Raw genomic sequence first — 72,089 nt, 5'->3', positions numbered from 1 at the left:
GATTCTTTAATACTAGGTTTGCTGCTTCTAACAAAGAATCAACGAAAATATTTTGTTTTAATACAAACTGCAATATAAAATGTCTTTATAGGACAAAACATGATGTTTGGCATGTTTAATAAAAATTTACTCGTTTGGAAGCATAGAATCATTCCAAATAAGCTATTCTCGTCGAAACTATAATGTAATTAGTATTTTGTGCTAGAATACAGCGTTTTTGTTAGATTTATAAACAATTTTGTCTATTTTAAGCAATGAAACGAATAGGATTAGCTGCCTTTATCCAAAGTGATACATAAATTGCTCTTTTATGCCAGATTAATACGTTTTTAGTCTGTTCGATGTAAGTTTTCTTATTCAAAGCAAAAGATCGTCTAAAACAAGTCGTTTTTGTTTGAACTGATGAACAATTCAGACTGAGAGTCAACAAAAATAATTTGTTTTAATCCAAACTGATACTTTTTGACCCTATAAGAGTCCTATAAGAGTCCGAGATACGCCGTTCTCGTCAAGTCTATAACGTAATTCGTTTTTTTGTGTCAGAATACGACGTATTCTGTCTGTTTAATATAATTTTTTAATAATAATAATAATAATAATTATAATAACAATAATAATAATAATAATAATAATAATAATAATAATAATAATAATAATAATAATAAAATTAATAATAGTAATAAAAGTAAGCTTAGTTTTCTAAGCAAAAATAAAGCTTATTTTGTGTGTTATATGAGCGTTTTCTCATTTCTATGCAAGAAATCATCTGTGATCTGTGTTTTTAGGCAAGAAATTGTCTAAAATTATTAACTCATTTTAAAACTGGTATAAAAACATTTACTACACAAAAGTTAATAATAATAATAATAATAATAATAATAATAATAATAATAATAATAATAATAATAATAATAGTAATAATAATAATAATAATACTTTTAATAAGGAAAAATGAAGCTTATTTTGTGTGTTACATGAGCGTTTTCTCATTTCTATGCAAAAGATCATGTGTGATCTGTGTTTTTGGGCAATCTAAGCAATTTTATAGTTTTTAGGCAAGAAATTGTCTAAAATAAATCACTCATTTTAAAACTGGTATAAAAACATTTACTATACAAAAGTTAATAATAATAATAATAATAATGATAATAATACTTATAATAATGAATTTCTTTCTAAATTAAAGCTTAGTTTTTCTAAGCAAAAATGAAGCTTATTTTGTGTTATCTGAGCGTTTTCTCATTTCTATGCAGGAGATCATCTGTGATCTGTGTTTTTAGGCAAGAAATTGTCTAAAATTAATAACTCATTTTAAAACTGGTATAAAAATATTTACTATACAAAAGTTAAAATCGGTTTTTAATAATAATAATATTAATAATAAAAATAATAATAATAATAATAATAATAATAATAATAATAATAATAATAATAATAATAATAATAATAATAATAATAATAATAATAATAATAATAATAATAATAATAATAATATTAGTTATAATAATAATAAAAATAATAGTAATAATAATAATAATGATAATAATAAAAGTAAGCTTAGTTTTCTAAGCAAAAATGAAGCTTATTTTGTGTGTTATATGAATGTTTTCTCATTTCTATGCAAGAAATCATCTGTGATCTGTGTTTTTAGGCAAGAAATTGTCTAAAATTAATAACTCATTTTAAAACTGGTATAAAAACATTTACTATACAAAAGTTATAATCGGTTTTTAATAATACCAATTATAATAATAATAATAATAATAAAAATAATAATAGTAGTAATAAAAGTAAGCTTAGTTTTCTAAACAAAAATGAAGCTTATATTGTGTTATATGAGCGTTTTCTCATTTCTATGCAAAAGATAATGTGTGATCTGTGTTTGTAGGCAATCTAAGCCATTTTATAGTTTTTAGGCAAGAAATTGGCTAAAATTAATCACTCATTTTAAAACTGGTATGAAAACAATACTATACAAAAGTTATAATCGGTTTTTAATAATACTAATAATAATAATAATAATAATATTAATAATAATAATAATAATAATAATAATAATAATAATAATAATAATAATAACAATAATAATAATAAAAATAATAATAATAGTAATAAAAGTAAGCTTAGTTTTCTAAGCAAAAATGAAGCTTATTTTGTGTGTTATATGAGTGTTTTCTCATTTCTATGCAAGAAATCATCTGTGATCTGTGTTTTTAGGCAAGAAATAGTCTAAAATTAATAACTCATTTTAAAACTGGTATAAAAACATTTACTATACAAAAGTTATAATCGGTTCTTAATAATAATAATAATAATAAAATTACCAATAATAATAACAATAATAATAACAATAATAATATTAATAATAATAATAATAATAATAATAATAATAATAATATTAATAATAAAAATAATAATAATTGTAATAAAAGTAAGCTTAGTTTTCTAAGCAAAAATGAAGCTTATTTTGTGTTATATGAGCGTTTTCTCATTTCTATGCAAGAGATCATCTGTGATCTGTGTTTTTACTATACAAAAGTTAATAATAATAATAATATAAATAATAATAATAATAATATTAACAATAATAATAATAATAATAATAGTAATAGAAACAAAAGTAATAATAATAATAATACTTTTAATAAGGAAAAATAGAGCTTATTTTGTGTGTTACATGAGCGTTTTCTCATTTCTATGCGAAAGATCATGTGTGATCTGTGTTTTTAGGCAATCTAAGCCATTTTATAGTTTTTAATATTTAACAAAAAATTGCTTTAAAATAAAATGTTTGAAAAACTGAAATTAAACAAAATTAATCGTGTCTAACACTTTAGTAGAGGAAAAAGGAGGAGACATAAAAGTCACTAAAGTCTTAAATGTAATACAGTTTTCAATGTTTGAGACGAAGACGAAAATGCAGCATTTACTGTCACTTTAATTTTAGTAAAAATTTTAGTAAAAAGATAAAAATTGATAGGAGTAACTGTTTTCGAGATATAAGCAAGAAACCAAAAAACTGTTACCTTAATTAAGCGCTTGCATATAAGCAAATTTAGTACTAAAAACAACTCCAAAGACTTTGGTGACTTTTATGTCTTCTCCTTTTTCCTCTACTAAAGTGTTAGACACAATTAATTTAGTTTAATATCGGTTTTTCAAACATTTTATTTTAAAGCAAATTTTTGTTAAAGATTATTTATATCCAACTCTATAACTCGCTTATGGTTGGTCCTACAAGAAAAATGCAAATAACTAATTTGTAGGAAATTTTATCAGCTTTAATTTTGGTAGAAAGATAAAAATTGATAGGAGTAATTGTTTTCGAGATATAAGCAAAAAACCAAAGTGAAAACTGTTACAGTTACTGAACAAAAATGTAATTCAGTTTTCAATGTTTGAGACGATGACAAAAATGCAGCATTTAAATCGACTCTGAAGACTTCAGCGACTTATGTGTCACCACCTTTTTCTTCTAATAAAGTATTAAACCTAATAAATTAAGTGTATTTTAAATCACAAGACTTTTTCTGTTAAAGCACTTTTTTTTTAAATATTAATAATTTTTAAAGTTATATCTCGCTTATGGTTAGTCCTACATGAAAAATGCAAATAACTATTTTGTAGGAAATTTTATCAGCTTTAATTTTAGTAATAAGATAAAAATTGATAGAAGTAACTGTTTTCGAGATATAAGCAAGAAACTGTTACCTTAATTAAGCGCTTGCATATAAGCAAATTTAGTACTATTAGTATTATTATTATTAATGTTATTGTTATTAATATGACGACTAAAAACGACTCTCAAGACTTTGGTGACTTTTATGTCTTCTCCTTTTTCCTCCACTAAAGTGTTAGTCTTAATTAATTTAGTTTAATTTCGGTTTTTCAAACATTTTATTTTAAAGCAAATTTTTGTTAAAGATTATTTATATCCAACTCCATAACTCGCTTATGGTTGGTCCTACGAGAAAAATGCAAATAACTATTTTGTAGGAAATTTTATCAACTTTAATTTTGAAAAAAAAAGAAAAAAATTGATAAGAGTAACTGTTTTCGAGATATAAGCAAGAAACCAAAAAACTGTTACCTTAATTAGGCGCTTGCATATATATATGACGACTAAAAACCACTCTCAAGACTTTGGTGACTTTTATGTCACCTCCTTTTTCTTCTAATAAACTATTGGACCCATTAAATTAAGTGTATTTTAATCACAAGACATTTTCTGTTAAAGCACTTTTTTTTAAATATTAATTACTTTCAAACTTATATCTCGCTTATGGTTAGTCCTACATGAAAAATGCAAATAACTGTTTTGTAGGAAATTTTATCAGCTTTAATTTTAGCAAAAAGATAAAAATTGTTAGGAGTAACTGTTTTCGAGATATAAGCAAGAAACCAAAAAACTGTTACCTTAATTAAGCGTGTGCATATAAGCAAATTTAGTACTATTAGTATTATTATTATTAATGTTATTGTTTTTAATATGACGACTAAAGACGACTCTGAAACCTTTAGTGACTTCTATGTCTTTTTCTTTTTCCTCTACTAAAGTGTTCGACACAATTAAATTAGTTTAATTTCAGTTTTTCAAACATTTTATTTTAAAGCAAATTTTTGTTAAATATTATTTATATCCAACTTTATAACTCGCTTATGGTTGGTCCTACAAGAAAAATGCAAGTAGCTATTTTGTAGGAAATTTTATCAGATTTAATCCTAAAAAAAAGATAAAAATTAATAAAAGTAACTGTTTTCGAGATATAAGCAAAAAACCAATAAGAAAACTGTAACTGCTACTGAACAAAAATGTAATTCAGTTTTCAATTTTTGAGACGAAGACGAAAATGCAGCATTTAAAATCGACTCTGAAGACTTCAGTGACTTTTATGTCACCTCCTTTTTCTTCTAATAAAGTATTGGACCCATTAAATTAAGTGTATTTTAAATCACAAGACATTTTCTGTTAAAGCACTTTTTTTTTAAATATTAATTATTATCAAACTTATTTTTTGCTTATGGTTAGTCCTACATAAAAAATGCAAATTACTATTTTGTAGGAAATTTTATCAGCTTTAATTTTAGTAAAAAGATAAAAATTGATAGGAGTAACTGTTTTCGAGATATAAGCAAGAAACCAAAAAACTGTTACCTTAATTAAGCGCTTGCATATAAGCAAATTTAGTATTAAAAACAACTCTAAAGACTTTGGTGACTTTTATATTTTCTCCTTTTTCCTATACTAAAGTGTTAGACCCAATTAATTTAGTTTAATATCGGTTTTTCAAACATTTTATTTTAAGCAAATTTTTGTTAAAGATTATTTATATCCAACTCTATAACTCGCTTATGGTTGGTCCTACAAAAAAATGTAAATAACTAGTTTGTAGGAAATTTTATCAGCTTTAATTTTGAAAAAAAGATAAAAATTGACAGGAGTAACTGTTTTCGAGATATAAGCAAGAAACCAAAAAACTGTTACCTTAATTAAACGTTTGCATATAAGCAAATTTGGTACTACTAGTATTATTATTATTAATGTTATTGTTATTAATATGACGACTAAAGACAACTCTGAAACATTTAGTGACTTTTATGTCTTCTCCTTTTTCCTCTACTAAAGTGTTAGACACAATTAATTTAGTTTAATTCCGGTTTTTCCAGCATTTTATTTTAAAGCAAATTTTTGTTAAATATTATTTATATCCAACTCTATAACTCGTTTATGCTTGGTCCTACAAGAAAAATGTAAATAACTATTTTGTTGGAAATTTTATCAGCTTTAATTTTGGAAGAAAGGTAAAATTTGATAGGAGTAACTGTTTTCGAGATATAAGCAAATAACCAATAAGAAAACTGTGACTGTTACTGAACAAAAATGTAATCCAGTTTTCAATGTTTGAGACGAAGACGAAAATGCAGCATTTAAAAACGACTCTGAAGACTTCAGTGACTTTTATGTCACCTCCATTTTCTTCTAATAAAGTATTGGACCCAATAAATTAAGTGTTTTTTAAATCACAAGACATTTTCTGTTAAAGCACTTTTTTTTTAAATATTAATTATTTTCAAACTTATATCTCGCTTATGGTTAGTCCTACATGAAAAATGCAAATAACTATTTTGTAGGAAATTTTATCAGCTTTAATTTTAGTAAAAAGATAAAAATTGATAGGAGTAACTGTTTTCGAAATATAAGCAAGAAACTGTTACCTCAATTAAGCGCTTGCATACAAGCAAATTTAGTACTATTAGTTTTATTATTATTAATGTTATTGTTATTAGTATGACGATTAAAGACGACTCTGAAACCTTTAGTGACTTTTATGTCTCCTCCTTTTTCCTCTACTAAAGTGTTAGACACAATTAATTTAGTTTAATTTCAGTATTTCAAACATTTTATTTTAAAGCAAATTTTTGTTAAATATTATTTATATCCATCTTTATAACTCGCTTATACTTGGTCCTACAAGAAAAATGCAAATAACTATTTTGTTGGAAATTTTATCAGCTTGAATTTTGAAAAAAAGATAAAAATTGATAGGAGTAACTGTTTTCGAGATATAAGCAAAAAACCAATAAGAAAACTGTAACTGTTACTGAACAAAAATGTTATTCAGTTTTCAATGTTTGAGACGTAGACGAAAATGCAGCATTTAAAAACGACTCTGAAGATTTCAGTGACTTTTAAGTCACCTCCTTTTTCTTCTAATAAAGTATTGGACCCAATAAATTAAGTGTATTTTAAATCACAAGACATTTTTTGTTAAAGCACTTTTTTTTAAATATTGATTATTTTCAAACTTATATCTCGCTTATGGGTAGTCCTACATGAAAAATGCAAAAAACTATTTTGTAGAAAATTTTATCAGCTTTAATTTTAGTAAAATGATAAAAATTGATAGGAGTAACTGTTTTCGAGATATAAGCAAGAAACCAAAAAACTGTCACCTTAATTAAGCGTTTGCATACAAGCCAATTTAGTACTATTAGTATTATTATTATTAATGTTATTGTTATTAGTATGACGATTAAAGACGACTCTGAAACCTTTAGTGACTTTTATGTCTCCTCCTTTTTCCTCTACTAAAGTGTTAGACACAATTAATTTAGTTTAATTTCAGTATATCAAACATTTTATTTTAAAGCAAATTTTTGTTAAATATTATTTATATCCATCTTTATAACTCGCTTATACTTGGTCCTGCAAGAAAAATGCAAATAACTATTTTGTAGGAAATTTTATCAGCTTTAATTTTAGTAAAAAGATAAAAATTGATAGGAGTAACTGTTTTCGAGATATAAGCAAGAAACCAAAAAACTGTTACCTTAATAAAACGCTTGCATATAAGCAAATTTAGTACTATTAGTATTATTATTATTAATGTTATTGTTATTAATATGACGACCAAAAACGACTCTGAAGACTTTGGTGACTTTTATGTTTTCTCCTTTTTCCTATACTAAAGTGTTAGACTCAATTAATTTAGTTTAATTTATGTTTTTTAAACATTTTATTTTAAAGCAAATTTTTGTTAAAGATTATTTATATCCAACTCTATAACTCGCTTATGGTTGGTCTTACAAAAGAAATGCACATAACTATTTTGTAGGAAATTTTATCAGCTTTAATTTTGAAAGAAAGATAAAAATTGATAGGAGTAATTGTTTTCGAGATATAAGCAAAAAACCAAAGTGAAAACTGTTACAGTTACTAAACAAAAATGTAATTCAGTTTTCAATGTTTGAGACGACGACAAAAATGCATCATTTAAAAACGACTCTGAAGACTTCAGTGACTTTTATGTCACCTCCTTTTTCTTCTAATAAAGTATTGGACCCAATAAATTAAGTGTATTTTAAATCACAAGACATTTTCTGTTAAAGCACTTTTTTTTTAAATATTAATTATTTTCAAACTTATATCTCGCTTATGGTTAGTCCTACATAAAAAATGCAAATAACTATTTTGTAGGAAATTTTATCAGCTTTAATTTTAGTAAAAAGATAAAAATTGCTAGGAGTAACTGTTTTCGAAATATAAGCAAGAAACCAAAAAACTGTTACCTTAATTAAGCGCTTGCATATAAGCAAATTTAGTAATATTAGTATTATTATTATTAATGTTATTGTTATTAATATGACGACTAAAAACGACTCTCAAGACTTTGGTGACTTTTATGTCTTCTCCTTTTTCCTCTACTAAAGTGTTAGTCTTAATTAATTTAGTTTAATTTCGGTTTTTCAAACATTTTATTTTAAAGCAAATTTTTGTTAAAGATTATTTATATCCAACTCTATAACTCGCTTATGGTTGGTCCTACAAAAAAATGCAAATAATTATTTTGTAGGAAATTTTATCAGCTTTAATTTTGAAAAAGAGGTAAACATTGATAGAAGTAACTGTTTTCGAGATATAAGCAAGAAACCAAAAAACTGTTACCTTAATTAAGCGTTTGCAATTAAGCAAATTTAGTACTATTAGTATTATTATTATTAATGTTATTGTTATTAATATGACGACTAAAGACGACTCTGAAACATTTAGTGACTTTTATGTCTTCTCCTTTTTCCTCTACTAAAGTGTTAGACACAATTAATTTAGTTTAATTCCGGTTTTTCAAGCATTTTATTTTAAAGCAAATTTTTGTTAAATATTATTTATATCCAACTCTATAACTCGTTTATGCTTGGTCCTACAAGAAAAATGCAAATAACTATTTTGTAGGAAATTTTATCAGCTTTAATTTTAGTAAAAAGATAAAAATTGATAGGAGTAACTGTTTTCGAAATATAAGCAAGAAACTGTTACCTTAATTAAGCGTTTGCATATAAGCAAATTTAGTAATATTAGTATTATTATTATTAATGTTATTGTTATTAATATGACGACTAAAAGCGACTCTCAAGACTTTGGTGACTTTTATGTCTTTTTCTTTTTCCTCTACTAAAGTGTTAGTCTTAATTAATTTAGTTTAATTTCGGTTTTTCAAACAATTTATTTTAAAGCAAATTTTTGTTAAAGATTATTTATATCCAACTCTATAACGCGCTTATGGTTGGTCCTACAAGAAAAATGCAAATAACTATTTTGTAGGAAATTTTATCAGCTTGAATTTTGAAAAAAAGATAAAAATTGATAGGAGTAACTGTTTTCGAGATATAAGCAAAAAACCAATAAGAAAACTGTAACTGTTACTGAACAAAAATGTAATTCAGTTTTCAATGTTTGAGACAAAGACGAAAATGCAGCATTTAAAATCGACTCTGAAGACTTCAGTGACTTTTAGGTCACCTCCATTTTCTTCTAATAAAGTATTGGACCCATTAAATTAAGTGTATTTTAAATCACAAGACATTTTCTGTTAAAGTACTTTTTTTTTAAATATTAATTATTTTCAAATTTACATCTCGCTTATGGTTAGTCCTACATGAAAAATGCAAATTACTATTTTGTAGGAAATTTTATCAGCTTTAATTTTAGTAAAAAAATAAAAATTAATAGGAGTAACTGTTTTCGAGATATAAGCAAGAAACCAAAAAACTGTTACCTTAATTAAGCGCTTGCATATAAGCAAATTTAGTACTAAAAACAACTCTGAAGACTTTGGTGACTTTTATGTCTTCTTCTTTTTCCTCTACTAAAGTGTTAGACCCAATTAATTGGGTTTAATATCGGTTTTTCAAACATTTTATTTTAAAGCAAATTTTTGTTAAAGATTATTTATATCCAACTCTATAACTTGCTTATGGTTGGTCCTACAAAAAAATGCAAATAACTATTTTGTAGGAAATTTTATCAGCTTTAATTTTGAAAAAGAGATAAAAATTGATAGAAGTAACTGTTTTCGAGATATAAGCAAGAAACCAAAAAACTGTTACCTTAATTAAGCGTTTGCATTTAAGCAAATTTAGTACTACTAGTATTATTATTATTAATGTTATTGTTATTAATATGACGACTAAAATACGGCTCTGAAACATTTAGTGACTTTTATGTCTTTTCCTTTTTCCTCTACTAAAGTGTTAGACACAATTAATTTAGTTTAATTCCGGTTTTTCAAGCATTTTATTTTAAAGCAAATTTTTGTTAAATATTATTTATATCCAACTCTATAACTCGTTTATGCTTGATCCTACAAGAAAAATGCAAATAACTATTTTGTAAGATATTTTATTAGCTTTAATTTTAGTAAAAAGATAAAAATTGATAGGAGTAACTGTTTTCGAAATATAAGCAAGAAACTGTTACCTTAATTAAGCGCTTGCATATAAGCAAATTTAGTAATATTAGTATTATTATTATTAATGTTATTGTTATTAATATGACGACTAAAAACGACTCTCAAGACTTTGGTGACTTTTATGTCTTCTCCTTTTTCCTCTACTAAAGTGTTAGTCTTAATTAATTTAGTTTAATTTCGGTTTTTCAAACATTTTATTTTAAAGCAAATTTTTGTTAAAGATTATTTATATCCAACTCTATAACGCGCTTATGGTTGGTCCTACAAGAAAAATGCAAATAACTATTTTGTAGGAAATTTTATCAGCTTTAATTTTGAAAAAGAGAAAAAATTGATAGGAGTAACTGTTTTCGAGATATAAGCAAAAAACCAATAAGTAAACTGTAACTGTTACTGAACAAAAATGTAATTCAGTTTTCAATGTTTGAGACAAAGACGAAAATGCAGAATTTAAAATCGACTCTGAAGACTTCAGTGACTTTTATGTCACCTCCTTTTTCTTCTAATAAAGTATTGGACCCATTAAATTAAGTGTATTTTAAATCACAAGACATTTTCTGTTAAAGCACTTTTTTTTTTAAATATTAATTATTTTCAAACTTACATCTCGCTTATGTTTAGTCCTACATGAAAAATGCAAATTACTATTTTGTAGGAAATTTTATCAGCTTTAATTTTAGTAAAAAGATAAAAATTAATAGGAGTAACTGTTTTCGAGATATAAGCAAGAAACCAAAAAACTGTTACCTTAATTAAGCGTTTGCATATAAGCAAATTTAGTACTAAAAACAACTCTGAAGACTTTGGTGACTTTTATGTCTTCTTCTTTTTCCTCTACTAAAGTGTTAGACCCAATTAATTTGGTTTAATATCGGTTTTTCAAACATTTTATTTTAAAGCAAATTTTTGTTAAAGATTATTTATATCCAACTCTATAACTCGCTTATGGTTGGTCCTACAAAAAAATGCAAATAACTATTTTGTAGGAAATTTTATCAGCTTTAATTTTGAAAAAGAGATAAAAATTGATAGGAGTAACTGTTTTCGAGATATAAGCAAGAAACCAAAAAACTGTTATCTTAATTAAGCCTTTGCATATAAGCAAATTTAGTACTATTAGTATTATTATTATTAATGTGATTGTTATTAATATGACGACTAAAGACGACTCTGAAACATTTAGTGACTTTTATGTCTTCTCCTTTTTCCTCTACTAAAGTGTTAGACACAATTAATTTAGTTTAATTCCGGTTTTTCAAGCATTTTATTTTAAAGCAAATTTTTGTTAAATATTATTTATATCCAACTCTAAAACTCGTTTATGCTTGGTCCTACAAGAAAAATGTAAATAACTATTTTGTTGGAAATTTTATCAGCTTTAATTTAGGAAAAAAGATAAAATTTGATAGGAGTAACTATTTTCGAGATATAAGCAAAAAATCAATAAGAAAACTGTAACTGTTACTGAACAAAAATGTAATTCAGTTTTCAATGTTTGAGACGAAGATGAAAATGCAGCGTTTACTGTCACCTCCTTTTTCTTCTAATTAAGTATTGGACCCAATAAATTAAGTGTATTTTAAATCACAAGACATTTTCTGTTAAAACACATTTTTTTTTAATTATTAATTATTTTCAAACTTATATCTCGCTTATGGTTAGTTCTACATGAAAAATGCAAATAACTATTTTGTAGGAAATTTTATCACCTTTAATTTTGGTGAAAAGTTAAAAATTGATAGAAGTAACTGTTTTCGAGATATAAGCAAAAAACAAAAAACTGTTACCTTAATTAAGCGCTTGCATATAAGCAAATTTAGTACTACTAGTATTGTTATTATAAATGTTATTGTTATTAATATGACGACTAAAGACAACTCTAAGACTTTAGTGACTTTTATGTCTCCTTTTTCCTTTACTAAAGTGTTAATTTAGTTTAATTTCAGTTTTTCAAACATTTTAATTTAAAGCAAATTTTTGTTAAATTTTAAAAACTATAAAATGGCTTAGATTGCCTAAAAACACAGATCACACCTGATCTTTTGCATTGAAATGAGAAAACGCTCATCTAACACAAAATAAGCTTCATTTTTGCTTAGAAAACTAAGCTTACTTTTATTACTACTATTATTATTACTTTTATTATTATTACTATTATTTTTATTATTATTATTACTATTATTATTATTATTATTATTATTATTATTATTATTATTATTATTATTAATATTATTATTATTAAAAACCGATTATAACTTTTGTATAGTAAATGTTTTTATACCAGTTTTAAAATGAGTTATTAATTTTAGACAATTTCTTGCCTAAAAACTCAGATCACAGATGATCTCTTGCATAGAAATGAGAAAACGCTCATATAACACAAAATAAGCTTCATTTTTGCTTAGAAAACTAAGCTTACTTTTATTACTACTATCATTATTATTTTTATTATTATTATTATTATTATTATAATTTTTATTATTATTACTATTATTATTATTATTATTATTATTATTATTATTATTATTATTATTATTATTATTATTATTATTATTATTATTATTTTTATTAATATTATTATTATTAAAAACCGAATATAACTTTTGTATAGTAAATGTTTTTATACCAGTTTTAAAATGAGTTATTAATTTTAGACAATTTCTTGCCTAAAAACACAGATCACAGATGATCTCTTGCATAGAAATGAGAAAACGCTCATATAACACAAAATAAGCTTCATTTTTGCTTAGAAAACTAAGCTTACTTTTATTACTACTATTATTATTATTTTTATTATTATTATTATTACTATTATTTTTATTATTATTATTATTATTATTATTATTATTATTATTATTATTATTATTATTATTATTATTATTATTAATATTATTATTATTAAAAACCGATTATAACTTTTGTATAGTAAATGTTTTTATACCAGTTTTAAAATGAGTTATTAATTTTAGACAATTTCTTGCCTAAAAACACAGATCACAGATGATCTCTTGCATAGAAATGAGAAAACGCTCATATAACACAAAATAAGCTTAATTTTTGCTTAGAAAACTAAGCTTACTTTTATTACTACTATTATTATTATTTTTATTATTATTATTATTATTATTACTATTATTTTTAATATTATAATTACTATTATTATTATTATTATTATTATTATTAATATTATTATTATTAAAACCGATTATAACTTTTGTATAGTAAATGTTTTTATACCAGTTTTAAAATGAGTAATTTACTTTAGACAATTTTTTGCCTAAAAACTATAAAATGGCTTAGATTGCCTAAAAACACAGATCACACATGATCTTTTGCATAGAAATGAGAAAACGCTCATGTAACACACAAAATAAGCTTCATTTTTCCTTAATAAAAGTATTAATATTATTATTACTTTTGTTACTATTACTATTATTATTATTATTATTATTATTATTATTATTATTATTATTGTCATTATTATTATTATTATTATTATTATTATTATTATTATTATTATTATTATTATTAATATTATTATTATTAAAAACCGATTATAACTTTTGTATAGTAAATGTTTTTATACCAGTTTTAAAATGAGTTATTAATTTTAGACAATTTCTTGCCTAAAAACACAGATCACAGATGATCTCTTGCATAGAAATGAGAAAACGCTCATATAACACAAAATAAGCTTCATTTTTGCTTAGAAAACTAAGCTTACTTTTATTACTACTATTATTATTATTTTTATTATTATTATTATTACTATTATTTTTATTATTATTATTATTATTATTATTATTATTATTATTATTATTATTATTATTATTATTATTATTATTAATATTATTATTTTTAAAAACCGATTATAACTTTTGTATAGTAAATGTTTTTATACCAGTTTTAAAATGAGTTATTAATTTTAGACAATTTCTTGCCTAAAAACACAGATCACAGATGATCTCTTGCATAGAAATGAGAAAACGCTCATATAACACAAAATAAGCTTCATTTTTGCTTAGAAAACTAAGCTTACTTTTATTACTACTATTATTATTATTTTTATTATTATTATTATTATTATTACTATTATTTTTATTATTATAATTACTATTATTATTATTATTTTTATTATTATTATTAATATTATTATTATTAAAACCGATTATAACTTTTGTATAGTAAATGTTTTTATACCAGTTTTAAAATGAGTGATTTACTTTAGACAATTTTTTGCCTAAAAACTATAAAATGGCTTAGATTGCCTAAAAACACAGATCACACATGATCTTTTGCATAGAAATGAGAAAACGCTCATGTAACACACAAAATAAGCTTCATTTTTCCTTAATAAAAGTATTAATATTATTATTACTTTTGTTACTATTACTATTATTATTATTATTATTATTATTATTATTATTATTATTGTCATTATTATTATTATTATTATTAAAAAATTATATTAAACAGGCAGAAAACGTCGTATTCTCACACAAAAATACGAATTACGTTATAGACTTGACGAGATCGGCGTATCTCGGACTCTTATAGGACTCTTATAGGGTCAAAAAGTATCAGTTTGGATTAAAAAAAAATATTTTTGTTGACTCTCAGTCTGAATTGTTTATCAGTTCAAACAAAAACGGCTTATTTTAGACGATCTTTTGCTTTGAACAAGAAAACTTTTATCGAACAGACTAAAAACGTATTAATCTGGCATAAAAGAGCAATTTATGTATCACTTTGTATAAAGGCAGCTAATCCTATTCGTTTCATTGCTTAAAATAGACAAAATTGTTAATAAATCTAACAAAAACGCTGTATTCTAGCACAAAATACTAATTACATTATAGTTTCGACGAGAATAGCTTATTTGGAATGATCCTATGCTTCCAAACGAGTAAATTTTTATTTAACCGAAGCCAAACATCATGTTTTGTCCTTTAAAGACATTTTATATTGCAGTTTGTATTAAAACAAAATATTTTCGTTGATTCTTTGTTAGAAGCAGCAAACCTAACATTAAAGAATCTGAAAACTTTGTATTCGGACACAAACCACCGAATTTTGTATCAGTTTAGACAAAAACGGTTGATTTTCGACAATATTTTGCTTTGAACAAGAAAACTTATATCAAACTGACTAAAAACGTCTTATTTTAGCACAAAACAAAAGATTTGCGTTATAGTCTTAACGAGAGCTGTTAATTTCAAACGGTTCTATGCTTTGAAACGAGTAAACTTTCACTGAACAGAGGAAAAACATCTTATTTCGCCTTTTACAAACGATTCATGCCACAGTTAGGATAAAAACCAATTATTTTCGTTAATTCATTGTTACAAACAAGAAACCTTACATCAAAGTAACTGAAAACCCCTTATTCAGGCACAGAAATTCGAATTACGTTTCAGTCTGGACAAAAACTGCTTACTTTAGACGATCCTTTGTTTTGAATACAAAAACTTACATTAAAAAGATTAAAACGTCTTATTCTGGCTGAAAACTGCAAATTATGTATTACTTTGAATAAAAGCAGTTTATCCTGATTACTCCTTTGCTTAGAATAGAGCAAACTTGTATAAAACTTAACGAAAACTTTAAATTTCGTCTCAAAGAAATAATCTACGTTATAGTTTTGACCAGAACTGTTAATTTCAAACGATTTTATGCCCCCAAACGAGAAAACTTTCACTAAACAGATGCCAAACGTCTTAGTTCGTTTTATAAAAACGACATGTTACAGTTTAAACAAAAACAAATTATTTTCGTTGTTGTGTCAAAATAATTTATTTCGAATGATTCAATGGAGCGAAACGAGTAAACTTTTATAGGACAGATGCAAAATACCATATTACCACATAAATCGTTATTTTAAAGCAAAGTATTAGCTTTTGCACTTGTTCAATTAAAGTTTGCTTACTTCGAAGTATGTAATCGTCCGAAATAGTTTTTTTTTTGTCAAAACTATAACGTAATTTGTTCTTTTGAGCCTGAATATAGAGTTTTCATTACGTTTTATAGTAGTTTACTCTACTCTAAGCATAGAATCAAACGGAGTAATCCGCTTTTGTTAAAGCTGATACATAATATGCTCTTATTTTCGAGAATAAGACGTTTTCAATATGTTTGATAAAATTTTTTTTGTTTATAGCAAGAAATCGTTTAAAATAATCTGTATTTGCCTAAACTGATACGTAATTCGATATTTGTGCATGGATACGAAGTTTTCAGTTTCTTTGACGTGAAATTTCTTGTTGCAAAAGGTAATAATTTGCTTTAAAACAACGCTTTATATGGTAATATGTGGTTTTGCATCTGCCCCATAAAAGTTCATTAGTTTCGAATCATAAAATCGTTTGAAATAAACAGTGCTGGTCAAAACTATAACGTAATTTATTTCTTTGAGACGAAATTTAAAGTTTTCATTAAGTTTTATACAAGTTTACTCTATTCTAAGTAAAGAAGTAATCAGGATAAATTGCTTTTATCTAGAGTAATATATAATTTGCAGTTTTCAGCCAGAATAAGACGTTTTTAATCTTTTTAATGTAAGTTTTTGTATTCAAAACAAAGGATCGTCTAAAGTAAGCAGTTTTTGTTCAGACTGAAACGTAATTCGAATTTCTGTGCCTGAATAAGGGGTTTTCAGTTACTTTGATGTAAGATTTCTTGTTTGTAACAATGAATTAACGAAAATAATTGGTTTTTATCCTAACTGTGGCATGAATCGTTTGTAAAAGGCGAAATAAGATGTTTTTCCTCTGTTCAGTGAAAGTTTACTCGTTTCAAAGCATAGAACCGTTTGAAATTAACAGCTCTCGTTAAGATTATAAAGCAAATCTTTTGTTTTGTGCTAAAACAAGACGATTTTAGTTAGTTTGATAAAAGTTTTCTTGTTCAAAGCAAAATATTGTCGAAAATCAACCATTTTTGTCTAAACTGATACAAAATTCGGTAGTTTGTGTCCGAATACAAAGTTTTCAGATTCTTAAATGTTAGGTTTGCTGCTTCTAACAAAGGATCAACGAAAATATTTTGTTTTAATACAAACTGCAATATAAAATGTCTTTACAGAACAAAACATGATGTTTGGCATCTGTTTAATAAAAATTTACTCGTTTGGAAACATAGAATCATTCCAAATAAGCTATTCTCGTCGAAACTATAATGTAATTAGTATTTGGTGCTAGAATACAGCGTTTTTGTTAAATTTATTAACAATTTTGTCTATTTTAAGCAATGAAACGAATAGGATTAGCTGCCTTTATCCAAAGTGATACATAAATTGCTCTTTTATGCCAGATTAAAACGTTTTTAGTCTGTTCGATGTAAGTTTTCTTGTTCAAAGCAAAAGATCGTCTAAAATAAGCCGTTTTTGTTTGAACTGATGAACAATTCAGCCTGAGAGTCAACAAAAATAATTTGTTTTAATCCTAACTGATACTTTTTGACCCTATAAGAGTCCTATAAGAGTCCGAGATACGCCGTTCTCGTCAAGTCTATAACGTAATTCGTTTTTTTGTGTCAGAATACGACGTTTTCTGTCTGTTTAATATAAGTTTTTAATAATAATAATAATAATAACAATAATAATAATAATAATAATAATAATAATAATAGTAATAATAATAATAATAATAATAATAATAATAAAAATAATAATAGTAATAAAAGTAAGCTTAGTTTTCTAAGCAAAAATGAAGCTTATTTTGTGTGTTATATGAGCGTTTTCTCATTTCTATGCAAGAAATCATCTAAAATTAATAACATTTTAAAACTGGTATAAAAACATTTACTATGCAAAAGTTAATAATGATAATAATAATAATAATAATAATAATAATAATAATAATATTAGTAATAATAATAATAATATTAATAATAATAATAATAATAATAATAGTAATAAAAATAATAATAATAGTAATAAAAGTAAGCTTAGTTTTCTAAGCAAAAATGAAGCTTATTTTGTGTGTTATATGAGCGTTTTCTCATTTCTATGCAAGAGATCATCTGTGATGTGTTTTTAGGCAAGAAATTGAATAAAATTAATAACTCATTTTAAAACTGGTATAAAAACATTTACTATACAAAAGTTATAATCGGTTTTTAATAATAATAATATTAATAATAATAATAAAAATAATAGTAATAATAATAATAATAATAAAAATAATAATAATAATAGTAGTAATAAAAGTAAGCTTAGTTTTCTAAGCAAAAATAAAGCTTATTTTGTGTTATATGAGCGTCTTCTCATTTCTATTCAAGAGATCATCTGTGATCTGTGTTTTTAGGCAATCTAAGCCATTTTATAGTTTTTAGGCAAGAAATTGGCTGAAATTAATCACTCATTTTAAAACTGGTATAAAAACAATACTATACAAAAGTTATAATCGGTTTTTAATAATAATAATATTAATAATAATAATAATAATAATAATAATAATAATAATAATAATAATAATAGTAATAATAATAATAAAAATAATAGTAATAATAATAATAATAATAAAAATAATAATAATAATAATAAACTGTGGCATGAATCGTTTTTAAAAGGCGAAATAAGATGTTTTTCCTCTGTTCAGTGAAAGTTTACTCGTTTCAAAGCATAGAACCGTTTGAAATTAACAGCTCTCGTTAAGACTATAAAGCAAATCTTTTGTTTTGTGCTAAAATAAGACGTTTTTAGTCAGTTTGATATAAGTTTTCTTGTTCAAAGCAAAATATTGTCGAAAATCAACCGTTTTTGTCTAAACTGATACAAAATTCGGTGGTTTGTGTCCGAATACAAAGTTTTCAGATTCTTTAATGTTAGGTTTGCTGCTTCTAACAAAGAATCAACGAAAATATTTTGTTTTAATACAAACTGCAATATAAAATGTCTTTATAGGACAAAACATGATGTTTGGCATCTGTTTAATAAAAATTTACTCGTTTGGAAGCATAGAACCATTCCAAATAAGCTATTCTCGTCGAAACTATAATGTAATTAGTATTTGGTGCTAGAATACAGGCTTTTTGTTAGATTTATCAACAATTTTGTCTATTTTAAGCAATGAAACGAATAGGATTAGCTGCCTTTATCCAAAGTGATACATAAATTGCTCTTTTATGCCAGATTAATACGTTTTTAGTCTGTTCGATGTAAGTTTTCTTGTTCAAAGCAAAAGATCGTCTAAAATAAGCCGTTTTTGTTTGAACTGATGAACAATTCAGACTGAGAGTCAACAAAAATAATTTGTTTTAATCCAAACTGATACTTTTTGACCCTATAAGAGTCCTATAAGAGTCCGAGATACGCCGTTCTCGTCAAGTCTATAACGTAATTCGTTTTTTGTGTCAGAATACGACGTTTTCTATCTGTTTAATATAAGTTTTTAATAATAATAATAATAACAATATTAATAATAATAATAATAAAAATAATAGTAATAATAATAATAATAATAATAATAATAATAATAATAATAATAATAATAATAATAATAATAAAAATAGTAATAATAATAATAATAATAATAATAATAATAATAATAATAATAATAATAGTAATAAAAGTAAGCTTAGTTTTCTAAGCAAAAATGAAGTTTATTTTGTGTGTTATATGAGCGTTTTCTCATTACTATGCAAGAAATCATCTGTGATGTGTTTTTAGGCAAGAAATTGTCTAAAATTAATAACCCATTTTAAAACTGGTATAAAAACATTTACTATACAAAAGTTAATATTAATAATAATAATAATAATAATAATAATAATGGTAATAGTAACAAAAGAAATAAAAATAATAATACTTTTAATAGGAAAAATGAAGCTTATTTTGTGTTACATGAGCGTAATATTAATAATAATAATTATAATAATAAAAATAATAATAATAGTAATAAAAGTAAGCTTAGTTTTCTAAGCAAAAATGAAGCTTATTTTGTGTGTTATATGATCGTTTTCTCATTTCTATGCAAGAGATCATCTGTGATGTGTTTTTAGGCAAGAAATTGAATAAAATTAATAACTCATTTTAAAACTGGTATAAAAACATTTACTATACAAAAGTTATAATCGGTTTCTAATAATAATAATATTAATAATAATAATAATAATAATAATAAAAATAATAGTAGTAATAAAAGTAAGCTTAGTTTTCTAAGCAAAAATAAAGCTTATTTTGTGTTATATGAGCGTTTTCTCATTTCTATTCAAGAGATCATCTGTGATCTGTGTTTTTAGGCAAGAGATTGTCTAAAATTAATAACTCATTTTAAAACTGGTATAAAAACATTTACTATACAAAAGTTATAATCGGTTTTTAATAATAATAATATTAATAATAATAATAATAATAATAATAATTATAACAATAATAGTAATAATAATAATAATATTAATAACAATAATAATGTTAATAATAATAATAACAATAATAACAATAGTAATTATTTTCAAACTTATATCTCGCTTATGGTTAGTCCTACATGAAAAATGCAAATAAATATTTTTTAATTTATTCGGTCCAATACTTTATTAAAAGAAAAAGAAGATGACATAAAAGTAAAAATGCTGCATTTTCGTCTTCGTCTATTATTATTATTATTATTATTATTATTATTATAATTATTATTATTAAAAACCGATTATAACTTTTGTATAGTATTGTTTTTATACCAGTTTTAAAATGAGTGATTAATTTTAGCCAATTTCTTGCCTAAAAACACAGATCACACATGATCTTTTGCATAGAAATGAGAAAACGCTCATGTAACACACAAAATAAACTTTATTTTTCCTTATTAAAAGTATTATTATTATTATTACTTTTATTACTATTAAAGCAAATTTTTGTTAAAGATTATTTATATCCAACTCAATAACTCGCTTATGGTTGGTCTTATAAAAGAAATGCAAATAACTCTTTTGTAGGAAATTTTATCAGCTTTAATTTTGAAAGAAAAATAAAAATTGATAAAAGTAACTGTTTTCGAGATATAAGCAAAAAACCAAAGTGAAAACTGTTACAGTTACTGAACAAAAATGTAATTCAGTTTTCAATGTTTGAGACGAATACGAAAATGCAGCATTTAATATCGACTCTGAAGACTTCAGCGACTTTTATGTTACCTCCTTTTTCTTCTAATAAAGTATTGGACCCAATAAATTAAGTGTATTTTAAATCACAAGGCATTTTCTGTTAAAGCACTTTTTTTTTAAATATTAATAATTTTTAAACTTATATCTCGCTTATAGTTGGTCCTACAAGAAAAATGCAAATAACTATTTTGTAGGAAATTTTATCAGCTTTAATTTTAAAAGAAAGATAAAAATTGATAGAAGTAACTGTTTTCGAGATATAAGCAAAAAACCAATATGAAAACTGTAACTGTTACTGAACAAAAATGTAATTCAGTTTTCAATGTTTGAGACGAAGACGAAAATGCAGCATTTAAAATCGACTCTGAAGACTTCAGTGACTTATATGTCACCTCCTTTTTCTTCTAATAAAGTATTGGACCTAATAAATTAAGTGTATTTTAAATCACTAAACATTTTCTGTTAAAGCACTTTTTTTTAAATATTAATTATTTTCAAACTTATATCTCGCTTATAGTTGGTCCTACAAGAAAAATGCAAATAACTATTTTGTAGGAAATTTTATCAGCTTTAATTTTAAAAAAAAGATAAAAACTGATAGGAGTAACTGTTTTCGAGATATAAGCAAAAAGCCAATAAGAAAACTGTAACTGTTACTGAACAAAAATGTAATTCAGTTTTCAATGTTTGAGACGAAGACGAAAATGCAGCATTTAAAATCGACTCTGAAGACTTCAGCGACTTTTATGTCACCTCCTTTTTCTTCTAATAAAGTATTGGACCCAATAAATTAAGTGTATTTTAAATCACAAGACATTTTTTGTTAAAGCACTTTTTTTTTAAATATTAATTATTTTCAAACTTATATCTCGCTTATGGTTAGTCCTACATGAAAAATGCAAATAACTATTTTGTAGGAAATTTTATCAGCTTTAATTTTAGTAAAAAGATAAAAATTGATAGGAGTAACTGTTTTCGAGATATAAGCAAGAAACTGTTGCCTTAATTAAGCGCTTGCATATAAGCAAATTTAGTACTATTAGTATTATTATTATTAATGTTATTGTTATTAATATGACGACTAAAAACGACTCTCAAGACTTTGGTGACTTTTATGTCTTCTACTTTTTCCTCCACTAAAGTGTTAGTCTTAATTAATTTAGTTTAATTTTAGTTTTTCAAACATTTTATTTTAATGCAAATTTTTGTTAAATATTATTTATATCCATCTCTATAACTCGCTTATGTTTGGTCCTACAAGAAAAATGCAAATAACTATTTTGTTGGAAATTTTACCAGCTTTAATTTTGAAAGAAAGATAAAATTTGATAGGTGTAACGGTTTTCGAGACATAAGCAAAAAACCAATAAGAAAACTGTAACTGTTACTGAACAAAAATGTAATTCAGTTTTCAATGTTTGAGACGAAAACGAAAATGCAGCATTTAAAAACGACTCTGAAGACTTTAGTGACTTTTATGTCTTCTCCTTTTTCCTATACTAAAGTGTTAGACTCAATTAATTTAGTTTAATTTCGGTTTTTCAAACATTTTATTTTAAAGCAAATTTTTGTTAAATATTATTTATGTCCAACTCTATAACTCGTTTATGCTTGGTCCTACAAGAAAAATGTAAATAACTATTTTGATGGAAATTTTATCAGCTTTAATTTTGGATGAAAGATAAAATTTGATAGGAGTAACTGTTTTCGAGATATAAGCAAAAAACCAAAGTGAAAACTGTTACTGTTACTGAACAAAAATGTAATTTAGTTTTCAATATTTGAGACGAAGACGTAAATGCAGCATTAAAAACGACTCTGAAGACTTCAGCGACTTTTATGTCACCTCCTTTTTTTTCTAATAAAGTATTGGACCCAATAAATTAAGTGTATTTTAAATCACAAGACATTTTCTGTTAATGCACTTTTTTTTAAATATTAATAATTTTTAAATTTATATCTCGCTTATGGTTAGTCCTACACGAAAAATGCAAATAACTATTTTGTAGGAAATTTTATTTTAATTTTAGTAAAAAGATAAAAATTGATAGAAGTAACTGTTTTCGAGACATAAGCAAGAAACCAAATAACTGTTACCTTAATTAAGCGCTTGCATATAAGCAAACTTAGTACTATTAGTATTATTATTATTAATGTTATTGTTATTAATATGATGACTAAAAACGACTCTCAGGACTTTGGTGACTATTATGTCTTCTCCTTTTTCCTCTACTAAAGTGTTAATCTTAATTAATTTAGTTTAATTTCGGTTTTTCAAACATTTTATTTTAAAGCAAATTTTTGTTAGAGATTATTTATATCCAACTCTATAACTCGCTTATGGTTGGTCCTACAAGAAAAATGCAAATAACTATTTTGTAGGAAATTTTATCAGCTTTGGTGAATTTTACGTCTCCTCCTTTTTCCTCTACTAAAGCGTTAGACCCAATTAATTTATATAGAGTTGGATATAAATAATCATTAACAAAAATTTGCTTTAAAATAAAATGTATGAAAAACTGAAATTAAACTAAATTAATTGGGTCTAACATTTTAGTAGAGGAAAAAGGAGGAGACATAAAAGTCACTAAAGTCTTAGAGTTGTCTTTGGTCGTCACATTAATAACAATAACATTTATAATAACAATACTAGTAGTACTAAATTTGCTTATATGCAAGCGCTTATTTAAGGTAACAATTTTTTTGGTTTTTTGCTTATATCTCGAAAACATTTACTCCAAACAATTTTTATTTTTTACTAAAATTAAAGCTGAAAAAATTTCCTACAAATCGTTATTTGCATTTTTCATGTAGGACTTATTATAGCGAAATATAAGTTTGAAAATAATTATTAATTAAAAAAAATGTGCTTTAACAGAAAATGTCTTGTGATTTAAAATACACTTAATTTATTGGGTCCAACACTTTATTAGAAGAAAAAGGAGGAGACATAAAAGTCCTTCCTTCAGAGTCGTTATTAAATTCTGCATTTTCGTCTTCGTCTCAAACATTGAAAACTGAATTACATTTTTGTTCAGTAACAGTTACAGTTTTCTTATTGGTTTTTTGCTTATATCTCGAAAACAGTTACTCCTATCAATTTTTATTTACTTTTCAAAATTCAAGCTGATAAAATTTCCTACATAAATAGTTATTTGCATTTTTCTTGTAGGACCAACCATAAGCGAGTTATAGAGTTGGATGTAAATAATCTTTAACAAAAATTTGCTTTAAAATAAAATGTTTGAAAAACCGAAATTAAACTAAATTAATTAAGACTAACACTTTTGTAGAGGAAAAAGGAGAAGACATAAAAGTCACCAAAGTCTTGAGAGTCGTTTTTAGTCGTCATATTAATAACAATAACATAAATAATAATAATACTAATATTACTAAATTTTCTTATATGCAAGCGCTTAATTAAGGTAACAGTTTCTTGCTTATATTTCGAAAACAGTTACTCCTATCAATTTTTATCTTTTTACTAAAATTAAAGCAGATAAAATTTCCTTCAAAATAGTTATTTGCATTTTTTATGTAGGACTAACCATAAGCGAGATATGTTTAAAAATTATTAATATTTAAAAAAAAGTGCATTAACAGAAAATGTCTTGTGATTTAAAATACACTTAATTTATTGGGTCCAATACTTTATTAGAAGAAAAAGGAGGTGACATAAAAGTCACTGAAGTCTTCAGAGTCGTTTTTAAATGATGCATTTTCGTCTTCGTCTCAAACATTGAAAACTGAATTACATTAAAAATGTATTATCAGCTTTAATTTTAGTAAAAAGATAAAAATTGATAGGAGTAACTGTTTTCGAGATATAAGCAAGAAACCAAAAAACTGTCACGTTAATTAAGCGTTTGCATACAAGCAAATTTAGTACTATTAGTATTATTATTATTAAGGTTATTGTTATTAGTATGACGATTAAAGACGACTCTGAAACCTTTAGTGACTTTTATGTCTTCTCCTTTTTCCTCTACTAAAGTGTTAAACACAATTTATTTAGTTTAATTTCAGTATTTCAAACATTTTATTTTAAAGCAAATTTTTGTTAAATATTATTTATATCCATCTTTATAACTCGCTTATACTTGGTCCTACAAGAAAAATGCAAATAACTATTGTGTAGGAAATTTTATCAGCTTTAATTTTAGTAAAAAGATAAAAATTGATAGGAGTAACTGTTTTCAAACATTTTATTTTAAAGCAAATTTTTGTTAAATATTATTTATATCCAACTCTATAACTCGCTTATGGTTGGTCTTACAAAAGAAATGCAAATAACTATTTTGTAGGAAATTTTATTAGCTTTAATTTTGAAGGATAGATAAAAATTGATAGGAGTAATTGTTTTCGAGATATAAGCAAATAACCAAAGTGAAAACTGTTACAGTTACTGAACAAATCAGTTTGGATTAAAACAAATTATTTTTGTTGACTCTCAGTCTAAATTGTTCATCAGTTTAAACAAAAACGGCTTATTTTAGACGATTTTTTGCTTTGAACAAGAAAACTTACATCGAACAGACTAAAAACGTATTAATCTGGCATAAAAAAGCAATTTATGTATCACTTTGGATAAAGGCAGCTAATCCTATTCGTTTCATTGCTTAAAATAGACAAAATTGTTAATAAATCATAACAAAAACGCTGTATTCTAGCACCAAATACTAATTACATTATAGTTTCGACGAGAATAGCTAATTTGGAATGATTCTATGCTTCCAAACGAGTAAATTTTTATTAAACATAAAGACATTTTATATTGCAGTTTGTATTAAAACAAAATATTTTCGTTGATCCTTTGTTAGATGCAGCAAACCTAACATTTAAGAATCTGAAAATTTTGTATTCGGACACAAACCACCGAATTTTGTATCAGTTTAGACAAAAACGGTTGATTTTCGACAATATTTTGCTTTGAACAAGAAAACTTACATCGAACAGACTAAAAACGTATTAATCTGGCATAAAAGAGCAATTTATGTATCACTTTGAATAAAGGCAGCTAATTCTATTCGTTTTATTGCTTAAAATAGACAAAATTGTTAATAAATCTAACAAAAACGCTGTATTCTAGCACAAAATACTAATTACATTATAGTTTCGACGAGAATAGCTTATTTGGAATGATTCTATGCTTCCAAACGAGTGAATTTTTATTAAACAGATGCCAAACATCATGTTTTGTCCAATAAAGACATTTTATATTGCAGTTTGTATTAAAACAAAATATTTTCGTTGATTCTTTGTTAGAAGCAGCAAACCTAGCATTAAAGAATCTGAAAACTTTGTATTCGGACACAAACCACCGAATTTTGTATCAGTTTAGACAAAAACGGTTGATTTTCGACAATATTTTGCTTTGAACAAGAAAACTTATATCAAACTGACTAAAAACGTCTTATTTTAGCACAAAACAAAGGATCTGCGTTACAGCCTTAACGAGAGCTGTTAATTTCAAACGGTTCTATGCTTTGAAACGAGTAAACTTTCTCTGAACAGAGGAAAAACATCTTATTTCGTCTTTTAAAAACGATTCATGCCACAGTTAGGATAAAAACCAATTATTTTCGTTAATTCATTGTTACAAACAAGAAACCTTACATCAAAGTAACTAAAAACCCCTTATTCAGGCACAGAAATTCGAATTACGTTTCAGTCTGGAAAAAAACTGCTTGCTTTAGACGATCCTTTGTTTTGAATACAAAAACTTAGATTAAAAAGATTAATTCTTAATTCAGTCTTATTCTGGCTGAAAACTGCAAATTATATATTACTCTAGATAAAAGCAATTTATCCTGATTACTCCTTTACTTAGAATAGAGTAAACTTGTATAAAACTTAATGAAAACTTTAAATTTCGTCTCAAAGAAATAATTTACGTTATAGTTTTGACCAGCACTGTTTATTTCAAACGATTTTATGATTCCAAACTAATGAACTTTTATGGGGCAGATGCAAAACCACATATTACCATATAAAGCGTTGTTTTAAAGCAAGTTATTACCTTTTGCAACAAGAAATTTCACGTCAAAGAAACTGAAAACTTCGTATCCATGCACAAATATCGAATTACGTTTCAGTTTAGGCAAATACAGCTTATTTTAAACGATTCCTTGCTATAAACAAGAAAAATTTTATCAAACATATTGAAAACGTCTTATTCTCGAAAATAAGAGCAAATTATGTATCAGTTTTAACAAAAGCGGATTACACTGTTTGATTCTATGCTTAGAGTAGAGTAAACTACTATAAAACGTAATGAAAACTCTATATTCAAGCTCAAAAAACAAATTACGTTATAGTTTTGACAAAAAAAAATTATTTCGGACGATTACATACTCCGAAGTAAGCAAACTTTAATTGAACAAGTGCAAAAGCTAATACTTTGCTTTGAAATAACGGTTTATGTGGTAATATGGTATTTTGCATCTGTCCTATAAAAGTTTACTCGTTTCTGTGCCTGAATAAGGGGTTTTCAGTTACTTTGATGTAAGGTTTCTTGTTTGTAACAATGAATTAACGAAAATAATTGGTTTTTATCCTAACTGTGGCATGAATCGTTTTTAAAAGGCGAAATAAGATGTTTTTTCTCTGTTCAGTGAAAGTTTACTCGTTTCAAAGCATAGAACCGTTTGAAATTAACAGCTCTCGTTAAGACTATAACGCAAATCTTTTGTTTTGTGCTAAAATAAGACGTTTTTAGTCAGTTTGATATAAGTTTTCTTGTTCAAAGAAAATATTGTCGAAAATCAACCGTTTTTGTCTAAACTGATGCAAAATTCGGTGGTTTGTGTCCGAATACAAAGTTTTCTGATTCTTTAATGTTAGGTTTGCTGCTTCTAACAAAGAATCAACAAAAATATTTTGTTTTAATACAAACTGCAATATAAAATGTTTTTATAGGACAAAACATGATGTTTGGCATCTGTTTAATAAAAATTTACTCGTTTGAAAGCATAGAATCATTCCAAATAAGCTATTCTCGTCGAAACTATAATGTAATTAGTATTTTGTGCTAGAATACAGCGTTTTTGTTAGATTTATTAACAATTTTGTCTATTTTAAGCAATGAAACGAATAGGATTAGCTGCCTTTATTCAAAGTGATACATAAATTGCTCTTTTATGCCAGATTAATACGTTTTTAGTCTGTTCGATGTAAGTTTTCTTGTTCAAAGAAAAGATCGTCTAAAATAAGCCGTTTTTGTTTGAACTGATGAACAATTCAGACTGAGAGACAACAAAAATAATTTGTTTTAATCCAAACAGATACATTTTGACCCTATAAGAGTCCGAGATACGCCGCTCTCGTCAAGTCTATAACGTAATTCGTTTTTTTGTGTCAGAATACGACGTTTTCTGTCTGTTTAATATAATTTTTTAATAATAATAATAATAATAATAATAATAATAATAATAATAATAATAATAATAATAATAATAATAATAATAATAATAATAATAATAATAATAATAATAATAATAATAATAATAATAATAATAAAAGTAATAATAGTAATAAAAGTAAGCTTAGTTTTCTAAGCAAAAATGAAACTTATTTTGTGTGTTATATGAGCGTTTTCTAATTTCTATGCAAGAAATCATCTGTGATCTGTTTTTAGGCAAGAAATTGTCTAAAATTAATAACTCATTTTAAAACTGGTATAAAAACATTTACTATCTAGTTAGTTAATAATAATAATAATAATAATAATAATAATAATAATAATAATAATAATAATAATAATAGTAATAGTAACCAATGTAATAATAAAATTAATAATAATAATAATAATAATAGTAATAATAATAATAAAAATAATAATAATAGTAGTAATAAAAATAAGCTTAGTTTTCTAAGCAAAAATGAAGCTTATTTTGTGTTATATGAGCGTTTTCTCATTTCTATGCAAGAGATCATCTGTGATCTGTGTTTTTAGGCAAGAAATTGTCTAAAATTAATAACTCATTTTAAAACTGGTATAAAAACATTTACTATACAAAAGTTACTAATAATAATAATAATAATAATAAAAATAATAATTTTAATATTAATAATAATAATAATAATAATAATAATAATAATAATAATAAAAATAATAGTAATATTAATAAAAGTAATAATAATAATAATACTTTTAATAAGGAAAAATGGAGCTTATTTTGTGTTACATGAGCGTTTTCTCATTTCTATGCAAAAGATCATGTGTGATCTGTGTTTTTAGGCAATCTAAGCCATTTTATAGTTTTTAATATTTAACAAAAATTTGCTTTAAAATAAAATGTTTGAAAAACTGAAATTGAACTAAATTAATTGTGTCTAACACTTTAGTAGAGGAAAAAGGAGGAGACATAAAAGTCCCTAAAGTCTTAGAGTTGTCTTTAGTCGTCATATTAATAACAATAACATTTATAATAACAATACTAGTAGTACTAAATTTGCTTATATGCAAGCGCTTAATTAAGGTAACAGTTTTTTTGTTTTTTGCTTATATCTCGAAAACAGTTACTCCTATCAATTTTTGCCATTTCACCAAAATTAAAGGAGATAAAATTTCCTACAAAATAGTTATTTGCATTTTTCATGTAGAACTAACCATAAGCGAGATATAAGTTTGAAAATAATTAATAATTAAAAATGAGTTTTAACAGAAAATGTCTTGTGATTTAAAATACACTTAATTTGTTGGGTCCAATACTTAATTAGAAGAAAAAGGAGGTGACAGTAAATGCTGCATTTTCGTCTTCGTCTCAAACATTGAAAACTGAATTACATTTTTGTTCAGTAACTGTCGTCGAAGACGAAAATGCAGCATTTACAAACGACTCTAAAAACTTCAGTGACTTTTATGTCTTCTCCTTTTTCCACTACTAAAGTGTTAGACACAATTAATTTAGTTTAATTTCAGTTTTTCAAACATTTTATTTTAAAGCAAATTTTTGTTAAATATTATTTAAATCCAACTCTATAACTCGCTTATGGTTGGTCCTACAAGAAAAATGCAAATAACTATTTTGTAGGAAATTTTATCAGCTTTAATTTTGAATGAAAAATAAAAATTGATAGAAGTAACTGTTTTCGAGATATAAGCAAAAAACCAAAGTGAAAACTGTTACAGTTACTGAACAAAAATGTAATTCAGTTTTCAATGTTTGAGACGAAGACGAAAATGCAGCATTTAAAAACGACTCTGAAGACTTCAGCGACTTTTATGTCACCTCCTTTTTCTTCTAATAAAGTATTGGACCCAATAAATTAAGTGTATTTTAAATCACAAGACATTTTCTGTTAAAGCACTTTTTTTTTAAATATTAATAATTTTTAACCTTATATCTCGCTTATGGTTAGTCTAACATGAAAAATGCAAATAACTATTTTGTAGGAAATTTTATCAGCTTTAATTTTAGTAAAAAGATAAAAATTGATATAAGTAACTGTTTTCGAGATATAAGCAAGAAACTGTTACCTTAATTAAGCGCTTGCATATAAGCAAATTTAGTACTATTAGTATTATTATTATTAATGTTATTGTTATTAATATGACGACTAAAGACGACTCTGAAACCTTTAGTGACTTTTATGTCTTCTCCATTTTCCTCTACTAAAGTGTTAGACACAATTAATTTAGTTTAATTTTAGTTTTTCAAACATTTTATTTTAAAGCAAGTTTTTGTTAAATATTATTTATATCCAACTCTATAACTCGCTTATGGTTGGTCCTACAAGAAAAATAAAAATAACTATTTTGTAGGAAATTTTATCAGCTTTAATTTTGAAAGAAAGATAAAAATTGATAGGAGTAACTGTTTTCGAGATTTAAGCAAAAAACCAATAAGAAAACTGAAACTGTTACTGAACAAAAATGTAACTCAGTTTTCAATGTTTGAGACGAAGACGAAAATGCAGCATTTAAAATCGACTCTGAAGACTTTAGTGACTTATATGTCACCTCATTTTTCTTCTAATAAAGTATTGGACCTTATAAATTAAGTGTATTTTAAATCACAAAACATTTTCTGTTAAAGCACTTTTTTTTAAAATATTAATTATTTTCAAACTTATATCTCGCTTATGGTTAGTCTTACATAAAAAATGCAAATAACTATTTTGTAGGAAATTTTATCAGCTTTAATTTTAGTAAAAAAATAAAAATTGATAGGAGTAACTGTTTTCGAGATATAAGCAAGAATCTGTTACCTTAATTAAGAGCTTGCATATAAGCAAATTTAGTACTATTAGTATTATTATTATTAATGTTATTGTTATTAATATGACGACTAAAAACGACTCTCAAGACTTTGGTGACTTTTATGTCACCTCCTTTTGCTTCTAATAAAGTATTGGACTCATAAAATTAAGTGTATTTTAAATCACAAGACATTTTCTGTTAAAGCACTTTTTTTTTAAATATTAATTATTTTCAAACTTATATCTCGCTTATGGTTAGTCCTACATGAAAAATGCAAATAACTATTTTGTAGGAAATTTTATCAGCTTTAATTTTAGTTAAAAGATAAAAATTGATAGAAGTAACTGTTTTCGAGATATAAGCAAGAAACCAAAAAACTGTTACCTTAATTAAGCGTTTGCATATAAGCAAATTTAGTACTATTTGTATTATTATTATTAATGTTATTGTTATTAATATGACGACCAAAAACGACTCTGAAGACTTTGGTGACTTTTATGTCTTATCCTTTTTCCTATACTAAAGTGTTAGACTCAGTTAATTTAGTTTAATTTAGGTTTTTCAAACATTTTATTTTAAAGCAAATTTTTGATAAAGATTATTTATATCCAACTCTATAACTCGCTTATGGTTGGTCTTACAAAAGAAATGCAAATAACTATTTTGTAGAAAATTTTATCAGCTTTAATTTTGAAAGAAAGATAAAAATTGATAGGAGTAATTGTTTTCGAGATATAAGCAAAAAACCAAAGTGAAAACTGTTACAGTTACTGAACAAAAATGTAATTCAGTTTTCAATGTTTGAGACGAAGGCGGAAATGCATCATTTAAAAACGACTTTGAAGACTTCAGTAACTTTTATGTCACCTCCTTTTTCTTCTAATAAAGTATTGGACCCAATAAATTAAGTGTATTTTAAATCACAAGACATTTTCTGTTAAAGCACTTTTTTTTTAAATATTAATTATTTTCAAACTTATATCTCGCTTATGGTTAGCCCTACATGAAAAATGCAAATAACTATTTTGTAGGAAATTTTATCAGCTTTAATTTTAGTAAAAAGATAAAAATTGATAGGAGTAACTGTTTTCGAGATATAAGCAAGAAACCAAAAAACTGTTACCTTAATAAAGCGCTTGCATAAAAGCAAATTTAGTACTATTAGTATTATTATTATTAATGTTATTGTGATTAATATGACGACCAAAAACGACTCTGAAGACTTTGGTGACTTTTGTGTTTTCTCCTTTTTCCTATACTAAAGTGTTAGACTCAATTAATTTAGTTTAATTTAGGTTTTTCAAACATTTTGTTTTAAAGCAAATTTTTGTTAAATATTATTAATATCCACCTTTATAACTCGCTTATACTTGGTCCTACAAGAAAAATGCAAATAACTATTTTGTAGGAAATTTTATCAGCTTTAATTTTAGTATAAAATTAAAAATTGATAGAAGGAACTGTTTTCGAGATATAAGCAAGAAACTGTTAACTTAATTAAGCGCTTGCATATAAGCAAATTTAGTAATATTAGTATTATTATTATTAATGTTATTGTTATTATTATGACGACTAAAAACGACTCTCAAGACTTTGGTGACTTTTATGTCTTCTCCTTTTTCCTCTACTAAAGTGTTAGTCTTAATTAATTTAGTTTAATTTCGGTTTTTCAAACATTTTATTTTAAAGCAAATTTTTGTTAAAGATTATTTATATCCAACTCTATAACTCGCTTATGGTTGGTCCTACAAGAAAAATGCAAATAACTATTTTGTAGGAAATTTTATCAGCTTGAATTTTGAAAAAAAGATAAAAATTGATAGGAGTAACTGTTTTCGAGATATAAGCAAATAACCAATAAGAAAACTGTAACTGTTACTGAACAAAAATGTAATTCAGTTTTCAGTGTTTGAGACGTAGACGAAAATGCAGCATTTAAAAACGACTCTGAAGACTTCAGTGACTTTTAAGTCACCTCCTTTTTCTTCTAATAAAGTATTGGACCCAATAAATTAAGTGTATTTTAAATCACAAGACATTTTTTGTTAAAGCACTTTTTTTTTAAATATTGATTATTTTCAAACTTATATCTCGCTTATGGTTAGTCCTACATGAAAAATGCAAAAAACTATTTTGTAGGAAATTTTATCAGCTTTAATTTTAGTAAAAAGATAAAAATTGATAGGAGTAACTGTTTTCGAGATATAAGCAAGAAACCAAAAAACTGTCACCTTAATTAAGCGTTTGCATACAAGCAAATTTAGTACTATTAGTATTATTATTATTAATGTTATTGTTATTAGTATGACGATTAAAGACGTCTCTGAAACCTTTAGTGACTTTTATGTGTCCTCCTTTTTCCTCCACTAAAGTGTTAGACACAATTAATTTAGTTTAATTTCAGTATTTCAAACATTTTATTTTAAAGCAAATTTTTGTTAAATATTATTTATATCCATCTTTATAACTCGCTTATACTTGGTCCTACAAGAAAAATGCAAATAACTATTTTGTAGGAAATTTTATCAGCTTTAATTTTAGTAAAAAAAAAAAATTGATAGGAGTAACTGTTTTCGAGATATAAGCAAGAAACCAAAAAACTGTTACCTTAATAAAGCGCTTGCATATAAGCAGATTTAGTACTATTAGTATTATTATTATTAATGTTATTGTTATTAATATGACGACCAAAAACGACTCTGAAGACTTTGGTGACTTTTATGTTTTCTCCTTTTTCCTATACTAAAGTGTTAGACTCAATTAATTTAGTTTAATTTAGGTTTTTCAAACATTTTATTTTAAAGCAAATTTTTGTTAAAGATTATTTATATCCAACTCTATAACTCGCTTATGGTTGGTCTTACAAAAGAAATGCACATAACTATTTTGTAGGAAATTTTATCAGCTTTAATTTTGAATGAAAGATAAAAATTGATAGAAGTAACTGTTTTCGAGATATAAGCAAAAAACCAATAAGAAAACTGTAACTGTTACTGAACAAAAATGTAACTCAGTTTTCAATGTTTGAGACGAAGACGAAAATGCAGCATTTAAAATCGACTCTGAAGACTTTAGTGACTTATATGTCACCTCCTTTTTCTTCTAATAAAGTATTGGACCTTATAAATTAAGTGTATTTTAAATCACAAAACATTTTCTGTTAAAGCCCTTTTTTTTAAAATATTAATTATTTTCAAACATATATCTCGCTTATGGTTAGTCTTACATAAAAAATGCAAATAACTATTTTGTAGGAAATTTTATCAGCTTTAATTTTAGTAAAAAAATAAAAATTGATAGGAGTAACTGTTTTCGAGATATAAGCAAGAAACTGTTACCTTAATTAAGCGCTTGCATATAAGCAAATTTAGTACTATTAGTATTATTATTATTAATGTTATTGTTATTAATATGACGACTAAAAACGACTCTCAAGACTTTGGTGACTTTTATGTCACCTCCTTTTTCTTCTAATAAAGTATTGGACCCATAAAATTAAGTGTATTTTAAATCACAAGACATTTTCTGTTAAAGCACTTTTTTTTTAAATATTAATTACTTTCAAACTTATATCTCGCTTATGGTTAGTCCTACATGAAAAATGCAAAAAACTATTTTGTAGGAAATTTTATCAGCTTTAATTTTAGTAAAAAAATAAAAATTGATAGGAGTAACTGTTTTCGAGATATAAGCAAGATACCAAAAAACTGTCACCTTAATTAAGCGTTTGCATACAAGCAAATTTAGTACTATTAGTATTATTATTATTGTTATTGTTATTAGTATGACGATTAAAGACGTCTCTGAAACCTTTAGTGACTTTTATGTGTCCTCCTTTTTCCTCCACTAAAGTGTTAGACACAATAAATTTAGTTTAATTTCAGTATTTCAAACATTTTATTTTAAAGCAAATTTTTGTTAAATATTATTTATATCCATCTTTATAACTTGCTTATACTTGGTCCTACAAGAAAAATGCAAATAACTATTTTGTAGGAAATTTTATCAGATTTAATTTTAGTAAAAAGATAAAAATTGATAGGAGTAACTGTTTTTGAGATATAAGCAAGAAACCAAAAAACTGTTACCTTAATAAAGCGCTTGCATATAAGCAAATTTAGTACTATTAGTATTATTATTATTAATGTTATTGTTATTAATATGACAACCAAAAACGACTCTGAAGACTTTGGTGACTCTTATGGTTTCTCCTTTTTCCTATACTAAAGTGTTAGACTCAATTAATTTAGTTTAATTTAGGTTTTTCAAACATTTTATTTTAAAGCAAATTTTTGTTAAATATTATTTATATCCATCTTTATAACTCGCTTATACTTGGTCCTACAAGAAAAATGCAAATAACTATTTTGTAGGAAATTTTATCAGCTTTAATTTTAGTAAAAAAATAAAAATTGATAGAAGGAACTGTTTTCGAGATATAAGCAAGAAACTGTTACCTTAATTAAGCGCTTGCATATAAGCAAATTTAGTAATATTAGTATTATTATTATTAATGTTATTGTTATTAATATGACGACTAAAAACGACTCTCAAGACTTTGGTGACTTTTATGTCTTCTCCTTTTTCCTCTACTAAAGTGTTAGTCTTAATTAATTTAGTTTAATTTCGGTTTTTCAAACATTTTATTTTAAAGCAAATTTTTTTAAAGATTATTTATATCCAACTCTATAACTCGCTTATGGTTGGTCCTACAAGAAAAATGCAAATAACTATTTTGTAGGAAATTTTCTCAGCTTGAATTTTGAAAAAAAGATAAAAATTGATAGGAGTAACTGTTTTCGAGATATAAGCAAAAAACCAATAAGAAAACTGTAACTGTTACTGAACAAAAATGTAATTCAGTTTTCAATGTTTGAGACGTAGACGAAAATGCAGCATTTAAAAACGACTCTGAAGACTTCAGTGACTTTTAAGTCACCTCCTTTTTCTTCTAGTAAAGTATTGGACCCAATAAATTAAGTGTATTTTAAATCACAAGACATTTTTTGTTAAAGCACTTTTTTTTTAAATATTGATTATTTTCAAACTTATATCTCGCTTATGGTTAGTCCTACATGAAAAATGCAAAAAACTATTTTGTAGGAAATTTTATCAGCTTTAATTTTAGTAAAAAGATAAAAATTGATAGAAGTAACTGTTTTCGAGATATAAGCAAGAAACCAAAAAACTGTCACCTTAATTAAGCGTTTGCATACAAGCAAATTTACTACTATTAGTATTATTATTATTAATGTTATTGTTATTAGTATGACGATTAAAGACGACTCTGAAACCTTTAGTGACTTTTATGTCTCCTCCTTTTTCCTCTACTTAAGTGTTAGACACAATTAATTTAGTTCAATTTCAGTATTTCAAACATTTTATTTTAAAGCAAATTTTTGTTAAATATTATTTATATCCATCTTTATAACTCGCTTATACTTGGTCCTACAAGAAAAATGCAAATAACTATTTTGTAGGAAATTTTATCAGCTTTAATTTTAGTAAAAAGATAAAAATTGATAGGAGTAACTGTTTTCGAGATATAAGCAAGAAACCAAAAAACTGTTACCTTAATAAAGCGCTTGCATATAAGCAAATTTAGTACTATTAGTATTATTATTATTAATGTTATTGTTATTAATATGACGACCAAAAACGACTCTGAAGACTTTGGTGACTTTTATGTTTTCTCCTTTTTCCTATACTAAAGTGTTAGACTCAATTAATTTAGTTTAATTTAGGTTTTTCAAACATTTTATTTTAAAGAAAATTTTTGTTAAAGATTATTTATATCCAACTCTATAACTCGCTTATGGTTGGTCTTACAAAAGAAATGCACATAACTATTTTGTAGGAAATTTTATCAGCTTTAATTTTGAATGAAAGATAAAAATTGATAGAAGTAACTGTTTTCGAGATATAAGCAAAAAACCAATAAGAAAACTGAAACTGTTACTGAACAAAAATGTAACTCAGTTTTCAATGTTTGAGACGAAGACGAAAATGCAGCATTTAAAATCGACTCTGAAGACTTTAGTGACTTATATGTCACCTCCTTTTTCTTCTAATAAAGTATTGGACCTTATAAATTAAGTGTATTTTAAATCACAAAACATTTTCTGTTAAAGCACTTTTTTTTAAAATATTAATTATTTTCAAACATATATCTCGCTTATGGTTAGTCTTACATAAAAATGCAAATAACTATTTTGTAGGAAATTTTATCAGCTTTAATTTTAGTAAAAAAATAAAAATTGATAGGAGTAACTGTTTTCGAGATATAAGCAAGAAACTGTTACCTTAATTAAGCGCTTGCATATAAGCAAATTTAGTACTATTTGTATTATTATTATTAATGTTATTGTTATTAATATGACGACTAAAAACGACTCTCAAGACTTTGGTGACTTTTATGTCTTCTCCTTTTTCCTCTACTAAAGTGTTAGTCTTAATTAATTTAGTTTAATTTCGGTTTTTCAAACATTTTATTTTAAAGCAAATTTTTTTAAAGATTATTTATATCCAACTCTATAACTCGCTTATGGTTGGTCCTACAAGAAAAATGCAAATAACTATTTTGTAGGAAATTTTCTCAGCTTGAATTTTGAAAAAAAGATAAAAATTGATAGGAGTAACTGTTTTCGAGATATAAGCAAAAAACCAATAAGAAAACTGTAAATGTTACTGAATAAAAATGTAATTCAGTTTTCAATGTTTGAGACGTAGACGAAAATGCAGCATTTAAAAACGACTCTGAAGACTTCAGTGACTTTTAAGTCACCTCCTTTTTCTTCTAATAAAGTATTGGACCCAATAAATTAAGTGTATTTTAAATCACAAGACATTTTTTGTTAAAGCACTTTTTTTTTAAATATTGATTATTTTCAAACTTATATCTCGCTTATGGTTAGTCCTACATGAAAAATGCAAAAAACTATTTTGTAGGAAATTTTATCAGCTTTAATTTTAGTAAAAAGATAAAAATTGATAGAAGTAACTGTTTTCGAGATATAAGCAAGAAACCAAAAAACTGTCACCTTAATTAAGCGTTTGCATACAAGCAAATTTACTACTATTAGTATTATTATTATTAATGTTATTGTTATTAGTATGACGATTAAAGACGACTCTGAAACCTTTAGTGACTTTTATGTCTCCTCCTTTTTCCTCTACTTAAGTGTTAGACACAATTAATTTAGTTCAATTTCAGTATTTCAAACATTTTATTTTAAAGTAAATTTTTGTTAAATATTATTTATATCCATCTTTATAACTCGCTTATACTTGGTCCTACAAGAAAAATGCAAATAACTATTTTGTAGGAAATTTTATCAGCTTTAATTTTAGTAAAAAGATAAAAATTGATAGGAGTAACTGTTTTCGAGATATAAGCAAGAAACCAAAAAACTGTTACCTTAATAAAGCGCTTGCATATAAGCAAATTTAGTACTATTAGTATTATTATTATTAATGTTATTGTTATTAATATGACGACCAAAAACGACTCTGAAGACTTTGGTGACTTTTATGTTTTCTCCTTTTTCCTATACTAAAGTGTTAGACTCAATTAATTTAGTTTAATTTAGGTTTTTCAAACATTTTATTTTAAAGCAAATTTTTGTTAAAGATTATTTATATCCAACTCTATAACTCGCTTATGGTTGGTCTTACAAAAGAAATGCACATAACTATTTTGTAGGAAATTTTATCAGCTTTAATTTTGAATGAAAGATAAAAATTGATAGAAGTAACTGTTTTCGAGATATAAGCAAAAAACCAATAAGAAAACTGAAACTGTTACTGAACAAAAATGTAACTCAGTTTTCAATGTTTGAGACGAAGACGAAAATGCAGCATTTAAAATCGACTCTGAAGACTTTAGTGACTTATATGTCACCTCCTTTTTCTTCTAATAAAGTATTGGACCTTATAAATTAAGTGTATTTTAAATCACAAAACATTTTCTGTTAAAGCACTTTTTTTTAAAATATTAATTATTTTCAAACATATATCTCGCTTATGGTTAGTCTTACATAAAAAATGCAAATAACTATTTTGTAGGAAATTTTATCAGCTTTAATTTTAGTAAAAAAATAAAAATTGATAGGAGTAACTGTTTTCGAGATATAAGCAAGAAACTGTTACCTTAATTAAGCGCTTGCATATAAGCAAATTTAGTACTATTAGTATTATTATTATTAATGTTATTGTTATTAATATGACGACTAAAAACGACTCTCAAGACTTTGGTGACTTTTATGTCACCTCTTTTTTCTTCTAATAAAGTATTGGACCCATAAAATTAAGTGTATTTTAAATCACAAGACATTTCCTGTTAAAGCACTTTTTTTTAAATATTAATTACTTTCAAACTTATATCTTGCTTATGGTTAGTCCTACATGAAAAATGCAAATAACTATTTTGTAGGAAATTTTATCAGCTTTAATTTTAGTTAAAAGATAAAAATTGATAGAAGTAACTGTTTTCGAGATATAAGCAAGAATCCAAAAAACTGTTACCTTAATTAAGCGTTTGCATATAAGCAAATTTTGTACTATTTGTATTATTATTATTAATGTTATTGTTATTAATATGACGACCAAAAACGACTCTGAAGACTTTGGTGACTTTTATGTTTTCTCCTTTTTCCTATACTAAAGTGTTAGACTCAATTAATTTAGTTTAATTTAGGTTTTTCAAACATTTTATTTTAAAGCAAATTTTTGTTAAAGATTATTTATATCCAACTCTATAACTCGCTTATGGTTGGTCTTACAAAAGAAATGCAAATAACTATTTTGTATGAAATTTTATCAGCTTTAATTTTGAAAGAAAGATAAAAATTGATAGGAGTAATTGTTTTCGAGATATAAGCAAAAAACCAAAGTGAAAACTGTTACAGTTACTGAACAAAAATGTAATTCAGTTTTCAATGTTTGAGACGAAGACGGAAATGCATCATTTAAAAACGACTCTGAAGACTTCAGTAACTTTTATGTCACCTCCTTTTTCTTCTAATAAAGTATTGGACCCAATAAATTAAGTGTATTTTAAAATACAAGACATTTTCTGTTAAAGCACTTTTTTTTTAAATATTAATTATTTTCAAACTTATATCTCGCTTATGGTTAGCCCTACATGAAAAATGCAAATAACTATTTTGTAGGAAATTTTATCAGCTTTAATTTTAGTAAAAAGATAAAAATTGATAGAAGTAACTGTTTTCGAGATATAAGCAAGAAACCAAAAAACTGTTACCTTAATAAAGCGCTTGCATATAAGCAAATTTAGTACTATTAGTATTATTATTATTAATGTTATTGTTATTAATATGACGACCAAAAACGACTCTGAAGACTTTGGTGACTTTTATGTTTTCTCCTTTTTCCTATACTAAAGTGTTAGACTCAATTAATTTAGTTTAATTTAGGTTTTTCAAACATTTTATTTTAAAGCCAATTTTTGTTAAATATTATTTATATCCATCTTTATAACTCGCTTATACTTGGTCCTACAAGAAAAATGCAAATAACTATTTTGTAGGAAATTTTATCAGCTTTAATTTTAGTAAAAAAATAAAAATTGATAGGAGTAACTGTTTTCGAGATATAAGCAAGAAACTGTTACCTTAATTAAGCGCTTGCATATAAGCAAATTTAGTAGTATTAGTATTATTATTATTAATGTTATTGTTATTAATATGACGACTAAAAACGACTCTCAAGACTTTGGTGACTTTTATGTCTTCTCCTTTTTCCTCCACTAAAGTGTTAGTCTTAATTAATTTAGTTTAATTTCGGTTTTTCAAACATTTTATTTTAAAGCAAATTTTTGTTAAAGATTATTTATATCCAACTCTATAACTCGCTTATGGTTGGTCCTACAAGAAAAATGCAAATAACTATTTTGTAGGAAATTTTATCAGCTTGAATTTTGAAAAAAAGATAAAAATTGATAGGAGTAACTGTTTTCGAGATATAAGCAAAAAACCAATAAGAAAACTGTAACTGTTACTGAACAAAAATGTAATTCAGTTTTCAATGTTTGAGACGTAGACGAAAATGCAGCATTTAAAAACGACTCTGAAGACTTCAGTGACTTTTAAGTCACCTTCTTTTTCATCTAATAAAGTATTGGACCCAATAAATTAAGTGTATTTTAAATCACAAGACATTTTTTGTTAAAGCACTTTTTTTTTAAATTTTGATTATTTTCAAACTTATATCTCGCTTATGGTTAGTCCTACATGAAAAATGCTAAAAACTATTTTGTAGGAAATTTTATCAGCTTTAATTTTAGTAAAAAGATAAAAATTGATAGGAGTAACTGTTTTCGAGATATGAGCAAGAAACCAAAAAACTGTCACCTTAATTAAGCGTTTGCATACAAGCAAATTTAGTACTATTAGTATTATTATTATTAATGTTATTGTTATTAGTATGACGATTAAAGACGTCTCTGAAACCTTTAGTGACTTTTATGTGTCCTCCTTTTTCCTCCACTAAAGTGTTAGACACAATTAATTTAGTTTAATTTCAGTATTTCAAACATTTTATTTTAAAGCAAATTTTTGTTAAATATTATTTATATCCATCTTTATAACTCGCTTATACTTGGTCCTACAAGAAAAATGCAAATAACTATTTTGTAGGAAATTTTATCAGCTTTAATTTTAGTAAAAAAAAAAAATTGATAGGAGTAACTGTTTTCGAGATATAAGCAAGAAACCAAAAAACTGTTACCTTAATAAAGCGCTTGCATATAAGCAAATTTAGTACTATTAGTATTATTATTATTAATATTATTGTTATTAATATGACAACCAAAAACGACTCTGAAGACTTTGGTGACTTTTATGTTTTCTCCTTTTTCCTATACTAAAGTGTTAGACTCAATTAATTTAGTTTAATTTAGGTTTTTCAAACATTTTATTTTAAAGCAAATTTTTGTTAAATATTATTTATATCTATCTTTATAACTCGCTTATACTTGGTCCTACAAGAAAAATGCAAATAACTATTTTGTAGAAAATTTTATCAGCTTTAATTTTAGTAAAAAAATAAAAATTGATAGAAGGAACTGTTTTCGAGATATAAGCAAGAAACTGTTACCTTAATTAAGCGCTTGCATATAAGCAAATTTAGTAATATTAGTATTATTATTATTAATGTTATTGTTATTAATATGACGACTAAAAACGACTCTCAAGACTTTGGTGACTTTTATGTCTTCTCATTTTTCCTCTACTAAAGTGTTAGTCTTAATTAATTTAGTTTAATTTCGGTTTTTCAAACATTTTATTTTAAAGCAAATTTTTGTTAAAGATTATTTATATCCAACTCTATAACTCGCTTATGGTTGGTCCTACAAGAAAAATGCAAATAACTATTTTGTAGGAAATTTTATCAGCTTGAATTTTGAAAAAAAGATAAAAATTGGTAGGAGTAACTGTTTTCGAGATATAAGCAAAAAACCAATAAGAAAACTGTAACTGATACTGAACAAAAATGTAATTCAGTTTTCAATGTTTGAGACGTAGACGAAAATGCAGCATTTAAAAACGACTCTGAAGACTTCAGTGACTTTTAAGTCACCTCCTTTTTCTTCTAATAAAGTATTGGACCCAATAAATTAAGTGTATTTTAAATCACAAGACATTTTTTGTTAAAGCACTTTTTTTTTAAATTTTGATTATTTTCAAACTTATATCTCGCTTATGGTTAGTCCTACATGAAAAATGCTAAAAACTATTTTGTAGGAAATTTTATCAGCTTTAATTTTAGTAAAAAGATAAAAATTGATAGGAGTAACTGTTTTCGAGTTATAAGCAAGAAACAAAAAAACTGTCACCTTAATTAAGCGTTTGCATACAAGCAAATTTACTACTATTAGTATTATTATTATTAATGTTATTGTTGTTAGTATGACGATTAAAGACGACTCTGAAACCTTTAGTGACTTTTATGTCTCCTCCTTTTTCCTTTACTTAAGTGTTAGACACAATTAATTTAGTTCAATTTCAGTATTTCAAACATTTTATTTTAAAGCAAATTTTTGTTAAATATTATTTATATCCATCTTTATAACTCGCTTATACTTGGTCCTACAAGAAAAATGCAAATAACTATTTTGTAGGAAATTTTATCAGCTTTAATTTTAGTAAAAAGATAAAAATTGATAGGAGTAACTGTTTTCGAGATATAAGCAAGAAACCAAAAAACTGTTACCTTAATAAAGCGCTTGCATATAAGCAAATTTAGTACTATTAGTATTATTATTATTAATGTTATTGTTATTAATATGACGACCAAAAACGACTTTGAAGACTTTGGTGACTTTTATGTTTTCTCCTTTTTCCTATACTAAAGTGTTAAACTCAATTAATTTAGTTTAATTTAGGTTTTTCAAACATTTTATTTTAAAGCAAATTTTTGTTAAAGATTATTTATATCCAACTCTATAACTCGCTTATGGTTGGTCTTACAAAAGAAATGCACATAACTATTTTGTAGGAAATTTTATCAGCTTTAAATTTGAAAGAAAGATAAAAATTGATAGGAGTAATTGTTTTCGAGATATAAGCAAAAAACCAAAGTGAAAACTGTTACAGTTACTAAACAAAAATGTAATTCAGTTTTCAATGTTTGAGACGAAGACGAAAATGCATCATTTAAAAACGACTCTGAAGACTTCAGTGACTTTTATGTCACCTCCTTTTTCTTCTAATAAAGTATTGGACCCAATAAATTAAGTGTATTTTAAATCACAAGACATTTTCTGTTAAAGCACTTTTTTTTTAAATATTAATTATTTTAAAACTTATATCTCGCTTATGGTTAGTCCTACATAAAAAATGCAAATAACTATTTTGTAGGAAATTTTATCAGCTTTAATTTTAGTAAAAAGATAAAAATTGATAGGAGTAACTGTTTTCGAAATATAAGCAAGAAACTGTTACCTCAGTTAAGCGCTTGCATATAAGCAAATTTAGTAATATTAGTATTATTATTATTAATGTTATTGTTATTAATATGACGACTAAAAACGACTCTCAAGACTTTGGTGACTTTTATGTCTTCTCCTTTTTCCTCTACTAAAGTGTTAGTCTTAATTAATTTAGTTTAGTTTCGGTTTTTCAAACATTTTATTTTAAAGCAAATTTTTGTTAAAGATTATTTATATCCAACTCTATAACGCGCTTATGGTTGGTCCTACAAGAAAAATGCAAATAACTATTTTGTAGGAAATTTTATCAGCTTGAATATTGAAAAAAAAGATAAAAATTGATAGGAGTAACTGTTTTCGAGATATAAGCAAAAAACCAAATTGAAAACTGTAACAGTTACTGAACAAAAATGTAATTCAGTTTTCAATGTTTGAGACGTAGACGAAAATGCATCATTTAAAAACGACTCTGAAGACTTCAGTGACTTTTAAGTCACCTTCTTTTTCTTCTAATAAAGTATTGGACCCAATAAATTAAGTGTATTTTAAATCACAAGACATTTTTTGTTAAAGCACTTTTTTTTTAAATATTGATTATTTTCAAACTTATATCTCGCTTATGGTTAGTCCTACATGAAAAATGCAAAAAACTATTTTGTAGGAAAATTTTTATCAGCTTTAATTTTAGTAAAAAGATAAAAATTGATAGGAGTAACTGTTTTCGAGATATAAGCAAGAAACCAAAAAACTGTCACCTTAATTAAGCGTTTGCATACAAGCAAATTTAGTACTATTAGTTATATTATTATTAATGTTATTGTTATTAGTATGACGATTAAAGACGACTCTGAAACCTTTAGTAACTTTTATGTCTTCTCCTTTTTCCTCTACTAAAGTGTTAGACACAATTAATTTAGTTTAATTTCAGTATTTCAAACATTTTATTTTAAAGCAAATTTTTGTTAAATATTATTTATATCCATCTTTATAACTCGCTTATACTTGGTCCTACAAGAAAAATGCTAATAACTATTTTGTAGGAAATTTTATCAGCTTTAATTTTAGTGAAAAGATAAAAATTGATAGGAGTAACTGTTTTCGAGATATAAGCAAGAAACCAAAAAACTGTTACCTTAATAAAGCGCTTGCATATAAGCAAATTTAGTACTATTAGTATTATTATTATTAATGTTATTGTTATTAATATGACGACCAAAAACGACTCTGAAGACTTTGGTGCCTTTTATGTTTTCTCCTTTTTCCTATACTAAAGTGTTAGACTCAATTAATTTAGTTTAATTTAGGTTTTTCAAACATTTTATTTTAAAGCAAATTTTTGTTAAAGATTATTTATATCCAACTCTATAACTCGCTTATGGTTAGTCTTACAAAAGAAATGCACATAACTATTTTGTAGGAAATTTTATCAGCTTTAATTTTGAAAGAAAGATAAAAATTGATAGAAGTAATTGTTTTCGAGATATAAGCAAAAAACCAAAGTGAAAACTGTTACAGTTACTAAACAAAAATGTAATTCAGTTTTCAATGTTTGAGACAAAGACGAAAATGCATCATTTAAAAACGACTCTGAAGACTTCAGTGACTTTTATGTCACCTCCTTTTTCTTCTAATAAAGTATTGGACCCAATAAATTAAATGTATTATAAATCACAAGGCATTTTCTGTTAAAGCACTTTTTTTTAAAATATTAATTATTTTCAAACTTATATCTCGCTTATGGTTAGTCCTACATAAAAAATGCAAATAACTATTTTGTAGGAAATTTTATCAGCTTTAATTTTAGTAAAAAGATAAAAATTGATAGGAGTAACTGTTTTCGAAATATAAGCAAGAAACTGTTACCTTGATTAAGCGCTTGCATATAAGCAAATTTAGTAATATTAGTACTATTATTATTAATGTTATTGTTATTAATATGACGACTAAAAACGACTCTCAAGACTTTGGTGACTTTTATGTCTTCTCCTTTTTCCTCTACTAAAGTGTTAGTCTTAATTAATTTAGTTTAGTTTCGGTTTTTCAAACATTTTATTTTAAAGCAAATTTTTGTTAAAGATTATTTATATCCAACTCTAAAACGCGCTTATGGTTGGTCCTACAAGAAAAATGCAAATAACTATTTTGTAGGAAATTTTATCAGCTTGAATTTTGAAAAAAAGATAAAAATTGATAGGAGTAACTGTTTTCGAGATATAAGCAAAAAACCAATAAGAAAACTGTAACTGTTACTGAACAAAAATGTAATTCAGTTTTCAATATTTGAGACGTAGACGAAAATGCAGCATTTAAAAACGACTCTGAAGACTTCAGTGACTTTTAAGTCACCTCCTTTTTCTTCTAATAAAGTATTGGACCCAATAAATTAAGTGTATTTTAAATCACAAGACATTTTTTGTTAAAGCACTTTTTTTTTAAATATTGATTATTTTCAAACTTATATCTCGCTTATGGTTAGTCCTACATGAAAAATGCAAAAAACTATTTTGTAGGAAAATTTTTATCAGCTTTAATTTTAGTAAAAAGATAAAAATTGATAGGAGTAACTGTTTTCGAGATATAAGCAAGAAACCAAAAAACTGTTACCTTAATAAAGCGCTTGCATATAAGCAAATTTAGTACTATTAGTATTATTATTATTAATGTTATTGTTATTAATATGACGACCAAAAACGACTCTGAAGACTTTGGTGACTTTTATGTTTTCTCCTTTTTCCTATACTAAAGTGTTAGACTCAATTAATTTAGTTTAATTTAGGTTTTTCAAACATTTTATTTTAAAGCAAATTTTTGTTAAAGATTATTTATATCCAACTCTATAACTCGCTTATGGTTGGTCTTACAAAAGAAATGCACATAATTATTTTGTAGGAAATTTTATCAGCTTTAATTTTGAATGAAAGATAAAAATTGATAGAAGTAACTGTTTTCGAGATATAAGCAAAAAACCAATAAGAAAACTGAAACTGTTACTGAACAAAAATGTAACTCAGTTTTCAATGTTTGAGACGAAGACGAAAATGCAGCATTTAAAATCGACTCTGAAGACTTTAGTGACTTATATGTCACCTCCTTTTTCTTCTAATAAAGTATTGGACCTTATAAATTAAGTGTATTTTAAATCACAAAACATTTTCTGTTAAAGCACTTTTTTTTTAAATATTAATTATTTTCAAACTTATATCTCGCTTATGGTTAGTCTTACATAAAAAATGCAAATAACTATTTTGTAGGAAATTTTATCAGCTTTAATTTTAGTAAAAAAATAAAAATTGATAGGAGTAACTGTTTTCGAGATATAAGCAAGAAACTGTTACCTTAATTAAGCGCTTGCATATAAGCAAATTTAGTACTATTAGTATTATTATTATTAATGTTATTGTTATTAATATGACGACTAAAAACGACTCTCAAGACTTTGGTGACTTTTATGTCACCTCCTTTTTTTTCTAATAAAGTATTGGACCCATAAAATTAAGTGTATTTTAAATCACAAGACATTTTCTGTTAAAGCACTTTTTTTTTAAATATTAATTACTTTCAAACTTATATCTCGCTTATGGTTAGTCCTACATGAAAAATGCAAATAACTATTTTGTAGGAAATTTTATCAGCTTTAATTTTAGTTAAAAGATAAAAATTGATAGAAGTAACTGTTTTCGAGATATAAGCAAGAAACCAAAAAACTGTTACCATAATTAAGCGTTTGCATATAAGCAAATTTAGTACTATTTGTATTATTATTAATGTTATTGTTATTAATATGACGACCAAAAACGACTCTGAAGACTTTGGTGACTTTTATGTCTTCTCCTTTTTCCTATACTAAAGTGTTAGACTCAATTAATTTAGTTTAATTTAGGTTTTTCAAACATTTTATTTTAAAGCAAATTTTTGTTAAATATTATTTATATCCATCTTTATAACTCGCTTATACTTGGTCCTACAAGAAAAATGCAAATAACTATTTTGTAGGAAATTTTATCAGCTTTAATTTTAGTAAAAAAATAAAAATTGATAGAAGGAACTGTTTTCGAGATATAAGCAAGAAACTGTTACCTTAATTAAGCGCTTGCATATAAGCAAATTTAGTAATATTAGTATTATTATTATTAATGTGATTGTTATTAATATGACGACTAAAAACGACTCTCAAGACTTTGGTGACTTTTATGTCTTCTCCTTTTTCCTCCACTAAAGTGTTAGTCTTAATTAATTTAGTTTAATTTCGGTTTTTCAAACATTTTATTTTAAAGCAAATTTTTGTTAAAGATTATTTATATCCAACTCTATAACTCGCTTATGGTTGGTCCTACAAGAAAAATGCAAATAACTATTTTGTAGGAAATTTTATCAGCTTGAATTTTGAAAAAAAGATAAAAATTGATAGGAGTAACTGTTTTCGAGATATAAGCAAAAAACCAATAAGAAAACTGTAACTGTTACTGAACAAAAATGAAATACAGTTTTCAATGTTTGAGACGTAGACGAAAATGCAGCATTTAAAAACGACTCTGAAGACTTCAGTGACTTTTAAGTCACCTTCTTTTTCTTCTAATAAAGTATTGGACCCAATAAATTAAGTGTATTTTAAATCACAAGACATTTTTTGTTAAAGCACTTTTTTTTTAAATATTGATTATTTTCAAACTTATATCTCGCTTATGGTTAGTCCTACATGAAAAATGCAAAAAACTATTTTGTAGAAAATTTTATCAGCTTTAATTTTAGTAAAAAGATAAAAATTGATAGGAGTAACTGTTTTCGAGATATAAGCAAGAAACCAAAAAACTGTCACCTTAATTAAGCGTTTGCATACAAGCAAATTTAGTACTATTAGTATTATTATTATTAATGTTATTGTTATTAGTATGACGATTAAAGACGTCTCTGAAACCTTTAGTAACTTTTATGTGTCCTCCTTTTTCCTCCACTAAAGTGTTAGACACAATTAATTTAGTTTAATTTCAGTATTTCAAACATTTTATTTTAAAGCAAATTTTTGTTAAATATTATTTATATCCATCTTTATAACTCGCTTATACTTGGTCCTACAAGAAAAATGCAAATAACTATTTTGTAAGAAATTTTATCAGCTTTAATTTTAGTAAAAAGATAAAAATTGATAGGAGTAACTGTTTTCGAGATATAAGCAAGAAACCAAAAAACTGTTACCTTAATAAAGCGCTTGCATATAAGCAAATTTAGTACTATTAGTATTATTATTATTAATGTTATTGTTATTAATATGACAACCAAAAACGACTCTGAAGACTTTGGTGACTTTTATGTTTTCTCCTTTTTCCTATACTAAAGTGTTAGACTCAATTAATTTAGTTTAATTTATGTTTTTCAAACATTTTATTTTAAAGCAAATTTTTGTTAAATATTATTTATATCCATCTTTATAACTCGCTTATACTTGGTCCTACAAGAAAAATGCAAATAACTATTTTGTAGGAAATTTTATCAGCTTTAATTTTAGTAAAAAAATAAAAATTGATAGAAGGAACTGTTTTCGAGATATAAGCAAGAAACTGTTACCTTAATTAAGCGCTTGCATATAAGCAAATTTAGTAATATTAGTATTGTTATTATTAATGTTATTGTTATTAATATGACGACTAAAAACGACTCTCAAGACTTTGGTGACTTTTATGTCTTCTCCTTTTTCCTCTACTAAAGTGTTAGTCTTAATTAATTTAGTTTAATTTCGGTTTTTCAAACATTTTATTTTAAAGCAAATTTTTGTTAAAGATTATTTATATCTAACTCTATAACTCGCTTATGGTTGGTCCTACAAGAAAAATGCAAATAACTATTTTGTAGGAAATTTTATCAGCTTGAATTTTGAAAAAAAGATAAAAATTGGTAGGAGTAACAGTTTTCGAGATATAAGCAAAAAACCAATAAGAAAACTGTAATGTTACTGAACAAAAATGTAATTCAGTTTTCAATGTTTGAGACGTAGACGAAAATGCAGCATTTAAAAACGACTCTGAAGACTTCAGTGACTTTTAAGTCACCTCCTTTTTCTTCTAATAAAGTATTGGACCCAATAAATTAAGTGTATTTTAAATCACAAGACATTTTTTGTTAAAGCACTTTTTTTTTTAATTTTGATTATTTTCAAACTTATATCTCGCTTATGGTTAGTCCTACATGAAAAATGCAAAAAACTATTTTGTAGGAAAATTTTTATCAGCTTTAATTTTAGTAAAAAGATAAAAATTGATAGGAGTAACTGTTTTCGAGATATAAGCAAGAAACCAAAAAACTGTCACCTTAATTAAGCGTTTGCATACAAACAAATTTACAACTATTAGTATTATTATTATTAATGTTATTGTTATTAGTATGACGATTAAAGACGACTCTGAAACCTTTAGTGACTTTTATGTCTCCTCCTTTTTCCTTTACTTAAGTGTTAGACACAATTAATTTAGTTCAATTTCAGTATTTCAAACATTTTATTTTAAAGCAAATTTTTGTTAAATATTATTTATATCCATCTTTATAACTCGCTTATACTTGATCCTACAAAAAAAATGGAAATAACTATTTTGTAGGAAATTTTATCAGCTTTAATTTTAGTAAAAAGATAAAAATTGATAGGAGTAACTGTTTTCGAGATATATGCAAAAAACCAAATTGAAAACTGTAACAGTTACTGAACAAAAATGTAATTCAGTTTTCAATGTTTGAGACGTAGACGAAAATGCATCATTTAAAAACGACTCTGAAGACTTCAGTGACTTTTAAGTCACCTTCTTTTTCTTCTAATAAAGTATTGGACCCAATAAATTAAGTGTATTTTAAATCACAAGACATTTTTTGTTAAAGCACTTTGTTTTTAAATATTGATTATTTTCAAACTTATATCTCGCTTATGGTTAGTCCTACATGAAAAATGCAAAAAACTATTTTGTAGGAAAATTTTTATCAGCTTTAATTTTAGTAAAAAGATAAAAATTGATAGGAGTAACTGTTTTCGAGATATAAGCAAGAAACCAAAAAACTGTCACCTTAATTAAGCGTTTGCATACAAGCAAATTTAGTACTATTAGTTTTATTATTATTAATGTTATTGTTATTAGTATGACGATTAAAGACGACTCTGAAACCTTTAGTGACTTTTATGTCTTCTCCTTTTTCCTCTACTAAAGTGTTAGACACAATTAATTTAGTTTAATTTCAGTATTTCAAACATTTTATTTTAAAGCAAATTTTTGTTAAATATTATTTATATCCATCTTTATAACTCGCTTATACTTGGTCCTACAAGAAAAATGCTAATAACTATTTTGTAGGAAATTTTATCAGCTTTAATTTTAGTAAAAAGATAAAAATTGATAGGAGTAACTGTTTTCGAGATATAAGCAAGAAACCAAAAAACTGTTACCTTAATAAAGCGCTTGCATATAAGCAAATTTAGTACTATTAGTATTATTATTATTAATGTTATTGTTATTAATATGACGACCAAAAACGACTCTGAAGACTTTGGTGACTTTTATGTTTTCTCCTTTTTCCTATACTAAAGTGTTAGACTCAATTAATTTAGTTTAATTTAGGTTTTTCAAACATTTTATTTTAAAGCAAATTTTTGTTAAATATTATTTATATCCATCTTTATAACTCGCTTATACTTGGTCCTACAAGAAAAATGCAAATAACTATTTTGTAGGAAATTTTATCAGCTTTAATTTTAGTAAAAAAATAAAAATTGATAGGAGTAACTGTTTTCGAGATATAAGCAAAAAACCAATAAGAAAACTGAAACTGTTACTGAACAAAAATGTAACTCAGTTTTCAATGTTTGAGACGAAGACGAAAATGCAGCATTTAAAATCGACTCTGAAGACTTTAGTGACTTATATGTCACCTCCTTTTTCTTCTAATAAAGTATTGGACCTTATAAATTAAGTGTATTTTAAATCACAAAACATTTTCTGTTAAAGCACTTTTTTTTTAAATATTAATTATTTTCAAACTTATATCTCGCTTATGGTTAGTCTTACATAAAAAATGCAAATAACTATTTTGTAGGAAATTTTATCAGCTTTAATTTTAGTAAAAAAATAAAAATTGATAGGAGTAACTGTTTTCGAGATATAAGCAAGAAACTGTTACCTTAATTAAGCGCTTGCATATAAGCAAATTTAGTACTATTAGTATTATTATTATTAATGTTATTGTTATTAATATGACGACTAAAAACGACTCTCAAGACTTTGGTGACTTTTATGTCACCTCCTTTTTTTTCTAATAAAGTATTGGACCCATAAAATTAAGTGTATTTTAAATCACAAGACATTTTCTGTTAAAGCACTTTTTTTTTAAATATTAATTACTTTCAAACTTATATCTCGCTTATGGTTAGTCCTACATGAAAAATGCAAATAACTATTTTGTAGGAAATTTTATCAGCTTTAATTTTAGTTAAAAGATAAAAATTGATAGAAGTAACTGTTTTCGAGATATAAGCAAGAAACCAAAAAACTGTTACCTTAATTAAGCGTTTGCATATAAGCAAATTTAGTACTATTTGTATTATTATTATTAATGTTATTGTTATTAATATGACGACCAAAAACGACTCTGAAGACTTTGGTGACTTTTATGTCTTCTCCTTTTTCCTATACTAAAGTGTTAGACTCAATTAATTTAGTTTAATTTAGGTTTTTCAAACATTTTATTTTAAAGCAAATTTTTGTTAAATATTATTTATATCCATCTTTATAACTCGCTTATACTTGGTCCTACAAGAAAAATGCAAATAACTATTTTGTAGGAAATTTTATCAGCTTTAATTTTAGTAAAAAAATAAAAATTGATAGAAGGAACTGTTTTCGAGATATAAGCAAGAAACTGTTACCTTAATTAAGCGCTTGCATATAAGCAAATTTAGTAATATTAGTATTATTATTATTAATGTGATTGTTATTAATATGACGACTAAAAACGACTCTCAAGACTTTGGTGACTTTTATGTCTTCTCCTTTTTCCTCCACTAAAGTGTTAGTCTTAATTAATTTAGTTTAATTTCGGTTTTTCAAACATTTTATTTTAAAGCAAATTTTTGTTAAAGATTATTTATATCCAACTCTATAACTCGCTTATGGTTGGTCCTACAAGAAAAATGCAAATAACTATTTTGTAGGAAATTTTATCAGCTTGAATTTTGAAAAAAAGATAAAAATTGATAGGAGTAACTGTTTTCGAGATATAAGCAAAAAACCAATAAGAAAACTGTATCTGTTACTGAACAAAAATGAAATACAGTTTTCAATGTTTGAGACGTAGACGAAAATGCAGCATTTAAAAACGACTCTGAAGACTTCAGTGACTTTTAAGTCACCTTCTTTTTCTTCTAATAAAGTATTGGACCCAATAAATTAAGTGTATTTTAAATCACAAGACATTTTTTGTTAAAGCACTTTTTTTTTAAATATTGATTATTTTCAAACTTATATCTCGCTTATGGTTAGTCCTACATGAAAAATGCAAAAAACTATTTTGTAGAAAATTTTATCAGCTTTAATTTTAGTAAAAAGATAAAAATTGATAGGAGTAACTGTTTTCGAGATATAAGCAAGAAACCAAAAAACTGTCACCTTAATTAAGCGTTTGCATACAAGCAAATTTAGTACTATTAGTATTATTATTATTAATGTTATTGTTATTAGTATGACGATTAAAGACGTCTCTGAAACCTTTAGTAACTTTTATGTGTCCTCCTTTTTCCTCCACTAAAGTGTTAGACACAATTAATTTAGTTTAATTTCAGTATTTCAAACATTTTATTTTAAAGCAAATTTTTGTTAAATATTATTTATATCCATCTTTATAACTCGCTTATACTTGGTCCTACAAGAAAAATGCAAATAACTATTTTGTAGGAAATTTTATCAGCTTTAATTTTAGTAAAAAAATAAAAATTGATAGAAGGAACTGTTTTCGAGATATAAGCAAGAAACTGTTACCTTAATTAAGCGCTTGCATATAAGCAAATTTAGTAATATTAGTATTGTTATTATTAATGTTATTGTTATTAATATGACGACTAAAAACGACTCTCAAGACTTTGGTGACTTTTATGTCTTCTCCTTTTTCCTCTACTAAAGTGTTAGTCTTAATTAATTTAGTTTAATTTCGGTTTTTCAAACATTTTATTTTAAAGCAAATTTTTGTTAAAGATTATTTATATCTAACTCTATAACTCGCTTATGGTTGGTCCTACAAGAAAAATGCAAATAACTATTTTGTAGGAAATTTTATCAGCTTGAATTTTGAAAAAAAGATAAAAATTGGTAGGAGTAACAGTTTTCGAGATATAAGCAAAAAACCAATAAGAAAACTGTAACTGTTACTGAACAAAAATGTAATTCAGTTTTCAATGTTTGAGACGTAGACGAAAATGCAGCATTTAAAAACGACTCTGAAGACTTCAGTGACTTTTAAGTCACCTCCTTTTTCTTCTAATAAAGTATTGGACCCAATAAATTAAGTGTATTTTAAATCACAAGACATTTTTTGTTAAAGCACTTTTTTTTTTAATTTTGATTATTTTCAAACTTATATCTCGCTTATGGTTAGTCCTACATGAAAAATGCAATAAACTATTTTGTAGGAAATTTTATCAGCTTTAATTTTAGTAAAAAGATAAAAATTGATAGGAGTAACTGTTTTCGAGATATAAGCAAGAAACCAAAAAACTGTCACCTTAATTAAGCGTTTGCATACAAGCAAATTTACTACTATTAGTATTATTATTATTAATGTTATTGTTATTAGTATGACGATTAAAGACGACTCTGAAACCTTTAGTGACTTTTATGTCTCCTCCTTTTTCCTTTACTTAAGTGTTAGACACAATTAATTTAGTTCAATTTCAGTATTTCAAACATTTTATTTTAAAGCAAATTTTTGTTAAATATTATTTATATCCATCTTTATAACTCGCTTATACTTGATCCTACAAAAAAAATGGAAATAACTATTTTGTAGGAAATTTTATCAGCTTTAATTTTAGTAAAAAGATAAAAATTGATAGGAGTAACTGTTTTCGAGATATAAGCAAAAAACCAAATTGAAAACTGTAACAGTTACTGAACAAAAATGTAATTCAGTTTTCAATGTTTGAGACGTAGACGAAAATGCATCATTTAAAAACGACTCTGAAGACTTCAGTGACTTTTAAGTCACCTTCTTTTTCTTCTAATAAAGTATTGGACCCAATAAATTAAGTGTATTTTAAATCACAAGACATTTTTTGTTAAAGCACTTTGTTTTTAAATATTGATTATTTTCAAACTTATATCTCGCTTATGGTTAGTCCTACATGAAAAATGCAAATAACTATTTTGTAGGAAATTTTATCAGCTTTAATTTTAGTTAAAAGATAAAAATTGATAGAAGTAACTGTTTTCGAGATATAAGCAAGAAACCAAAAAACTGTTACCTTAATTAAGCGTTTGCATATAAGCAAATTTAGTACTATTTGTATTATTATTATTAATGTTATTGTTATTAATATGACGACCAAAAACGACTCTGAAGACTTTGGTGACTTTTATGTCTTCTCCTTTTTCCTATACTAAAGTGTTAGACTCAATTAATTTAGTTTAATTTAGGTTTTTCAAACATTTTATTTTAAAGCAAATTTTTGTTAAATATTATTTATATCCATCTTTATAACTCGCTTATACTTGGTCCTACAAGAAAAATGCAAATAACTATTTTGTAGGAAATTTTATCAGCTTTAATTTTAGTAAAAAAATAAAAATTGATAGAAGGAACTGTTTTCGAGATATAAGCAAGAAACTGTTACCTTAATTAAGCGCTTGCATATAAGCAAATTTAGTAATATTAGTATTATTATTATTAATGTGATTGTTATTAATATGACGACTAAAAACGACTCTCAAGACTTTGGTGACTTTTATGTCTTCTCCTTTTTCCTCCACTAAAGTGTTAGTCTTAATTAATTTAGTTTAATTTCGGTTTTTCAAACATTTTATTTTAAAGCAAATTTTTGTTAAAGATTATTTATATCCAACTCTATAACTCGCTTATGGTTGGTCCTACAAGAAAAATGCAAATAACTATTTTGTAGGAAATTTTATCAGCTTGAATTTTGAAAAAAAGATAAAAATTGATAGGAGTAACTGTTTTCGAGATATAAGCAAAAAACCAATAAGAAAACTGTAACTGTTACTGAACAAAAATGAAATACAGTTTTCAATGTTTGAGACGTAGACGAAAATGCAGCATTTAAAAACGACTCTGAAGACTTCAGTGACTTTTAAGTCACCTTCTTTTTCTTCTAATAAAGTATTGGACCCAATAAATTAAGTGTATTTTAAATCACAAGACATTTTTTGTTAAAGCACTTTTTTTTTAAATATTGATTATTTTCAAACTTATATCTCGCTTATGGTTAGTCCTACATGAAAAATGCAAAAAACTATTTTGTAGAAAATTTTATCAGCTTTAATTTTAGTAAAAAGATAAAAATTGATAGGAGTAACTGTTTTCGAGATATAAGCAAGAAACCAAAAAACTGTCACCTTAATTAAGCGTTTGCATACAAGCAAATTTAGTACTATTAGTATTATTATTATTAATGTTATTGTTATTAGTATGACGATTAAAGACGTCTCTGAAACCTTTAGTAACTTTTATGTGTCCTCCTTTTTCCTCCACTAAAGTGTTAGACACAATTAATTTAGTTTAATTTCAGTATTTCAAACATTTTATTTTAAAGCAAATTTTTGTTAAATATTATTTATATCCATCTTTATAACTCGCTTATACTTGGTCCTACAAGAAAAATGCAAATAACTATTTTGTAGGAAATTTTATCAGCTTTAATTTTAGTAAAAAAATAAAAATTGATAGAAGGAACTGTTTTCGAGATATAAGCAAGAAACTGTTACCTTAATTAAGCGCTTGCATATAAGCAAATTTAGTAATATTAGTATTGTTATTATTAATGTTATTGTTATTAATATGACGACTAAAAACGACTCTCAAGACTTTGGTGACTTTTATGTCTTCTCCTTTTTCCTCTACTAAAGTGTTAGTCTTAATTAATTTAGTTTAATTTCGGTTTTTCAAACATTTTATTTTAAAGCAAATTTTTGTTAAAGATTATTTATATCTAACTCTATAACTCGCTTATGGTTGGTCCTACAAGAAAAATGCAAATAACTATTTTGTAGGAAATTTTATCAGCTTGAATTTTGAAAAAAAGATAAAAATTGGTAGGAGTAACAGTTTTCGAGATATAAGCAAAAAACCAATAAGAAAACTGTAACTGTTACTGAACAAAAATGTAATTCAGTTTTCAATGTTTGAGACGTAGACGAAAATGCAGCATTTAAAAACGACTCTGAAGACTTCAGTGACTTTTAAGTCACCTCCTTTTTCTTCTAATAAAGTATTGGACCCAATAAATTAAGTGTATTTTAAATCACAAGACATTTTTTGTTAAAGCACTTTTTTTTTTAATTTTGATTATTTTCAAACTTATATCTCGCTTATGGTTAGTCCTACATGAAAAATGCAATAAACTATTTTGTAGGAAATTTTATCAGCTTTAATTTTAGTAAAAAGATAAAAATTGATAGGAGTAACTGTTTTCGAGATATAAGCAAGAAACCAAAAAACTGTCACCTTAATTAAGCGTTTGCATACAAGCAAATTTACTACTATTAGTATTATTATTATTAATGTTATTGTTATTAGTATGACGATTAAAGACGACTCTGAAACCTTTAGTGACTTTTATGTCTCCTCCTTTTTCCTTTACTTAAGTGTTAGACACAATTAATTTAGTTCAATTTCAGTATTTCAAACATTTTATTTTAAAGCAAATTTTTGTTAAATATTATTTATATCCATCTTTATAACTCGCTTATACTTGATCCTACAAAAAAAATGGAAATAACTATTTTGTAGGAAATTTTATCAGCTTTAATTTTAGTAAAAAGATAAAAATTGATAGGAGTAACTGTTTTCGAGATATAAGCAAAAAACCAAATTGAAAATTGTAACAGTTACTGAACAAAAATGTAATTCAGTTTTCAATGTTTGAGACGTAGACGAAAATGCATCATTTAAAAACGACTCTGAAGACTTCAGTGACTTTTAAGTCACCTTCTTTTTCTTCTAATAAAGTATTGGACCCAATAAATTAAGTGTATTTTAAATCACAAGACATTTTTTGTTAAAGCACTTTGTTTTTAAATATTGATTATTTTCAAACTTATATCTCGCTTATGGTTAGTCCTACATGAAAAATGCAAAAAACTATTTTGTAGGAAAATTTTTATCAGCTTTAATTTTAGTAAAAAGATAAAAATTGATAGGAGTAACTGTTTTCGAGATATAAGCAAGAAACCAAAAAACTGTCACCTTAATTAAGCGTTTGCATACAAGCAAATTTAGTACTATTAGTTTTATTATTATTAATGTTATTGTTATTAGTATGACGATTAAAGACGACTCTGAAATCTTTAGTGACTTTTATGTCTTCTCCTTTTTCCTCTACTAAAGTGTTAGACACAATTAATTTAGTTTAATTTCAAACATTTTATTTTAAAGCAAATTTTTGTTAAATATTATTTATATCCATCTTTATAACTCGCTTATACTTGGTCCTACAAGAAAAATGCTAATAACTATTTTATAGGAAATTTTATCAGCTTTAATTTTAGTAAAAAGATAAAAATTGATAGGAGTAACTGTTTTCGAGATATAAGCAAGAAACCAAAAAACTGTTACCTTAATAAAGCGCTTGCATATAAGCAAATTTAGTACTATTAGTATTATTATTATTAATGTTATTGTTATTAATATGACGACCAAAAACGACTCTGAAGACTTTGGTGACTTTTATGTTTTCTCCTTTTTCCTATACTAAAGTGTTAGACTCAATTAATTTAGTTTAATTTAGGTTTTTCAAACATTTTATTTTAAAGCAAATTTTTGTTAAATATTATTTATATCCATCTTTATAACTCGCTTATACTTGGTCCTACAAGAAAAATGCAAATAACTATTTTGTAGGAAATTTTATCAGCTTTAATTTTAGTAAAAAAATAAAAATTGATAGAAGGAACTGTTTTCGAGATATAAGCAAGAAACTGTTACCTTAATTAAGCGCTTGCATATAAGCAAATTTAGTAATATTAGTATTATTATTATTAATGTTATTGTTATTAATATGACGACTAAAAACGACTCTCAAGACTTTGGTGACTTTTATGTCTTCTCCTTTTTCCTCCACTAAAGTGTTAGTCTTAATTAATTTAGTTTAATTTCGGTTTTTCAATCATTTTATTTTAAAGCAAATTTTTGTTAAAGATTATTTATTTCCAACTATATAACTCGCTTATGGTTGGCCCTACAAAAAAAATGCAAATAACTATTTTGTAGGAAATTTTATCAGCTTGAATTTTGAAAAAAAGATAAAAATTGATAGGAGTAACTGTTTTCGAGATATAAGCAAAAAACCAATAAGAAAACTGTAACTGTTACTGAACAAAAATGTAATTCAGTTTTCAATGTTTGAGACGTAGACGAAAATGCAGCATTTAAAAACGACTCTGAAGATTTCAGTGACTTTTAAGTCACCTTCTTTTTCTTCTAATAAAGTATTGGACCCAATAAATTAAGTGTATTTTAAATCACAAGACATTTTTTGTTAAAGCACTTTTTTTTTAAATATTGATTATTTTCAAACTTATATCTCGCTTATGGTTAGTCCTACATGAAAAATGCAAAAAACTATTTTGTAGGAAAATTTTTATCAGCTTTAATTTTAGTAAAAAGATAAAAATTGATAGGAGTAACTGTTTTCGAGATATAAGCAAGAAACCAAAAAACTGTCACCTTAATCAAGCGTTTGCATACAAGCAAATTTAGTACTATTAGTATTATTATTATTAATGTTATTGTTATTAGTATGACGATTAAAGACGTCTCTGAAACCTTTAGTGACTTTTATGTGTCCTCCTTTTTCCTCTACTAAAGTGTTAGACACAATTAATTTAGTTTAATTTCAGTATTTCCAACATTTTATTTTAAAGCAAATTTTTGTTAAATATTATTTATATCCATCTTTATAACTCGCTTATACTTGGTCCTACAAGAAAAATGCAAATAACTATTTTGTAAGAAATTTTATCAGCTTTAATTTTAGTTAAAAGATAAAAATTGATAGGAGTAACTGTTTTCGAGATATAAGCAAGAAACCAAAAAACTGTTACCTTAATAAAGCGGTTGCATATAAGCAAATTTAGTACTATTAGTATTATTATTATTAATGTTATTGTTATTAATATGACGACCAAAAACGACTCTGAAGACTTTGGTGCCTTTTATGTTTTCTCCTTTTTCCTATACTAAAGTGTTAGACTCAATTAATTTAGTTTAATTTAGGTTTTTCAAACATTTTATTTTAAAGCAAATTTTTGTTAAAGATTATTTATATCCAACTCTATAACTCGCTTATGGTTAGTCTTACAAAAGAAATGCACATAACTATTTTGTAGGAAATTTTATCAGCTTTAATTTTGAAAGAAAGATAAAAATTGATAGGAGTAATTGTTTTCGAGATATAAGCAAAAAACCAAAGTGAAAACTGTTACAGTTACTAAACAAAAATGTAATTCAGTTTTCAATGTTTGAGACAAAGACGAAAATGCATCATTTAAAAACGACTCTGAAGACTTCAGTGACTTTTATGTCACCTCCTTTTTCTTCTAATAAAGTATTGGACCCAATAAATTAAGTGTATTTTAAATCACAAGGCATTTTCTGTTAAAGCACTTTTTTTTTAAATATTAATTATTTTCAAACTTATATCTCGCTTATGGTTAGTCCTACATAAAAAATGCAAATAACTATTTTGTAGGAAATTTTATCAGTTTTAATTTTAGTAAAAAGATAAAAATTGATAGGAGTAACTGTTTTCGAAATATAAGCAAGAAACTGTTACCTTAATTAAGCGCTTGCATATAAGCAAATTTAGTAATATTAGTATTATTATTATTAATGTTATTGTTATTAATATGACGACTAAAAACGACTCTCAAGACTTTGGTGACTTTTATGTCTTCAACTTTTTCCTCTACGAAAGTGTTAGTCTTAATTAATTTAGTTTAGTTTCGGTTTTTCAAACATTTTATTTTAAAGCAAATTTTTGTTAAAGATTATTTATATCCAACTCTATAACGCGCTTATGGTTGGTCCTACAAGAAAAATGCAAATAACTATTTTGTAGGAAATTTTATCAGCTTGAATTTTGAAAAAAAGTTATAAATTGATAGGAGTAACTGTTTTCGAGATATAAGCAAGAAACTGTTACCTTAATTAAGCGCTTGCATATAAACAAATTTAGTACTATTACTATTATTATTATTAATGTTATTGTTATTAATATGACGACTAAAAACGACTCTCAAGACTTTGGTGACTTTTATGTCACCTCCTTTTTCTTCTAATAAAGTATTGGACCCATAAAATTAAGTGTATTTTAAATCACAAGACATTTCCTGTTAAAGCACTTTTTTTTTAAATATTAATTATTTTCAAACTTATATCTCGCTTATGGTTAGTCCTACATGAAAAATGCAAATAACTATTTTGTAGGAAATTTTATCAGCTTTAATTTTAGTTAAAAGATAAAAATTGATAGAAGTAACTGTTTTCGAGATATAAGCAAGAAACCAAAAAACTGTTACCTTAATTAAGCGTTTGCATATAAGCAAATTTAGTACTATTTGTATTATTATTATTAATGTTATTGTTATTAATATGACGACCAAAAACGACTCTGAAGACTTTGGTGACTTTTATGTCTTCTCCATTTTCCTATACTAAAGTGTTAGACTCAATTAATTTAGTTTAATTTAGGTTTTTCAAACATTTTATTTTAAAGCAAATTTTTGTTAAAGATTATTTATATCCAACTCTATAACTCGCTTATGGTTGGTCTTACAAAAGAAATGCAAATAACTATTTTGTAGAAAATTTTATCAGCTTTAATTTTAAAAGAAAGATAAAAATTGATAGGAGTAATTGTTTTCGAGATATAAGCAAAAAACCAAAGTGAAAACTGTTACAGTTACTGAACAAAAATGTAATTCAGTTTTCAATGTTTGAGACGAAGACGAAAATGCATCATTTAAAAACGACTCTGAAGACTTCAGTGACTTTTATGTCACCTCCTTTTTCTTCTAATAAAGTATTGGACCCAATAAATTAAGTGTATTTTAAATTACAAGACATTTTCTGTTAAAGCACTTTTTTTTTAAATATTAATTATTTTCAAACTTATATCTCGCTTATGGTTAGCCCTACATGAAAAATGCAAATAACGATTTTGTAGGAAATTTTATCAGCTTTAATTTTAGTAAAAAAATAAAAATTGATAGAAGGAATTGTTTTCGAGATATAAGCAAGAAACTGTTACCTTAATTAAGCGCTTGCATATAAGCAAATTTAGTAATATTAGTATTATTATTATTAATGTTATTGTTATTAATATGACGACTAAAAACGACTCTCAAGACTTTGGTGACTTTTATGTCTTTTCCTTTTTCCTCTACTAAAGTGTTAGTCTTAATTAATTTAGTTTAATTTCGGTTTTTCAAACATTTTATTTTAAAGCAAATTTTTGTTAAAGATTATTTATATCCAACTCTATAACTCGCTTATGGTTGGTCCTACAAGAAAAATGCAAATAACTATTTTGTAGGAAATTTTATCAGCTTGAATTTTGAAAAAAAGATAAAAATTGATAGGAGTAACTGTTTTCGAGATCTAAGCAAAAAACCAATAAGAAAACTGTAACTGTTACTGAACAAAAATGTAATTCAGTTTTCAATGTTTGAGACGTAGACGAAAATGCAGCATTTAAAAACGACTCTGAAGACTTCAGTGATTTTTAAGTCATCTCCTTTTTCTTCTAATAAAGTATTGGACCCAATAAATTAAGTGTATTTTAAATCACAAGACATTTTTTGTTAAAGCACTTTTTTTTTAAATATTGATTATTTTCAAACTTATATCTCGCTTATGGTTAGTCTTACATGAAAAATGCAAAAAACTATTTTGTAGGAAATTTTATCAGCTTTAATTTTAGTAAAAAGATAAAAATTGATAGGAGTAACTGTTTTCGAGATATAAGCAAGAAACCAAAAAACTGTCACCTTAATTAAGCGTTGGCATACAAGCAAATTTAGTACTATTAGTATTAATATTATTAATGTTATTGTTATTAGTATGACGATTAAAGACGTCTCTGAAATCTTTAGTGACTTTTATGTGTCCTCCTTTTTCCTCTACTAAAGTGTTAGACACAATTAATTTAGTTTAATTTCAGTATTTCAAACATTTTATTTTAAAGCAAATTTTTGTTAAATATTATTTATATCCATCTTTATAACTCGCTTATACTTGGTCCTACAAGAAAAATGCAAATAACTATTTTGTAAGAAATTTTATCAGCTTTAATTTTAGTAAAAAGATAAAAATTGATAGGAGTAACTGTTTTCGAGATATAAGAAAGAAACCAAAAAAATGTTACCTTAATAAAGCGCTTGCATATAAGCAAATTTAGTACTATTAGTTTTATTATTATTAATGTTATTGTTATTAATATGACGACCAAAAACGACTCTGAAGACTTTGGTGACTTTTATGTTTTCTCCCTTTTCCTATACTAAAGTGTTAGACTCAATTAATTTAGTTTAATTTAGGTTTTTCAAACATTTTATTTTAAAGCAAATTTTTGTTAAATATTATTTATATCCATCTTTATAACTCGCTTATACTTGGTCCTACAAGAAAAATGCAAATAACTATTTTGTAGGAAATTTTATCAGCTTTAATTTTAGTAAAAAAATAAAAATTGATAGAAGTAACTGTTTTTGAGATATAAGCAAGAAACTGTTACCTTAATTAAGCGCTTGCATATAAGCAAATTTAGTAATATTAGTATTATTATTATTAATGTTATTGTTATTAATATGACGACTAAAAACGACTTTCGAGACTTTGGTGACTTTTATGTCTTCTCCTTTTTCTTCTACTAAAGTGTTAGTCTTAATTAATTTAGTTTAATTTCGGTTTTTCAAACATTTTATTTTAAAGCAAATTTTTGTTAAAGATTATTTATATCTAACTCTATAACTCGCTTATGGTTGGTCCTACAAGAAAAATGCAAATAACTATTTTGTAGGAAATTTTATCAGCTTGAATTTTGAAAAAAAGATAAAAATTGATAGGAGTAACTGTTTTCGAGATATAAGCAAAAAACAATAAGAAAACTGTAACTGTTACTGAACAAAAATGTAATTCAGTTTTCAATGTTTGAGACGTAGACGAAAATGCAGCATTTAAAAAGGACTCTGAAGATTTCAGTGACTTTTAAGTCACCTCCTTTTTCTTCTAATAAAGTATTGGACCCAATAAATTAAGTGTATTTTAAATCACAAGACATTTTTTGTTAAAGCACTTTTTTTTAAATATTGATTATTTTCAAACTTATATCTCGCTTATGGTTAGTCCTACATGAAAAATGCAAAAACTATTTTGTAGGAAATTTTATCAGCTTTAATTTTAGTAAAAAGATAAAAATTGATAGAAGTAACTGTTTTCGAGATATAAGCAAGAAACCAAAAAACTGTCACCTTAATTAAGCGTTTGCATACAAGCAAATTTAGTACTATTAGTATTATTATTATTAATGTTGTTGTTATTAGTATGACGATTAAAGACAACTCTGAAACCTTTAGTGACTTTTATGTCTCCTCATTTTTCCTCTACTAAAGTGTTAGACACAATTAATTTAGTTTAATTTCAGTATTTCAAACATTTTATTTTAAAGCAAATTTTTGTTAAATATTATTTATATCCATCTTTATAACTCGCTTATACTTGGTCCTACAAGAAAAATGCAAATAACTATTTTGTAGGAAATTTTATCAGCTTTAATTTTAGTAAAAAGATAAAAATTGATAGGAGTAACTGTTTTCGAGATATAAGCAAGAAACCAAAAAACTGTTACCTTAATAAAACGCTTGCATATAAGCAAATTTAGTACTATTAGTAATATTATTATTAATGTTATTGTTATTAGTATGACGACCAAAAACGACTCTGAAGACTTTGGTGACTTTTATGTTTTCTCCTTTTTCCTATACTAAAGTGTTAGACTCAATTAATTTAGTTTAATTTAGGTTTTTCAAACATTTTATTTTAAAGCAAATTTTTGTTAAAGATTATTTATATCCAACTCTATAACTCGCTTATGGTTGGTCTTACAAAAGAAATGCACATAACTATTTTGTAGGAAATTTTATCAGCTTTAATTTTGAAAGAAAGATAAAAGTTGATAGGAGTAATTGTTTTCGAGATATAAGCAAAAAACCAAAGTGAAAACTGTTACAGTTACTAAACAAAAATGTAATTCAGTTTTCAATGTTTGAGACGAAGACGAAAATGCATCATTTAAAAACGACTCTGAAGACTTCAGTGACTTTTATGTCACCTCCTTTTTCTTCTAATAAAGTATTGGACCCAATAAATTAAGTGTATTTTAAATCACAAGACATTTTCTGTTAAAGCACTTTTTTTCTAAATATTAATTATTTTCAAACTTATATCTCGCTTATGGTTAGTCCTACATAAAAAATGCAAATAACTATTTTGTAGGAAATTTTATCAGCTTTAATTTAGTAAAAAGATAAAAATTGATAGGAGTAACTGTTTTCGAAATATAAGCAAGAAACTGTTACCTCAATTAAGCGCTTGCATATAAGCAAATTTAGTAATATTAGTATTATTATTATTAATGTTATTGTTATTAATATGACGACTAAAAACGACTCTCAAGACTTTGGTGACTTTTATGTCTTCTCCTTTTTCCTCTACTAAAGTGTTAGTCTTAATTAATTTAGTTTAGTTTCGGTTTTTCAAACATTTTATTTTAAAGCAAATTTTTGTTAAAGATTATTTATATCCAACTCTATAACGCGCTTATGGTTGGTCCTACAAGAAAAATGCAAATAACTATTTTGTAGGAAATTTTATCAGCTTGAATATTGAAAAAAAAAATAAAAATTGATAGGAGTAACTGTTTTCGAGATATAAGCAAAAAACCAAATTGAAAACTGTAACAGTTACTGAACAAAAATGTAATTCAGTTTTCAATGTTTGAGACGTAGACGAAAATGCAGCATTTAAAAACCACTCTGAAGACTTCAGTGACTTTTAAGTCACCTCTTTTTTTTTCTAATAAAGTATTGGACCCAATAAATTAAGTGTATTTTAAATCACAAGACATTTTTTGTTAAAGCACTTTTTTTTTAAATATTGATTATTTTCAAACTTATATCTCGCTTATGGTTAGTCCTACATGAAAAATGTAAAAAACTATTTTGTAGGAACTTTTATCAGCTTTAATTTTAGTAAAAAGATAAAAATTGATAGGAGTAACTGTTTTCGAGATATAAGCAAGAAACCAAAAAACTGTCACCTTAATTAAGCGTTTGCATTTAAGCAAATTTAGTACTATTAGTATTATTATTATTAATGTTATTGTTATTAATATGACGACTAAAGACGACTCTGAAGCATTTAGTGACTTTTATGTCTTCTCCTTTTTCCTCTACTAAAGTGTTAGACACAATTAATTTAGTTTAATTCCGGTTTTTCAAGCATTTTATTTTAAAGCAAATTTTTGTTAAATATTATTTATATCCAACTCTATAACTCGTTTATGCTTGGTCCTACAAGAAAAATGCAAATAACTATTTTGTAGGAAATTTTATCAGCTTTAATTTTAGTAAAAAAATAAAAATTAATAGGAGTAACTGTTTTCGAAATATAAGCAAAAAACCAATAAGAAAACTGTAACTGTTACTGAGCAAAAATGTAATTCAGTTTTCAATGTTTGAGACAAAGACAAAAATGCAGCATTTAAAATCGACTCTGAAGACCTCAGTGACTTTTAGGTCACCTCCTTTTTCTTCTTATAAAGTATTGGACCCATTAAATTAAGTGTATTTTAAATCACAAGACATTTTCTGTTAAAGCACTTTTTTTTTAAATATTAATTATTTTCAAACTTATATCTCGCTTATGGTTAGTCCTACATAAAAAATGCAAATAACTATTTTGTAGGAAATTTTATCAGCTTTAATTTTAGTAAAAAGATAAAAATTGATAGGAGTAACTGTTTTCGAAATATAAGCAAGAAACTGTTACCTTAATTAAGCGCTTGCATATAAGCAAATTTAGTACTATTAGTATTATTATTATTAATGTTATTGTTATTAGTATGACGATTAAAGACGACTCTGAAACCTTTAGTGACTTTTATGTCTTCTCCTTTTTCCTCTACTAAAGTGTTAGACACAATTAATTTAGTTTAATTTCATTATTTCAAACATTTTATTTTAAAGCAAATTTTTGTTAAATATTATTTATATCCAACTCTATAACTCGTTTATGCTTGGTCCTACAAGAAAAATGCAAATAACTATTTTGTAGGAAATTTTATCAGCTTTAATTTTAGTAAAAAGATAAAAATTGATAGGAGTAACTGTTTTCGAAATATAAGCAAGAAACTGTTACCTTAATTAAGCGTTTGCATATAAGAAAATTTAGTAATATTAGTATTATTATTATTAATGTTATTGTTATTAATATGACGACTAAAAACGACTCTCAAGACTTTGGTGACTTTTATGTCTTATCCTTTTTTCTCTACTAAAGTGTTAGTCTTAATTAATTTAGTTTAATTTCGGTTTTTCAAACATTTTATTTTAAAGCAAATTTTTGTTAAAGATTATTTATATCCAACTCTATAACGCGCTTATGGTTGGTCCTACAAGAAAAATGCAAATAACTATTTTGTAGGAAATTTTATCAGCTTGAATTTTGAAAAAAAGATAAAAATTGATAAAATTGATAGGAGTAACTGTTTTCGAGATATAAGCAAAAAACCAATAAGAAAACTGTAACTGTTACTGAACAAAAATGTAATTCAGTTTTCAATGTTTGAGACAAAGACGAAAATGCAGCATTTAAAATCGACTCTGAAGACTTCAGTGACTTTTATGTCACCTCCTTTTTCTTCTAATAAAGTATTGGACCCATTAAATTAAGTGTATTTTAAATCACAAGACATTTTCTAATAAAACACTTTTTTTTTTAAATATTAATTATTTTCAAACTTACATCTCGCTTATGTTTAGTCCTACATGAAAAATGCAAATAACTATTTTGTAGGAAATTTTATCACCTTTAATTTTGGTGAAAAGTTAAAAATTGATAGAAGTAACTGTTTTCGAGATATAAGCAAAAAACAAAAAACTGTTACCTTAATTAAGCGCTTGCATATAAGCAAATTTAGTACTACTCGAATTGTTATTATAAATGTTATTGTTATTAATATGACGACTAAAGACAACTCTAAGACTTTAGTGACATTTATGTCTCCTCTTTTTTCCTTTACTAAAGTGTTAGACACAATTAATTTAGTTTAATTTCAGTTTTTCAAACATCTTATTTTAAAGCAAATTTTTGTTAAATTTTAAAAACTATAAAATGGCTTAGATTTCCTAAAAACACAGATCACACATGATCTTTTGCATTGAAATGAGAAAACGCTCATCTAACACAAAATAAGCTTCATTTTTGCTTAGAAAACTAAGCTTACTTTTATTACTACTATTAATATTACTATTATTATTATTACTATTATTTTTATTATTATTATTACTATTATTATTATTATTATTATTATTATTATTATTATTATTATTATTATTATTATTATTATTATTATTAATATTATTATTATTAAAAACCGATTATAACTTTTGTATAGTAAATGTTTTTATACCAGTTTTAAAATGAGTTATTAATTTTAGACAATTTCTTGCCTAAAAACACAGATCACAGATGATCTCTTGCATAGAAATGAGAAAACGCTTATATAACACAAAATAACCTTCATTTTTGCTTAGAAAACTAAGCTTACTTTTATTACTACTATTATTATTATTTTTATTATTATTATTATTATTATTATTATTATTATTATTATTATTATTTTTATTATTATTACTATTATTATTATTATTATTATTATTATTATTATTATTATTATTATTATTATTATTATTATTAATATTATTATTATTAAAAACCGAATATAACTTTTGTATAGTAAATGTTTTTATACCAGTTTTAAAATGAGTTATTAATTTTAGACAATTTCTTGCCTAAAAACACAGATCACAGATGATCTCTTGCATAGAAATGAGAAAACGCTCATATAACACAAAATAAGCTTCATTTTTGCTTAGAAAACTAAGCTTACTTTTATTACTACTATTATTATTATTTTTATTATTATTATTATTACTATTATTATTATTATTATTATTATTATTATTATTATTATTATTATTATTATTAAAAACCGATTATAACTTTTGTATAGTAAATGTTTTTATACCACTTTTAAAATGAGTTATTAATTTTAGACAATTTCTTGCCTAAAAACACAGATCACAGATGATCTCTTGCATAGAAATGAGAAAACGCTCATATAACACAAAATAAGCTTCATTTTTGCTTAGAAAACTAAGCTTACTTTTATTACTACTATTATTATTATTTTTATTATTATTATTATTATTACTATTATTTTTATTATTATTATTACTATTATTATTATTATTATTATTATTAATATTATTATTATTAAAACCGATTATAACTTTTGTATAGTAAATGTTTTTATACCATTTTAAAATGAGTTATTAATTTTAGACAATTTCTTGCCTAAAAACACAGATTACAGATGATCTCTTGCATAGAAATGAGAAAACGCTCAGATAACACAAAATAAGCTTCATTTTTGCTTAGAAAAACTAAGCTTTAATTTAGAAAGAAATTCATTATTATAAGTATTATTATTATTATTATTTACTACTATTATTATTATTATTATTATTATTGTTGTTATTATTACTATTATTATTGTTTATATTATTATTATTATTATTAAAAACCGATTATAACTTTTGTATAGTAAATGTTTTTATACCAGTTTTAAAATGAGTGATTTACTTTAGACAATTTTTTGCCTAAAAACTATAAAATGGCTTAGATTGCCTAAAAACACAGATCACACATGATCTTTTGCATAGAAATGAGATAACGCTCATGTAACACACAAAATAAGCTTCATTTTTCCTTAATAAAAGTATTAATATTATTATTACTTTTGTTACTATTACTATTATTATTATTATTATTATTATTATTATTATTATTAATATTATTATTATTATTATTATTATTATTATTATTATTATTATTATTGTCATTATTATTATTATTATTATTAAAAAATTATATTAAACAGGCAGAAAACGTCGTATTCTGACACAAAAATACGAATTACGTTATAGACTTGACGAGAACGGCGTATCTCGGTCTCTTATAGAACTCTTATAGGGTCAAAAAGTATCAGTTTGGATTAAAACAAATTATTTTTGTTGACTCTCAGTCTGAATTGTTCATCAGTTCAAACAAAAACGGCTTATTTTAGACGATCTTTTGCTTTGAACAAGAAAACTTATATCGAACAGACTAAAAACGTATTAATCTGGCATAAAAGAGCAATTTATGTATCACTTTGGATAAAGGCAGCTAATCCTATTCGTTTCATTGCTTAAAATAGACAAAATTGTTAATAAATCTAACAAAAACGCTGTATTCTAGCACAAAATACTAATTACATTATAGTTTCGACGAGAATAGCTTATTTGGAATGATTCTATGCTTCCAAACGAGTAAATTTTTATTAAACAGATGCCAAACATCATGTTTTGTCCTATAAAGACATTTTATATTGCAGTTTGTATTAAAACAAAATATTTTCGTTGATTCTTTGTTAGAAGCAGCAAACCTAACATTAAAGAATCTGAAAACTTTGTATTCGGACACAAACCACCGAATTTTGTATCAGTTTAGACAAAAACGGTTGATTTTCGACAATATTTTGCTTTGAACAAGAAAACTTATATCAAACTGACTAAAAACGTCTTATTTTAGCACAAAACAAAAGATCTGCGTTATAGTCTTAACGAGAGCTGTTAATTTCAAACAGTTCTATGCTTTGAAACGAGTAAACTTTCACTGAACAGAGGAAAAACATCTTATTTCGCCTTTTAAAAACGATTCATGCCACAGTTAGGATGAAAACCAATTATTTTCGTTAATTCATTGTTACAAACAAGAAACCTTACATCAAAGTAACTGAAAACCCCTAATTCAGGCACAGAAATTCGAATTACGTTTCAGTCTGGACAAAAACTGCTTACTTTAGACGATCCTTTGTTTTGAATACAAAAACTTACATTAAAAAGATTAAAACGTCTTATTCTGGCTGAAAACTGCAAATTATGTATTACTTTGAATAAAAGCAGTTTATCCTGATTACTCCTTTGCTTAGAATGGAGCAAACTTGTATAAAACT

This window comes from Tribolium castaneum, chromosome 4 (assembly GCF_031307605.1).
Source record: "Tribolium castaneum strain GA2 chromosome 4, icTriCast1.1, whole genome shotgun sequence".
NCBI lineage: Eukaryota > Metazoa > Arthropoda > Insecta > Coleoptera > Tenebrionidae > Tribolium > Tribolium castaneum.
This window is presented reverse-complemented; position numbering follows the sequence as displayed.